A 57194-nucleotide genomic window follows, 5' to 3' on the forward strand; every position below is an offset into this window, starting at 1 on the left:
TTTGGGGGTTAGTTGCTATATTATCTCCCCATCTTATTAACTGGAAGTTTAAAGATTTGGCAACTCTAATAAATTGAAAATATATAGAAAAATACAATACACAATGCTAAAATTAATGATATAGGTCAAAAAAAATATTTACATGTATATGATCTACAATGAGACACGACATTGAAATAAAGAAGAGTTTATAGAAAGAGTAAAGATTGTAAAGTAGAATTACAGAAGGATGGCGTATTTTTATTTTAAAAATTTTGGTTTGGACGGTTAAAACATATTTTCAATTTAATGTATTTCGCTAAGTTAAAATACTTATACTCGCTTTATCGCATTGTTACGATTTTGTAGACCCAGTTGGTCAATATATGCTTGTCCCATGTCGGGAAGAAAAAACGCATTTTTAAGTTTATGCCATCTCAGGGCTTTTTTGAAAAAATAACGCTTTTGGATACAATTTTTGTTTAACGAGCTTATTATTTCACCGTTCTATATGACGGCTTTGTAAATAATTTAAAGTATGACTCGCTCGAATCTACTTTTAGAAAGCATTTTAATTCCAACGAAATCTATTTAATCGAAAAGGAATGCTAATCACAAATATTCAATAATATAAATCTTTTTAAAGGTATTTGAAATTAGACTATTCAAAGTTGTTACCATTAATTAATTTATAAAAATTGAAAACCGAATGAAACGCCATGTATATATAAGAAGAAAAAGAAGTACTTTACCTTAGTATTAGTGGAAGAATGAAAAATGTCTGTCTCAATGAGGAGAAAAACCTGCAAATCACGAAACAAATTGTAGGATGACATGCTCCTGATCTGTATATCCATTATGTATGCGCGAAAATATCTCTATTGTTTGGAATAGAGCGCGTAATTTACCGTAAAACAGTCCATATAGTTCATTGTTTTCAACAGTTCGTTTTTGATTAGGTTTTTCACCTCGAACATATATCATGTTCTAAAAGAGTTCATTTCGATCGATGTTCAATACAGTCCATATTCATGATTTTAACGTTTCCAGAGTCCGTTACCATAGTTCAACTGTTTTCAATTGAGATTATTGTCTTTTCATAATGTTTTTGATTATTTCGGCTTGTCAACAATTTGCTACTTCAATCGTTGTTCCAGGCAATTTGAATGTCCTCGACGTTCGTAAGTTGGTCGAATTTGATTTTTGCACGTTTTGGAGAGACGGTTTCTCGGCACTTATTGAAAGCTTTCGCTTGGTCAGCTTTTTGGTTGATTCCGTCAAATTGTTGCTTGTCCTGATTGTTGTCCGTTGATCTGGTCCGTTTCAGAAGGTTAATTCAAGTCGGTTTTGTCACCATTTATAGCATATATGGTTGTTAGATGAATGTGATGTTACCGTATATTGCTACTTCGTAGACCGTCTCAGAACTGCCAGTCGCCCGTTCACCCTTCAGCTTCAATGCCCACGTTAATGAAGATGCGTTAAAAATCTCTATATGTTTTTATTCGTAAATTTCCACAACACATAGAATATAAATCTTATAACATTTATCCAGACTAGCTTAGAATGGTTTACATCGTCTTCTCCTATCGAAAGATATCGGAGTCGTATTTATACGTTGATCATAAATCCAATTAAATGCTGTAAACGTGAGCTCGTGATTCACGTTATAAACAGAAATTCCTATTATCTCAATAAGGGTAATTATGTACATCGTACGGATGGGAACTTAGATATAATTATTTCAATCAGTGCCAAAGGTCTTGAGAATATAGATTTTAATTTGATAATGACTGGATGGAACATAATATGTTCTTAAAACTGGTGTAATTTGATTCCTACGAAAGTCTTTGTTCGAATTTTGGGAAAAATTAACTTTGTTTTCATATTTTTAACATGAAATGGGGTACATTTGGGGGTTAGTTGCTATAATCAGTCAAACACCTTAAGTCAGTAATATAGCCATGAACCAGGAAATCACTATTAGAGCAATACTTACTACCTAAAAAATTGTAAATAAGTCACTAGCCACAGTTTATGTGAGTCTATCTTCCATTGTATTTCATCAGCTAAAAGTGTAAATAATATATTATAATTTTGATGATGGATTGACAAATAATTGACATGAAATCGGTCATCTTTTTATCGTTTGTGGTTATATGTGGACTTGTGAATGCTCAATCTTTATTAGTGAAGACTGAATATCAAGATGTATGTTCAAAACAAGACTCGGGTGAGTTATATAGTCTACTACATTATACATATTATAATATATTTTACAACATAATTTCACTGTAAATATCTTTAAAAAAGCGCAATCACTAACAGTTACACACCAAATATATATATACACTCATAAATATTTTTCCATATTCAAATGTGCTTATTTATTACCATTTGAACATTTACAGTCGCTAAACAAGTTAGCCAGAAAAAATGCGTGAAAATTCCTTTAAAAATTTCACATGCAAATTTCACACAATTTTTTATTTTCGAAGGCACGTAAAACATCGTGTTCGAATTACATATTTTGAAGATGGTAGAAAGTTTGCTTTCTTCCCAAGATTGTCTGTTGTGCTTTGTTTTAACGGCAATCAGACATGAGCAATTTATGGGTGTAATTTGTGACTATGTTAGCACAATTGCCAGCCACAATTATATCGATTATTCAGTTTATGGGTTAGGTTTGTATTGTTACGGTATGAAATAAAGCGTTTACATTTGAAATGCGTCAATAGGTTTTTTGCCGCTGGCAAACGATATGTGATAAGGGTAAATGACGTATCTGATAACATTATGTATTGCGCAGATTCACTTCAAAGTCGAGTATCAAGATCGGATGTGGTTTTGACAGCCACAATAGTTCGAACTGAAACCGAAAATCCGGGTTCGGAAAAACCGACTGACATTAATACAGAACCTGATCCAATGAAATATTCTGATGAAAGGCTTAGCAGCAGAACGGTGGCTTACGTAAAATTGTGGAGAGTTGTTAAAGGTTCCCTTGCAGAAGTTTCAAATCATACATCGGGCCCACAAGGTAAGATGACATCCGGTTCATTTTCATCTGATACAGATTCTATGACAAAAATGATAGATTTCGACATTTTATCAACTATGAGCAATTTTGAAAAGTAAGCTAAAATATATATACCTTCAATGACCTTTCACTTTTTTTTACATCAGTCAGTTGTAGATTTATCTTGAGAAAATACATTTATATACTTTAAAGTTTAAAACATAGTTACTTTTTCGTTTTGAAAAAAAAATTTTCTGAAATATTTTCTTTCACATCTCAAATTTGATCATTCAATTATTCAATACTTTTGCATCAACAGATCTCTTATCAGATGAAATCAACCTTTCACACAGTGGGATTGAGAGTCCTATTTTAAAATTATATGGTCTCTGGAATGACAAACTCTGTGGATCGCATCTTTCAACTGGAGATACTCGAGTATTTTTTCTGAAAAAATTTCGAGACGTGAGGGAATTAAATGATGAAGATAATTATGAACCGCCGGCGGACGATCCTTTGAAAGTTGAGTCTATGACGCTACCTGGTAAACTTCAGAACACGTCTTCAGACACGATGGAAGATTCTACAACGGAATCTGAAACGACACCATCAAAACCTAAAAAGAAAAGGAAAAAAGGAAAGGGACCAAAAAAGAACAAAAAGGGCCGCAAAGGAAAAAAGAAAAAGAAAAACAAGGCAACGACAAAAAGTGGCAAAAAGTCACGAAAATCAAAATCGAAACGAAAAAAAAGAAATAAAAGAAAGTCGGACTCTGTGCGAGGGGAGCTGGAAAAAATGTTTAAAAGACCAAAACGAAGCGCAGTAATGCCAAACAAAGTCACACGATTGTCTGAAAGAGAGGTCAAAGTTCGTAGACAAATCGATATTGATCCAAGATCGGTGTTGGTCCTGCACTCATCACCGGCTCGAATAACATTGGCGAATCTGAACAGTGTAGAAGATCTTTCAAAATTGTAATCTTCTGTAATCTTCGGCAGCTGGTCTGCACGATTGAGAAATATTTCGAATCAATTAAACTTCTCGTGAATAAATAAACCGATATTGTTGCTACCAAAATATGGATGATTTCGCATATTGATGTTTGAAAATGTCCAGCATTTTGTCGAAAAAGTATTTTCCTAAAAGTATTTAGGGCATAAGACATGTTAATGATGCCATATTATCTAAGTAATACCTAAGTAATACATATCAAATATTTATCATCATCTACACATAAAGCTGTCTGAAAAATCAAACACGGTTTTTATCAAATAAAAAAGTAATCAAAGATATCTTCAGCTGCCAGGGATGTTTTTTATTCACATATCTTATCATTTTGTTTTCTACATACTTTTGAAACATCTGTCCTAATTCCCGTTTCTATGCTGATCGCTTCAGAATGATTAATACTGACGTTAGCAATGTAATAGTAGAACGTGATTGTTTCAAAACATAAGTGTTTCGGGTATTTGTTTATAAGCAAAATAAACTGAATGTGATGCTGGCATATTAGTTTCTCCGTCGTGTATTTCTTTCAATAATCTTCTTTCATCTTTTTATTATAATCATTTTGGGTGTGTTTTTGTGTGTTCGAATTACAGGCATTATTATGTTGCGAGAATTACATGGATGAACTGTTATAGAGGTTGAATACACGCGTAAAAACATGTTTTATTGGACACGAAATGTACATATGGATTGTTTTGTTATTATGTTGTTGTTATTGATTGTCTTGTTGTTTTAATTATTTCTTCTCTTCCTATTGCTGTGGTGAAAATTGAAAAAATCGCTCTTCTCATTAACTACTGGACAAACTGCTTTGAAATTCAGTGATTAGATTGTATTTTTTCGCTGGAAGGCTATTACTTTTATTTTTTATAAAAAAATTTTGTGGCGTCATTTTTGGTTTGCTATGACGTCATAAAAATCAAAATTTGCTCCCCTTTGTAGCAAATCCACGTTCGCGTTGGTTCTGTTGGTCAGGCGAAGTCGTGAAAATTGCGGTAACGGCTGTCTACTGTGACCGGTTGCATACCCGTGATAATTCATTTTGGCTTTCGTGTCCATATATTTGAGCATCGCTTTCTTTTTCTTACAATAGTGATAGAAATGCAGACTGATTAAGAGAGGTGGCTGAAGCCTTTTCCATTGAAATGGGTTTACAACTTGGAGTACTCATGCGTGAACTCATATACATATAATGATGGCATGTTGACTATTACTACAGTCAACGAAAAATCTATATTTCAATAGTCCCCTCCTGTGTCACCTTTGCATGGGTCAAAGTGCATGAACTTGAATCGGTATTTTACACTTAAAATATTGTTCTCGCCAATAGTTCTATTCCTTCCCGTTAAGAAAAATTATTGTTGAATTTATTTTAAAACATTGACATACAAACAATCACTTTCATACAAAATATTGGCGATTGGCACTGTCGATATAAGATCAGGCTTGCTGAACTGGGAAAGATTTATAATCGATTGTAATACCAGACTCCGTGTTGGAATAAAACTTTGCTCCGGATTTTGATTCCGATCTCGTGTTGTAGTAAATAATTTTGACTACAAAAACAGCTCCAAAAAATCTAATTTTAACAATAAAAACTTGGCGGATGCTCTGTTTTAATAATTATTCAGAACGCTCAGCAAACTCAATGATTTATCTTGAGTTTTCGTGCAAAATTTCAAGTTCTTTTATCTTCAATGAAAATTGCAATTTCTACTTCGATTCCTGTGAATTCACGATTTTTACTCTCGACTCGGTGGAGTACGATTTCGGCTCCGACTATACTAAAAACGATCTCAAAACCCGAGTCAACAGTCCCTTTATGAATTGAAAACTGCTAAAACGCTATGGAAACCGTCGCAAGTTGGCGCACCGAGATAAACAACATCCTTAAAGATTAATCAGGTAATTTCCCAGTCTGGGTCAACTCATATATTAAAATACTTTACATGTATATTATCATTTGCGTCATGAATGGCAAAACCAAATACGTCATAATCGTTTAAATATGACCATATCGCCTTTGCTATTCTGGATTTGTAATTTTATTCAGCTCTGAATTGAAATTGTGATGATTCAAAGACGGAAGTTGAATGGGAATATTTCAACCCTCACCACTGATGTATGGATGTATAGAGATACAAGTACGAAGACGCCAACATAGAAGAATAAAACCTGAAATAATTTATATCTAATTTTTTGAAGAATGCTCCTTTGCAACTACGATCATTTTTTTTTGCCAAATAAGAGACAATTACTGAGTTTCGTTATTGAAACTATCTGATTCTTTTGTCTATATGTTGAAGCATAATATCAATGGATAATTTCTCTTTCAAGTGCGGAGAGGAGATAAAACACGACATCCTACCCGCTTTCAATGTAATTAAATTAATTAGTTTCTTATTTAGTCGTAAAACAACATAGACGCCTATATTTCGCCTCTGGCTATAGTAAACGCTTTGGGCGTACTATCTACACCTGATACACGAGAGAATTATAGCACGAAGATAAAGTAGTAACAGACTCAACGAATTCCGTCAGGCTCAATCTTTTGCCTCGGGAAATTGTGTAGCAAAGTTGTAACGCAGGCTGAGAGTGCTTTCTGACATATTGTCTTATGAGTATGAATCGCAGATCTTCAAATTAGAATTTCCAGAACTTACAGATGTTGACAATTGTATTATTTGTTTAAAACTCTCTATATAATATTGAGAAATAGCGCATATACTATAAATTAAGACAAAGAAAGTATAAAAATTCGACATGATTAAAAAAATTACGTAATGCAAAAATTGAGACATAATAACATATAGATGCAAAGGTTCGTGCATAAAGTGTTGGACTTTATCTCTAATATCAAAATTCAATGCTTGTAATAAATCAAATGTGAATGCTTCATTTTGTTACTAATCCGCTTCGAATCAGCTGAGAGACAATGTTGAGAAACCAGTATTCTAACTCATCACAGACACGTGATCATTGAGATAATGATACTCTGTAGTTTGATGTTCTCAAAGATTACTGCTGTTGTTACTCAGGCCGGTGCAAAATTGAGTTTAGTATATGTATAACTCACAATTTTGTATTTGGAGAGTGGAAAAATGCCAATCGATAAGTTTTAGTTTGTTTTCTGTGAAATGAATAAAGTAACGAAGGGAAAAAGATTATATTTCTGCAACCAGATTCTCAAAAAATAAACCAGAGCTGAGTTTCACTAACAACAATGAAAAAAGTACAGAAATATTAAAACTACCGTACCAAAATATAATTGATATAATTCAAGTAAGCTTACACTTTTTTGGATAACTACAATTACTAATTTTCACACGTTTTACAGGACTTTTCAGGGTATTCGAATTATTAAATTTTCGCAAAAATGGCTCCCAATCCAAAAAGAGTTAATATAGGATTATTATTAAGCATGCTAACAATTTTTATTGCGGCAACAGTGGAACTCGTGTTTTGTCAAAACGTTGTTACAAATGATGGACTTGTATCAGAAAAATACGAAGCAAGACGAATGTATACAATCACGTTGTCAATTGATCCTTCGATTATACAAGTAAGTGTATTGTTACTTCGGAAATTTCCCTGATAGTTTTTCTACGAAAAATTGCGAGAGTAAAGTAAACACACTTGAAATTTAGTAAACAATGAAACTAATTAAAAATATAAGTTTTTGCTAACAATCGCTGAAGCGATGTGACATGGGACATACGGAAGAAACATCTGTGAGGCTATATGTCAAGAAAAAGTGAAAAAATTTAATGGTACATTGATACTTCGAATAGGTTTCTAAGGCATGTATTGTTTTCACTTAAAAAAAAAACACAATGAACAATTCTATTACTACGGTTATATGTCTACAATATTGAATCATTTTGCAATAGGTATTTTCATTTTCCCATTTGTTGTTTTGGAGAAAGAAGATCTTTGTTATCATTGATTGATTTTATATACACAGATTATTGCTGATCCAAGATTCAGCAGTGAATACTACCCAATGTACGAAATGGTCTATATGTCAAAAAAACCAAGGAGTGAAATCAGGAGAATATCTGAACTGATGAACAAACTCACAGTACCAGAGGTAAATACATCCAGTGTTTCAAATTACTAATGTCTCCACCATAAAAGACAGAGATACAAAAATACTGAATAGTGGGAATTATAGTTTGAACCAAATTCGGTGGAAATCGTAGCGATCAGAATTTAAATTTTGACTTGGAAAAGATATGAAAAAGTTACAACAAAATATCCTTGAAAGAATATTTTTTTACTCAAGTTTTAAGAACTAATATGTTGTGAGCTAATCACAACTAATTTCAAGCGCGGAGGAAACAAATGTCAAAGTTACAATAATGTAATAGAATCAATGTTAAGATTTGAAGCATTTCATTTTTAAAACGTGTATGTAAATTTACGATTTCAGATCTGGCAATCGCAGACAGATATTGTAGCTGATCAAACAACGGTTGCAAATCCAAATAAGGTGGGAATACTCCCAGAAGGAACTGTAGAAAAGCAACCAGCTTATGTCTGGTGGGTTGCATCAGGATTTTACGAAGCAAAATCAGCATTTTCTTCTAATGTTGGAGGAATTTTTCTAATCAACTTGGCAACTGACAAATGGAGTAAGTTAATTGTGTATTGAAAATTTTGGAGCACAATTCTTGTGTAAGTTAAAAATGATCAGAATAGTAGATTTACAGTAAATATATATTGCGAGAGTTTTACGTCACGTGCTTTCGGATCGGAGAAATCTATTTTACGATTAGGCCTTTAACTCCCAAGTTGTACTTATTTTCGGAGAAAAAGCGCACGGAGCAATCTTATAAAAAGGCTGCAACAAAATATCCGAATTATGACAATATTCATAATATAATACTGCTAAATTATAACCCTATCAGTTTGCATGATAAAACTATTTGCTTCCTGATAAAATGTCCGTTTCATAGTTTTATTGGAGCTGAAAGCTATCAACTTATTAAAAGCCGTAACAACTTTTTGAAGGAATAATTTGACTCTTCGTATACATAGACATGAAACCTTAGTTTTAGATATCATGTGTTTACTTTGCCATCGGCAATCTTGCGGAGAATCTTCATAAGCTTTTATTCGAATATTTTGGTGTACTTGTTGGGCTTGACAAATGGTTAGTATAATATGCAGTACGGAGCAGAGATACTGAAATCATTTAAATAAACTTGATGCTGTCCCAAGAGATTTGTCAGACGTGCTTTACACGGACAATTCATTTTTTATATTAATCATTAAACTTTATTTTCAGGACCAATTCCTATTGTAAACAGAACAGGAAAGGGATTTTCTCACACAGAATGGATTGACATGGATATTGATGGATATGTTGATTGTGTTACTATCGAAGGAAGCAATAGCAGTAAGTACTAGTAGATGATACATATACATTATATTTTCATATGAAGGGACGAAACAAGCATTGACTAATGAAACATCTTTAATATTTAACCTATAATTGCATTTGTATGGTGAAATTGCTGAGAAACTGCTCACGTCTGCTTTAAGTTAGAATAGGTCTTTGAAAAATTAAGAATTTAATATTCATTGTAAAAATTTTCAAGAACATTTTTTGAAAATTTGTTTTTCAATTCAGGTACTATATATTTAGGTGTGATCTTTAAGCACAAGAGACTATATATATCTAGTACTTGTTAGATTTTAAAAATATTAAATATATCTGATTTTTTTTTTTTTCAGTGAACTCGCTGATTTGGTTGCAGCAACCAGCAAGTCAGTCACGATGGATTCAACACCGCATCAGTGGGCTCCAGGAAGATGTCGGTGGTACCGAATTTCGAGTAATGAAATTGCCTAGTTCAGAAACAGGAACGGTCACAAACGTATTCATCGTAGCTGGTCGTACTACTGGAAAATTGACGGCATATTGGGTCGAAGGTATTCACTTGGAAACATTTTAAAAATTATCTTATTGGAAAGCACACCAAGCAGAGGTTACACCAAAAATGCAAGCGGTTGTCAACATCAAATATCTACAACTAATTTTATGGATGGTTAATGCATACAACAAGGCTATCAAGCACGTACTACTACTTTCATATAGAATGTGCAATAAATAAAGGCGTGCAAAACTCCTGATTATAGAACAAAATTTGTTATTTCCTTATCTACATTGAAGTAGGCTACATTATATATTTTCGAACATGAAAAATAATAATTTGTCAGATATGAACAATGACTGGTCTCGAGAAAGAAAGAAAAAATCTATTGTCATCGCCACAGACGGTTCGTATGTTGGAATTGAAATTGTGGATTTGAATATGGACGGAAGACCAGAAATTTTAACCTCTACTTCAGCAACTGCAGGAAAAAGAGGTATTTTTCATTCATTTCGTGATTTCATGTAGTAATAGTTGAATATTATAACATTTTCTACAAATGTGTATCATTGATGAGCAACTCGAAATCGACTGTTGGACAAACACCATCGTCAAATAAATCCTAAGACAGAATTGAAGAAGTTTTAAACTGATATATTTTCTTTCAAGGTATGGTGTTAGCGTATGAATATCCAAGAGATGGATTTGACAAAGGTGGCAAATGGCGCAAACACATTTTATCGCAATGGCAAATGGCTGCTACAAGCTACACCACAACATCACCTGGACCTGCTTTCAGCTTTAGAATTCAGTCTGCTGTAGAAGGAAGAACGTGAGATTCTAACATATTATTTACAATTTTTGGATCGGTTAAAAAATCCACGTTATTTTTTTTTTTTTTTTTTTGAATGTTTCAAAATTCAAATAAAAATATCCATCTAATTTCCAGGCAAGCCAAGCCACATATCCTGGTATCTGGCCAAGATGACGGAAAAGTCTATATTCTTTCACCGGAGACAGGGAGCCCATATATATGGGACTACAAAAGAGAAGTGGTAAGTCCATATATCTATCAAATACCAAATATCGCCTACGCAGATGAGTTTAGCAAGTTTATTTGACTTGACTCGAGTCATAAAGGACAATCGAATATGTTATTTGCAATGCGCGTGATCAGAGTTCAGTAGTCCAAGTGATCTAACCATACCTAAAACCTCAATAATAATAAAAACTCAGAAGATCAAAAATCTTTCCTCAAAATATCTCCACTTTTACAATCTCAATTACACTGAAATCAATCTTATGAAAAAAGATAATTTTTTTTTCACTATCTTGTTCCCTACGATGTAGTGCCAATTAAAGCTGGACAAATTAAGAGTAATTTGTTATATCAGACATAACAGTAGTATTGTAGAAGTTGCATATGTGTTGGATTAAATATCGGCTAGGAGGAAAGGGTGTGTATGCTTTCGTATCTAATAAGAAATTTGAACGCAATGTTTTTAAATTTTAATTTCAGATCTGGTCATCAGACAAGAGAATTGGAACTCCAGCAATAGCAGATGTTGACGGAAACGGAGAAGTGGAAATATTCATTCCATCAGATTTCAGCATAAACGTTATGAAATACAGTAAGATTAAAACGACTTATATATGAATATTGCTATCTCATTATTTAACCATCATTTTTTTTTTTATTTTCGAGAATGATTTTATTTAATTAAATCATCAGAATAATTCAATTAATATCTTTCAAACATCAAGCTCGTTATAGTTGATTAGGTAATTTGAATTTCATGTGTACGATGTGAAGGATATGAAAAATATTTTCTACAAGAAATTTTTTAAAATTTAGATCTCTGGCGTTACTCGGCTAGATATTCTGACGTATTTATATTAAAATTTTGCTCTACAAAATTATTCAGTATTTGTTAAATTCAACAACCTAGAAAATGGAGTATGTTCGCATAGGCAAAGAATAGACAATCTACGGTTCATGGGCGCATTGCGGTGCGTCAAGGAATCTTGATCATCCCTCTTGGAACAAGTTGTGAAATTTTCCTGCAACCTCATACAAAATTTAGATTTATTTTTAAAGTTTATTCAAAAAATCAGATCTATGATTTGTTGAAATATTAGTAGCGTTTATGATCTCAAGTTTAACAATATCATCCACCAATAAATTCGACGCTATCCTAGAGCTTGGGAATAGCAACTGTTACGTCACAGTCAATATTTCATACAGCCTTTTGCAAAAATGATTCCTAAAAAAAACTTGCCCGTCCCTGTCCTAGGCAGTAGTTTATGTTATGTAATTTTAACACAATGTTTTTTTTTTGTATCAACTAATTCGTAAAAATAACATGGTATGTTTTTTTTTCTTTTTTCAATTTCTCATTATTAATTTAAATTTTCAGTGAAATCTTCGGCATCACGAAAGACGGCTCCAGTTCATATTATGCCAGTACTTGCGGCGATAGTCAACGCGATATTTAATATTATCACCTTTGGGAGAAGTTAAGAGGAGGCCAACTGGAATCAGTTGTTTGTTCGAAACAGAATCAGAATCATTGACAAACTATAAACGTTTAAACATAAGGCTGTAATGGTATGTTGCCTGTCTTCAACCATTCAATAAATTTGAAAGTATCTCCTAAAAAATTATTATCCCAATTCTGTTGCACCTCAATATTGAAATGACTTGGATAAAATAGTTGAAGATTCTTTTTATTATTACACGTATACATTTGCTAAAACTTGTCTCAGTTGAAACCGAGTACTATAACAATTGCAAATTTTGGTAATTGATTCAATCAAGATTTATTAAGGAGTTTCGTTTTAATGGAACAATTGGAGTTTCTATTCTGATTACTAATTTCTATATATTTTTTCTGTGCCTTTCACTGTCTTTCCAAATCAATATTTTTCAATGAAAACAATTGATTACTCCCATTTTGTATAAAAAATCTCTCAATAAATTCTCTCAAAATACATACATTGTCTTTTTACTATATAAACTAGGTGTTTGTAACATTTAATACATGAGGTCCAGATACAAATAAAAGGGTGAAACCGCGGGCCGCACACCATTCAAAATTGGCACTTCTCGACTCACACGAATTTTTATTGTTGGGCGCATTTTGCCCGCGGGGCCGCAGGTTGCGCACCCCTGATATAGGCCAATGTGACATCATCATTAAGTAACTGCATAATTATGATATTTAAAGGTAATAATACTCACAAAACATAATTATACAAAAGTTTATATTTTACGCCAAAAGTGCTAACATTTTTTAACATCATGTTTTATCACTACGATGTTGTCTATTTTCTTTACATTTTTGTATGAATGTAAAATCATTTCATAGTGAGTGACAATGTTTGTGACGAAATTGCATGAAACAAAATGTTCTGCCTTACTGTTCCGATGCGACAAATTCTTTTATAGGTTAAAAAAATTCAATTTATTAGAGAAATTCGGAACCAGAAAAAGTATCATTGATGTAGTAATCTAGGCAGCAAATGCAATCAGATAAAAAGTTACCCCAGCGTTCTGAGATTTAAGCTGGGTTTAGAAACTTCAAGATAATTTGCAAGCTGTTATTTATTATAACTGCGATCAAATTTAAAATGTTATATCAATCTCCTTTTTGTTGCGTTGTAGTTTGCATATTTCAATGAAAATAATTTCTTATATCAAATATACATATATTCAAGTAGTTTGACATTGTTAGGGCAAAATTAAAGATTTCAAATCGTTCTGACTGCATTTATTCGCTTGAAAATGTCCAATTTCTAAGCCACGTAATTTGAGAATTGTAAGATCTCAAGAAAAAGTATTTTAAGTACACAACTTAATGTTATACGTGATTAGATAACTTAATGCTCATGATAAAACAATAATATTCTGAAATGACATTGAAGAAGAATTTTGGTCTGCGGTGACCGTGCACATTACTGTTCGAAATATAATTATGGAAGAAATTGGTAGAAATAATAGTTAAATAACTCTAAATATATTTAAACTTTATCTCCGTATTACACAGGTTACATAATCAAAATCGTTAGTTAACTTTATGACGTGAGGAACATTTTCATTTCATCAACTATATGTCAACGTGAATCCCCTCAAATTCAGCTGTGAAATTATCACTCAATAAAAGTATACAAAAAAGTTTATTATACTCATTACGCAGATATAAAATTAATATTCAGTTAGGGGGTAAAAGTTTTAGATTCACGACTAATAGCGTGGGGGAGACATGGAAGTACCCACGGAAAAGGATCAGAAAGTTTGGAAATTTATGAAATTGGTATAGCAGTTCATGTATAAGGTTCAGCGAGTCTGTAACCTTATCAAACCAAGCGTGGAAAAAATACAAAAGAATATTAGTTTTCGAAATTGAAAGGGGAAGTAAGTTCATGCCACACCGTACGTGACTGACTACATATATTGTAAAATTACTATAGAATAAAAACATTCGAATGCCCAGGCTTTACTTATCACGTCACAATACCGGGGATTTTTTACTTAAATAGCGTAGGTGTACGGGTTAATGATTATTGCATGTTCAATATTAATACACTCGCTCGCAGTGATATAAATGTGATTTACGCCCACGGAATATTGTAAATTTTATATATTTAACAGTAAGTGCCGAGTAAAACCCAATTTTTGATGTTTGCTTTGGCCTATGTAGACGATGGATGAATAGTATGGGACGATTATATTACGCGCGTTTCATCTACGGCATAAGCTTGGTGGTGGAAAGTCCCACACTTGAAAATTTCAATCCTCATTTCAGATTTCAATGTGCATTAGGTCTCTGGAAAAACGTTTTGGTTTAGTTTTTTCTTTCTAATTTTTTAATATTGGCATTTACCGGAGAACGAAAACGATACCTCTGTATCCCTAGTCAATTTCCCTAATTTGATACAAAGTGTCCAGGGGGATCTAAGGGGTATAAGGGTATATATAACGCCCAATTCAAGATGATCCCTGTCAATATCTTCGAGCAAGTAATCTGGACTAGAGAAAAGTGATTACTAAATAAAATCAATAAATCTTCGATTTGTGGAAGTGATGGATCAAAAAATACGCATCTTAACGTTATTTGTATTACTGGCACTGGTGACTCTATCTTCAGGAAGATTCAGAGTCCGTAAAGAGTTCAAAGGATTTTCATGCAAGCAACTTAAAAAGCCCGTGAAAGTTTTGGACGGTTTTGCACCGTTTTCTCTTTTCACGGTAGAATGCAAAAAAAATGTGACGCCCAGTAGATTCCGCTTTGCAATATGCGGCAAGAAATGCCAAGATCCATTAAAAAACGGTATCATATCAAAAAATAACACCAGGTTATATCGACAAAAAGCAGTTGATTTTCGTATGGAATTTGAGACCTTGAGAAAAGGGAAGAACGAAACAATCGAAAAGGATGTACCAATCTCTTGTCGTTGCGTGGCAAGTAGTAAGAAGAAAAGAAAGTCGGATAAGAAGAAATTATAAAACATGAATCCTTCTACATTTTCTACATAATATTTAACTTTCATATATATATTTTATTTACGTTATATGCTTTATGAATTTTACATCAGTCATGGAATATCACCAACCATTATTTTCTTTCAAGCTTCATAAAATACTAAAAAAATTAAAATCGAAAGTCGTCAGAGGGAAGTATTGCAATATTTATATGAATAGCACTTTATTTCTATTTTGATATATTACATGCTACAAGGCAATATTTAGATTTAAAATTGTTACTAACCATTCAAATATATATACATATTCGATTACCTTAACGCCAGTTATATATTGCAATACCATCGGTACTATACCTTTTTAAGGTAATTTTTAATATTTTGCTGTGTATTTTTTTTTGTTTTCATTACTTTTCACAATTGAAGTTCTTCATTTTTGAATAGACAATAAACGATGCAATAGAAAACTAAAATTTTTGATTTGATAGGTGTTTCCACGAAAATTCTGTTAGTGTCCTAGCGCGGTGTATGAAATATTGATATACTGCACAGCCGACGATCGTTCTTAAACTAACATCAAACTTTGTCATACATATCTCATGAATAGTTAGTTAAAAAAAACACTCACAATCATAGAAACGACGCAGTAATGAATCCTACATTGAATACAAATCAAAAGTTAAATCTCGAGTCTCCTTCTCTGCAGAAGTGACTAACGTCGTCCAATGTCGGTGGTTGGCTTTGAAGACTATGTCAAATTCGGCAGTTCGACCACTAGGAGTTTTTAGCAAAGGATACTTAATGTTTGGAAAATCCACTGGACTAAAAAACACACTGATTGTTGCATCCGGTTCATCACTTGCAAGCTCGTCGTCGAGTTCAAAATGATCATCTTCAGACTCAACCAGTCTCTATTTATATCCATGATCTTTCTTGATCTTCAAATCTGGTCGATATGTCTTTCTAAAATAACATTATGAGCGACCTTTACAGATAAGTCAGTTAGCCTAATATTCCTGTTATTTCACCACTTTTCCATTTCAAGTTTAACGTGGTTATCTATGGTGGCCATCGTTGTCACGCGTAAAATTTAAAAAAAAAATGAAAAAATAAAATGGAAAAGTGAAAATAAAAAAATAGTTGTGAAAAAACATAAAAATAATTAAAAAAAAGAAAAAAAAAATTAAAATTAAAAAAAAAACGAAAAAAAAATACGAAAAAAAAAAAAAGTAAAAAAAAAATTGGATGAAAAGAAAATAAAAAGGTTGACAACGATGGTCCGCCTCGTGGCCCATCGTTGTCACGCGTTTTTTTTATTTTTAGAAAATTTGATGCTGTTTGGGACCAACGTTGTCAGGCTTAATCCTACACGCACAAATGTGATTGCTGGGTTTCTAACTCGCTACTGATTTTCATGAGCAATATCCAATAAATTCAAAACGAAAATACTCTATAAATTCTCCATGCTACAAGTTCAACCACAAGCAATATATTTATAATAATGATAAGAGAATACAGAATTGAATACGAAAATTCGGAAAATTTGTTTTTACGTGTAGAAGGTAATTTAATTGGAAAATGCTGCTTAACTGCTCAGTTGTCTGGACACTCGTGCGATGCCGGTACGGTACCGTCTTACCGTACCGGCACCCATACAATCACTCATGAAAGAATGGGAGATACGGATAGTCTCGTAGAATATAGGCTACTGAAACACTCTCTGCGCCTGCCCCATACCGTACAGCCGTAACGTACCGATCCAGACAAATGATGAATCGCCCGTGCTCAACCATTTATTTCAATCCATACCTCGACTCACTATGTTCTACTAGGATCGAGGTGTGGATTGAAATAAATGGTTGAGCACGGGCTATTTATCATTTGTCTGGATCGGTACGTTACGTCTGTACGGTATGAGGCAGGCGCAGAGAGTGTTTCAGTAGTCTATATTCTACGAGACTATCCGTATCTCCCATTCTTTCATGAGTGATTGCATGGCTACCGGTACGGTCAGACGCAAAGCGACTATAACCGACTATCGGTATTTGGTAAGACGGTACGGTACCGACATCGCGAGTGTCCAGACAACTGAGTAGTTAAGCAGCATTCTCCAATTAAATTACCTTCTACACGTAAAAACAAATTTTCCGAATTTTCGTATTCAATTCTATATTCTCTTATCATTATTATAAATATATTACTTCTTGTTGAACTTGTAGCATGGAGAATTTATAGAACATTTTTATATTGAATATTGCTCAAGAAAATCAGTAGTGAGTTGGAAACCCAGGGAACACATTTGTGCGCGTAGGATCATGCCTGACAACGTTGGTCCCAAGCAGAAGCAAATTTTCTGAAAATAAAAACGCGTGACAACGATGGGCCACGAGGCGGACAATCGTTGTCAACCTTTTTATTTTCTTTTTATTCAATTTTTATTCTTATTTTTTTTTTAATTTTTTTTTTTTTTCAATTTTTTCTTCCGTTTTTTTTTTCGTTTTTATTTTTAATTTTTATTTTTTTTCAATTATTTTTATGTTTTTTCACAACTATTTTTTTATTTTCGGTTTTTTATTTTATTTTTTATTTTCAATTTTACGCGTGACAACGATGGGCCACCATAGTTATCCCTAACGAAAACTGTTTGACGAAGCTGAATGAACATATGGATTTGTTGATCTTATTCCGCACTGCACCTTTCTTTAACACAATTATGAACGTTGGGATTTAGTCCAAAATAGTACGGTGACGTCGTTTACAGAATAATATTAACATTGCTTCACCTATCTTTGAATGAGGAGTATTTCAATACCCAGAAAAAAATTATCGAAATATAAGTTGAATTTGTTGGTATCCATAACTGAGCGTATATCCCGCTTCAACGTTTGCATAACTCGTTCGGCAGCACCGTTGTTGGATGCCACATGATAAGGTGCAAATTTATTATGCATTAAAAACATCGTCATCATTTTTATTTTTTTTTAAATTTCTGAACTCAGGTTGTGTACCAGGTTAGGGTTCAGGTTATGCGACATCTTGGTGCGCATACTTCAGGAGTACCGAAACCTTTTTATACTATAAAAATAAAGCAGTGACACATCTCTTGAATACAGAAGTGTGATTTCTTCAGATGTTATGAAGTAAGAATTTTCGAATTGGCTCTCTCAGAGGCATAATTTCCTTACGAATGCGAGTATATACAATCTTCCACCCCTGAAAATTTCAAAGCAATTGGTTCAGTAATTAAAGAAGAAAGAGATATTTTCATAATGATAGGAGGAAGAATAATTAACGAAGAACAACATAATAAACAGAACGATCTATAGGTACACTCCTTGTTCAATACCTCGCTCCTCGAGCGTATATCATAAAATAGCATCGCGGGCCAAATTATTTTACTCCACGGGCGAATATGGCCCGCGGGCCATAGGTTGCCGATACCCGATCTAGCTTATTAAAAATTTAACCACTAATGATATTTAACAGTAATGAAGTTACGAAGAAATACTACTTAAACATCAAACTACTGACGATTTTTAACAGTACGTACCCTATCCGTTGCGAGGCCTCGGAAACAAAATCGCCCCACTGTCGAATTAATATTTTCTTCAAAAGTAACTTAATACCTGGTATAGTAAGATGGGGCCTAATGGAATGCGATCAGCCAACTAATATTTGTCTTCATTTTAGTCAGAATCAGTCTTATGTAGGGTTTCCAACCATCCTTCATTGGACAAGAAGTTTAACTATGGTGCGTTTTGTTAATATAATGTTATTGTTCTCCTTGTTGGTATTTTTCTTCTTGTTGTTACCGTATGAAAAATCGCTTTCAAATTTTCAGTAGCTAAAGATTGTATTTAAGATTGTATCTCTTGCTACACGAAAGTCGGTTTTCATGAAAGTTTTTTAACAGTACTGGTAAGGTAGACTACTGATTCGCCTTAGTCTTCGTGTCTATATATTTGATCATCACTATCTTGTTTCAAAGAACAGTTCTTTAATCGAGCCTTTCTGTCCTTTATTGAAGTTGAAAAGGGCGCTAATTGTCCTCTATTTGCATTGCTTTTACTATAAAAACATATAAAAGGTAATAATGTAATAAATGAATACTGTCAGCGTACACTAAACAATAACCTGACTGTCGTTTGATACAAACTTGTTTAATTAAGTACTGGACTAGTTTCGATTGCTGTTGACATGGAGATCCGGTGGGACGGCTCAAAGGTTGTTCAAGTTGAGTTGAGATGTTGGCAGTGACGAGATAGGAGTGCGCGTTCTCACCGTGTTGTTTTATTATATTAACTAACTTAAAAGATAAGCTAAAATACTTATATACCAGTGTTTCTCAAGCTTCTTGTAGTTTGCGGACACCTTTTCGCTTGCGAAAGTATAGTCACGATCACGACCTACGCGCTAACTGTAGTGAGTTGTAATTCTGAATTAGAGACAGGTGTGATGCAAAAAGGCACACTCAACAAAGCTCCCGGCTGAATTTCCTTGGCACTAGTTTATCCCAAAATCCACCCTGCCATCTTCAAAGCGCCGGACCTCTTTTATCATGCGAGGCTTTGTTTTGCTTAGCAATTTGTAAGCCTGACCTAAAACAGTGCTTTGCTGTGAAAAATATCCTTTTGCATACAGATTCATAAGTTTTTTCGAATGTTGTGGATGTTTCTGCTGGTAACGCTGAAAATACTTTACGAACCCACGGTTGGGAAACAATGTAGCTCGCACAATTGATGACTTTAGATCGTTTTGCACTTCAACAATAACATAATTGGAAAAGAATTCGATTTTGATGAAAATTCAAAATTTTCTAAGATCATCAAATCTAAGTCTTACAGATAATTCACTTCCAAAATACCAAAAATTTTGAAGTTTAAATATAGTAAGGTGAGGAAACCTTAGTAAATCACTAAAAAGATGATAAGTCTAAATGCCTGTAATAATACTTTCGTAGCATTGCGAAATTTATCTGTGTGTTCTCGAGGAACGCAAAGCACACAACTTCCGTCAGCTATTTCAACATTTTCGCTTCTCATTCCCAGATAAACAAAGCAAGGTTTGACAGAGTTACCACTTCGACGCCGAGTCGATTTTCGAGCGAATTATTGAAGGCGATGCTAATAGGATTACCAAATTGAATAATGAAATCGAATGAAGATTCGAAAACTACAGTGTACAAATCATACTGCGCATTGAGCATGTCTCGTGCTATAAATCGACGACTCTATATATATTTGTTCACAGAAAACAACAAACTCGGACTACAAACCAATAGCACTATCATGCATTCTTTACTCACGTACTAGCAATTATAAAGTTAAGTGCAGTCGGGCATCATACTCAAGCCAAGCTTAACCCTGAGGATAAAGTCATTATTAAAACATGCCAGGGTTTAAATTACCAGTGGCAGTATATTATTTGAAAAGTTTGCCTCAAAATATTAGTAATTTTTAGATAAATCCCACCCCTTGAAAATGAAGAAAAGGAATAACGTACTTAAACTTTAAATACCGTAATCAAAGGGGAATGATTGCTATGACATAACCATATGCCAATCAAACTCTGCACCGTGCAACAATGTTTGTTGTCATTTGTAAAATTCGCATCAACATGATGGATTATACCGCAAAACATCTCTAGACGCATGATATCGCCGATCCAAGGGATCGACCCTGTGTAACCCGAGTAATTACTCAATTCTTTCTTCAACCGTTTTCTAATTTTATTACAATTAATTAATTAGGTGATATCGCTAATCAGTTTGGGCGGGAATATGGAAAAGCGCGTCCCTTTCCCAACCAGTCACTGGAGTGCGTGATGACGAACGGTTTGTCTGTTTTGCAGGACACTGGGCTATTCGGCATAGTCGTTGATTCTTTCGACGCAATAATAAGGTAAGCAGATGTTTTTTGGTAAATAAAATAGATAAACTAAGCCGATGCTATAATTTTGCTATTCTTGGTATTATGTATTATAAGTGGCAAATTATAACACTTGAGGGATTCAGGTCGATCATGATTTTAGCGGTCGATGATTGCGGAGTTAAACAACATATTAATCAAAAAGGTTGAAGCGTGCACTTTCCGAGATAAAATGACAATCTTATATTAAATCAAATTTAAAACTCAATTTTGCTAAAGTTTGATTCCCAGATGAGACGAAATTTTCAAAATATTCAGATGAGCATCCAAAGTTAAACGAAAAATATGGCGGGCTTGCGAATAAGCATAACGTTTTACTAACGTACCGCTTCAATGGGTTACATTCGTGATGTGTGTCGATATTAGTATATAGGTCCCATTCATCTATGCGCGCAATTGCGACCAACAATGTGTCGAAAAGTATTTTTATTATTCTTGGTACTACTATCACATTAGCAACACTCATTTCATAGCATCCAATTTTTGGCGTAAAGTTGCTTATGTTTGATTGTACAAAATGATAGGCATACTCGAAACCTTTTATATAAAACATATTACGTATTTTATTAAATCAAAATTTTATTTATTATATTTATTTATTATCAAATATATATATATTTATTTATCAAGTATTCATATTTAGATATACATGGTTTAACAATTGTGTGGATCATTGCTGCACAAAGAAATATCGACCATAGACTGGAGAAAATACATTTGCAAACATGCGAAGATAGTCGACACACAGAGGTAGATATTGAACGCTAATATTATATAATGGGTAATCTACGCCTTATATGGCCACTGAAGTATCATATAATCTCTGGTCTGGTGCCTAGAGAAAACTCGCCAAAACATTTTAGATTAGCAATATTTGCTATGTAAAAAACTGTTTCCTAAGAAAGTAAAGCAAGTTTTAAAAAAAAATTTCCTTTGAAATATACTTAAGATAAATCTAATAGGTGTATATTCACCACCAATCAGTAAATAAGTGTATTTTCATATTTTTCTCGGACGTGTTTATTATTTGTAGTGGAAAAAACAATTTTCAGAAAAATATTAAATACCTGATTAAACAAGGAATCATCGATGCTGCAAACCTTCGTGATAATAGGGTACATTATGTTGCTGCCCAGAATCCAAATTTGAAAAAAAATCGAGAAGGCTCAAAAATATGTTCAAATAAAGTGCTAAATATTTGCGTGGCCTGTATTTAGTTATCTTAGATCGTACTTTTGAAAATGGATTTGATTCGTTCTTGTACAGTGTAAACTATTACTGGAGTGTATATCAACGATTCGACAAGCAGTTCGGCAAAAACTAAATTAATTACATCACTGAGATCAAGAAATTTTAAGATATAATTATCATATTCCAATGAGTTCGTTTAATATATAGCATGGTTTTGCATTTGTGATGACACTTCAGATGATTTAATCAAAAGTTAAACTGAGCTATGACTTGAAGATTTGTCTCACTGTTAATTTGTCGAATATGTTTTGTTTGGCCTTTGAGTTGATTTTTCGAAATTCACTAGACTTTACGGAAGTAAATTGCCCTCGCCGTAGTACTTGAATGCATCTAATAATTTAATACTATTCACTCTGCCATTTATTCATTTTTATTTTGGTTGAAAGCTGCTGGAATGTCAAATCTCAATGTTTAATCTTAAAGATTGATTGTGGGAACAAGGTGAAAGTCACCTCACCATTGTGAAATTATGTGAAAAGTGTTTTACTATTTCCATAAAAATTGCATATTTACAATGTTTTCTAAAAAGCGCGCCGAGACGATTCTTCAACGGATTTTTGTGAAAACATTCTCGAGGTATTTATTTCCCAAGAATTCAATTCATACAAGTAAATATTTATCAATATTGCAATGGTACATTGGATTTTCTTACCCAATTGGCCTTCTCACAGAGACTATAGTCAATAGGTATTGCAATTTAAAAAAAATTCAGATAAACATATAAATGGATTTGAAACTGATTGAATTTTTCTTGGGACAAGACCGATTTGAAAAAGAAAACAAAGTAAGCGGTTATAAAGAACAAATATTCTACTAGGCTTCTACATTTAAGTTCTATGTTTTTGACTCGTGCAAAACAATCCAAATAGATTTACCCGATAATGCTGAAACAGATAAATCAAACTAACCTTCCGTATCTTACACTTCACTTCTATTTCTTCAACTTACAGGCAGGATCACTACATGCGATGGATGACGAGCCTGTGACAATGTCAGTGCAGAGAAAAGCGTTATAAGCCCAGTTTTGGTTCTTTTGAAATATTTGATGATATAATTACGCCTTTGTTAACAACATTTTGTTTAGCGTAATGTTTTTCAATTTTATGCTTCTTACAAATTCTGGTTTTGACAACCGGTGTTGCAGAGTCAACACATAACCGATTTGTACCAAGTTCATTGTACGGAAGAGAACTGGGTAATAATGATATCATTCAACTTTATGGTTTTTTCAATTTTACTGCTCTATGATTAACATAACTGAGCCTATCGGCAAGTTCAATAGGAGTTTATTTGTGTTTTAAATCATGTGCCGGACGTGCATATACCATGTGAAACTGCGCTGTATTTTTTATTTATTTATTTTGCTGCCTTGTTTCGTTTATTTTGTTTTTTTATTTGCCTTTTTGTCATTTTTCTGGTGTTCAGCGTTGGTAGTCAGCAAAAGATGCAGCGGGATAAGTCGTTATGCAGATATTAAAAGCAGCATCAGATCGGAGGTAAAGTTATGTATTGTACGGGTCAAATCGAAAGATACTCGGGGCAAGGTGCCATTATTTTCGAAACGACTCCTATTAGGGCAATTATTAAAATATTTGTTTAATCTAAGAAAGCGACCCAAAAACTTCGACCTGATGGACTTTATTTCATGACCCAACTGTAATGTATTTTTGTACATTATATGTATTCAGTGGAAAATTTAATTTTTGACGTTTAACTCCAAATACCTTTGGGACTCCTTGATTCCAGTGTTCAACTCTCAAAAATCAAACTTTTGTATATTGGGAAATTCTAATAATGACTCCAACAACAATTTGAGAACTGACTTAAAAGTAAGTTTTTCAATATTGCTACAGGTCTTCAGACTTAATGTTTTACAAAAAATTCTTAGAACTCTTATCGATATCAGTGTAAGTACCATTACTTTCGTCTCGTAACTGTAAGAAATTTACATTGTTAAGCTTCAGTGATGCCCGCAACACTGTACATAATAAAACAATTGCCCTATCTGACAGGCAGTTCCCCCACAATTGCCCAATTCGCAGCCAGTGCCCATACCCTCCAGCACTTTGGAAACCGCAGGTCTATCTTGTTCAGGTCCTGATCATGCTCTTTTTTAGAGGCCCTAAGCTTGGTGACTTGTGACCTTGGTGCTTTTCGTATAATAAGTTATAGGACATGGTACTATTACCCAGCATCAAATCCATAAAAAGGAAGCACTTGAAGCAAATTCGAGAACGTGAAATATTAATGTTAGGCAACTCATGCAAGTTATTCTTTCCACAAAAGTTTCTGCTTTAACAGAACATTGCACCAAATCGCACGAGAATAATACGAAAACAGATTGTATGTAATATCAGTGGCGGCGCGTCAATAGGGCCAACCGGGGCAATGCCCCGGTTGTTTTTTCGGTATAATAAAAAATATTCGAAAAATACCCCAATATCGGTTGCACAGACTGTCTACACTAGCCATATTCTCCCGACATGGTTCATTTTTCGCTCGCAAAGCCTTCGCCGAACGTCGACGGGGCGACGCCGATTTTGCCCCGGTTGCTCATTGTATATCGTATTCTCTCTTTTATCTTCCACTCGCCGCGTTTGTTTTCTGTTTCTTTTACTAAATCATCGGGTCCGATCGGGGCTAGCCCCGAAATTATGACGACACAATGCCGACGTTTCTTACAACAACGTGTTGACATATTCACGCATTCCTTCTCGTTCGTTGGTTGCTTGAAGAGTTGATAGTTTCCTCTCCTTCGTTTTTGTCGCTTGCTTCGCTAGTTGAATCAGTTAGAGACCTTTAGTCCATTTGCTTTCGATTTTCCACATTCCTTTTGAGCTCCACACTTCTTTCCGGCTTCGCATTTCTTAGCCTTAGACCTCATAATGAATGTGGTTGATGCACTACTTCGCACTCCGTTTTCGCAGCTGCCGCTGGAACAAAAATTAGAGGTACAACGTCTTGGGCCTTATCAACCAAAAGATTGTTCACTGGAACAATCCCATTACGGAGGAAAGCATCGGCGTACATTCTGCGCAGAAACTTGGTATAAAAAACACGAATGGTTGTGTTACAGCGAGGACAAAATTGCACTTTTTTGTTTTTATTGCCTACTTTTTGCTACCACCCGTGACTCACGTTGGTGTAAATTTGGTTTCAGAGATCTTAAACATCTTTCCCAGCGTGCCAGGGATCATCAATCTTCTATGGAGCATCTGGACAATGCAGTAAAATACCGAACAATCGGAAATGTTAATATTGCAGCACAGTTGGATGAAGGACGCGCGTTTTCTATTCGTCGGCACAACCAAAACGTCGAGAAAAACCGCCATGTTCTCGGTCGATTGATAGATGTTTTGAAGTTCATTGGTTGTCACGAGCTGTCCCTCCGTGGGCACGATGAACGGGCTGGCTCTTCTAATAGAGGGGTATTTTTGGATATGGTGGAATACACCGCATCCCTAGATACAGTATTGAGAGATCATCTTGATGCCGCAACTGTTTCGAAAGGGACATCTAAGGATATTCAAAATGATTTACTCGACTCAATGTATAAAATTTATTTACAACATTTGGCTCTGGAAATTGAGAATTGCCAGTTCCTTTCGATTCAGTCTGACGAGACAACTGACATCACGTGCGTTTCCCAACTGGCTGTGATTTTTCGGTTTGTGAAAGATGGTAAACCTACCGAGAGATTTCACAGCTTTGTACCAATCGTTGATCGCACGGCTTGCGGGATATCGGCTGTACTGAAAGAAGTGTTGCAGCCTTACAACGCGAAGTCAAAATTGATAGCTCAAACTTATGACGGCGCGGCAGTCATGAGTGGGTCGAGACATGGTGTTCAAGTTTATATAAAAGAAGATTTTCCTCATGCGCATTTTTTACATTGTTATGCACACCAATTTAACCTCGTTATTAAAAATATGTGTCTTGATACCCCTCTCGTCCGTATATTTTTTGCAAATGTTTCGGGGTTTTCTCATTTTTTTCCGTTTCGCCGAAGCGCTCTGACCTCCTTCGCCAGATATGTAGCCGCCGTCTCCCTGAGCTCATTGAGTGTTTCAATGGCATTCAGAGCTCTCCGGTTTAGGACGAACGCTCTGTGAGGGAGGCGGCAGGTCTAAAGCGTCTGCTAGAAGATGGTGAGTTTTCATTTTTTCTCGCTTTTTTCTCCACAATATTCTATCACGTGGATGTATTATACGGCGCATTGCAGTCAAGGCTAATGGATGGAGCGTCTGTGCAGTCGTGTATTTCATCGTGACTTCTGCGATGCTGTATCTCGTATCCGGGAAACAATAAAATACCACGACACATGGAGTGCTTCTTTACGCCGCGGGCAAACAACGCAGCGTTTGATTTTGTCTGCAAAGGAATGCTGTGACATTCTGGTGAATCAAATAGGCGATCGTCTGCGCACTGAACACCTTGCCGCGTTCTCTTTGATGAACCCCAAAAATTTTTCAAAATTTGCACGTCAATTTCCCATCCATTTGTGGGCTACTGTCTCCAAATTTTACTCTATGATAAACGTGGGTAAATTGGAAAATGAATTGCGATGTATATACACCAATCAAACTTTTTTGAACATCACATCAACTTGCGCGCTCTATGGGTTCCTCATAGATAACACTCTAGTAACTACCTTTGCGGCGTCTGCAAAATTTCTGGACATCATTTTGACGACGCCTATTTCTTCCGCCGACGCAGAGCGAACATTTAGCACGCTGAAGCGTATTAAAACGTATCTCAGAAACACAATGAAGCAAGATAGATTAAATTCCTTGGCTGTTTTATCCATTCACAGAGACGTTATTTCTGGGATGCATGACTTTAATCAGCGCGTTATTAAGCATTTTGCTTCCAAGAAACCGCGGCGTGTTGCATATATGTTCAAGCAGTAGAAGTCTAGCAGCATATATATCTATGAGTGAGCGACGCATGTCCTTATCTTTGCATTAACTTTCCTTTCTTCATAGTAACGTTTTAAACCTTATTTTAGGTTTTGTCTGCTTTCCCGAAGTTCCTGTTAATATGTCATTGTATTTATCTGGGTAAATATTGCCTTTCCTTTTGAAAGAGGTTTCAAAATAAACTATGTCTATATTTATTAATCCCTTGACTTGGACCGGTTTTAAAGACACTTTCTTATCGTTAAAAATTGTCGCTTTTGCCGATTGGTTGTTACCGATGGAATGGTTTTTATACTCATAAAATGATGGGAGAACTTACAGCGCTCATCCTGTCCCCGTAGATGGGGGTGACTTGGTCCCGCAGTAGCTTGCCCCGGTTGTCAAAATGATCACGCGCCGCCACTGTGTAATATGTTTTATATAAAAGGTTTCGCGTATGCCTATCATTTCGTACAATCAAACATAAGCAACTTTACGCCAAAAATTGGATGCTATTAAACGGGTGTTGCTAATGTGATAGTAGCACCAATAATAATAAAAATACTTTTTGACACCTTGTTGGTCGCAATTGCGCGTATATGCGAATGGAACCAGAAGTGAAAACTTATACATGTACATGAAAAAGAAAACATGAACAATTAGAAAAACGTTGCAAAAAAAATACTTTCCTCTAATAAATCTCTATCATGAAGTCATAAATTCTCATATCTCTTCAAAAACACAAGCTCTACTATATGCTTGATTGTTGAGCTAGACTTCGATGTGGGATAAGTACGATTACGGTAATATATCCCACTACGACTCCGAGTTACAAATTAAATGAGGTCTTTACCCCAAATTAATGTCTTTTAATCCATGTATCAGCAACTGATATTACCGCAATATGAACACTGTATTAGTCCCACAGATGCCCATAACCGCAGCACAATACAATCTCGTGATCGCACGCTTCCGTTGAAAGAAACAATTCTGTTCACAGCTCACGAGGTGTAGATGCGTTGAAAATGATTACCAAATGCAAGCTTAGGTACAACTAGTGTTGATGTAAGTGTTAAAACCTATCCACACGTTTTAGCAGGAGATTTCCGTGGTTAGGATTGGCGACTTAAACTACTCCTGGGATATGCTTGAATAGATTTTTTGTTCATGGCAAAGCATTATTTGCCGCTGCAATGTCAGGCGCAGATGCGATACCTGGCTAAAGAAGCAAGCAGGCCACATGTGTCTTTTGGGACACGATTTGAACATTTATTCATTACAGGCCGTTTGTTCGTTCTGCAAGATCAGTGATCTGGTCTGTCATATTTGGTTTTACCAGAAATGTAATCGTTGAAATTTGTTTTATCAGAAGGCTATTATTAATTTATTTTAAAAATTTCTGTTCACTTTTAGGGGATTCGTTTTTATGTGCGACGAGTCGATGACGTCATGAACACTTCGGTACCGATAGGCTACTGTGACTGACTGTATAGCGTACTTCTTTGTGCTTATAGATTTTGGCATCGTTTTCTTATTTATCATCTATATAATTGTTTTATATACTGTTTGATAAAAATTTCAGCGATGTTAAATTTAAACCTAATAAATCATGTATTTCATGTTTTCATAATCTATGAAATCACAAAACTGAGAGGTAACGAATATGAAATTAGGCTAGTAACGATGGGGACTAGATGTACAATGAAGGTTTGCAAAACTAAAAATAACTGATAAATAGCTATAAGCTGTTCAAGTCCGCGCAACTGAAAATAGTTGCACCATGCACGACGGAACAATGCATTTCCAAATGATTAAATAAATATTACGATTATTATCTGTGTGGCGTACCGGAATTGGTATCACCACATAGGTTCTTTCTGCCAGCTTCTTGGACACTGAAGTTGCAATAGATGTCTATCACAAAATAATCTTCTTGCGGTTCCAATTACAGCAGAGTAACTAAGTTAACTAACTAGATTAATTATACACCTGTAGGAACTTAATACAACCAAACACTCCAATCAGAAATACAATAAACAAATAAAAACACAGTACAAATACCGTAGGATACATAGTACATATGTAACACAAGATACGGAATTGGTCTATGACGTCACAGTCATGAACTATTTACTTATAATGGGATACTAAAAACCGGGTAAAACATACCTAGATATACATAAGAATAACTAGTATGGCACTAAAGATACAACACAAATCCTATCTTATCGACAAACACGTAATATACATGGAAATACGCATAGAAATACGGAAATCACACAGGAAATAAACTGCGAAAATAGACTAGTTACGGAAGTGTTAAATACAAGCTAACTAGTGAACAGAGCTATGCCAAACTGGAGAAATAGTAAACCTGTACTACTAATATCATTTTACAACAAGAATTACATAGATTTACGGCATTAAAACACTATAATAACAACCTAATACACAGAGGAAAATTCTACAATGCCGGCAGTCTGACAAACCAGCTGAAAGTGAAAGTTACACAGCTGCTCACTAGTGACTCGAGTGGTGAGAATAAACATGGGCATACAGAATAAAACAGAGTTATTATAGACGTGGTCGTCTCATCTGTAATCTGAAAATCTCTCCTTTTAGTTTTATATTTTTGAGGCATAAATGGTGCACCTCGAATCGATCTTTTGTGAAATGTTGCTGGGGTAGGATTGTAATGAAGATAAAATTCCCACTCCCATCATGTGTAAGTTCAAAGCAAAAAGAAAAGTTTCGATACCCACCATACATCTTATGATGTTTATTTTCATCACCCTATCCAAAAATTTCTGGGTCTTCCAATAGTGAAATTGCTCCTTACATCGTAACGACTCCGATATTTCTGAAAAAATGGGTTTGACGTAAATGATTCACATCCAAAAACACCTCCTTAAACGTCATAGACCGAGAACTGTTTGTTGTTTAGTGTTGTGGAGCCATGTTTTTTGGTAAAAAAGTCGTGTTTTCAAACTAGTCGTTTTATTGCGAAAAACTCTTTTTTTAAGATCTGCAAAAAGATCAGACTCATGGAGTCTGTTGAAGTGGTTTACTGAAATATTTTCATGAAAGATAGCTTGAGAATTACAACAGCCTGGAGCCAAGACATGTCTTTTATTTTCAAAATTTATTGACAGTCGCGTCTTGTGGTGAATTTGAATTTGTTTGTCTACCTGTTCTATTATTCACTTACCCAAATAGAAGAGAATTATTACTGTATATGTGGTGATTGAGCTTCATTACGTTCAAGTCACTATCGATTTAAATACCCATTACATTTGCACCAGCAGATTTTTGCATCCACATACAGATTGCCCCATGGACACTTTCACCCACGTCGCGAGTGCAAATGTACGCAATTCAAGTCCAAACAGTCTTGCTGTGGTATTTTCATACTTCATGAAAAATTCCGCAAACTACAGCGGTGAAGCTGGTGGGACGAGTAACTGATTCACTGCAAGACAGTTACCGGTATACATGCGAACTGGTACCGCTAACATATTACAGTATTGATCGATCTGTTAACGCGATACAGTAATACCGGTACTGACATCAATTACGGAACGTATTACAGTATTGATCAACATGTCATCTCGATGCAGCAATATCGGTACTGACATTAATTACAAAATTACCGTAATTTTCGGCAATCAACTGATTCCATTGTCTATTACATGGGTCGTTAACAAATTGAACTCGAGATGTATCCATAGGTTACTGGTATACGACCCTATTCTAAAACACAGACTACAAAAAGCCAAAGCAAAACCGGTTTGCCCGCACTAGGCGGTGATAAGTGATACGGCTGAGCGATCAGACAGTTGTTTCGTTCAACGACGATCGTGCGTATGATTTCGAGAAAATGTGACCGCGCGTCGAGTGCTTACGGCCAGAACAGCACGAATATTTTCCAGGAAACCATTTTTTAATAAAAAATACATTGAGGGGAAAGATTTGTATTTAGCACAGACACAGTAACTATTTGCATTTCAATTAGCAGGCAATTCCAGACTGCATAATGAATTCAAGTAAATATATTCGCTTTCCTTTGATTACGAAGGGTTGCAGGCGTGGCTCTGAACTGAGGTACTGTAATCGAATGAATCGCACATATGCAAATTTATCTATATTCGTTATCTATTGCTCAATAAATTCCACGCCCGTGGCGCCTGAAACTAAAATAGATCTGGGTCATGAACCCTTTTGTTATTCTTATACCAAATAATTCATATTTATCTTTTTTTGTATATCATTAGATATCACATTTCATGCTTGTTAGTAAATATAAATACATAACTTCGAAAATCGCACGTAAATTTTTATCATGATGTAATGAGATAACATCAAACATCTTGTTGGAAGAGGACCTGATGGCATCCAAGGTTAGCGTGACCAAAATTTTAATTCTATATATGCAAACCCTTTTACACCCGGTGCTCTAAATGCGTTCTGAATTTTTCATGATTTATAAAATTTAGTGCCAAATTAGCGTTTAGTTGTACCTTTATACACAATTCAAAATATCGGACTGCTCGTTAACCAACGTGATATGGTATCCAGAAAGACTATAACTTTTGTGAAACTCAAGAACTGCATGTTTCCCGATCTCGATCTCTCCCGTCATACACTGGAGCGCCCTGTGCCATATTTGACCCCAAAAACAAAAGAAAATACCCGATCCCGCAATGTAGCCTTGGATTTCCGTCACGTTCGCTATTCACTGAATGCAAAATGACAAACCTACTCATCCGGTAGATTCCACAAACCGATCGATTAATTTACCATTTCATATACCATTAATGCTACGTAAATTAGCATGGAAATACTCTATGCTGATAAAAATGTGTGTATTTCATTGTAAATTGCATGCTCTACACACACGTGAAAAAAAGGGATGAATATAGGATTGATTTCTGCACAGCAAAGATCTTTTTGATAATTTCAGTGCAGATAATTGATTCGAATAGGCATTTCGATGCTGGATATAAACAAGATTTTTATCCGTCTTTTTTGAATCTATGAATTCACTATATAATTTTTCAACATCAAAATTAGTTTATTGGCTGAAGCGTTTATTGCTGGGTTGTTCATGATAAATTAACGTGGTAAAAGTAGACGCAGACTGAAATTATTCTGGATCAGATATTGTACTGATAAAACCTTTTTTCATTACAACTTTATGCATATTTCAAAATATAAGATTGCACGTGACCCGCAAAATATAACTAAAGGTGGATATAATGTCAGTTTGTAGGATTCTAATTTCTGAATTAAACTGACACAACCTTTAGAATGTCTCTCGATTCGGAAAGGCGATCAGAAACTATACTTCAGACGAAGCCTCGTCACATCCAAGAATGGGCGAATACATTCGGACAAAAGAGATACCGGTACTTGTATGGTCTCTGTATATCTCACATAGACACCGTTTCCGATAATGATAAAAATGTTTTTATCACGTGTGAGGAAAATCAGCATGGACATTGATTCTGCTAATCATCGGTTCGTCGAAATAATTTTCTGCTCTTGAAAGCAAGTTGTTGAAGGTTTTATCATCGCGCGTAGCTGGCAACGTATTTACAGGTGATTCTGCGACATTGAAGTCAAATGTTATAGCTTGGAGAAGAATATTCAGATCTTTTGTTTCATGTAGCACGTCATATAAAATTTTGATTGGAACAAAATGATTTCCCGGAGATCACATTAAGAAGCATCTATGCATTCTCTCCATCATACGGGTGCGTGTACAAAGATCAAAAAAAGCAATTCTCGCTGATTATGATCCGCGTAACAATTAAGGATGAATGTATCCACGCATCGTGTTCGGCATTGCCATTTCCGTCATGTTCGAGAGCTTGTTTGACATAATTTTATGAATTTTCTGCATGCGTGTGTTAAATTATCCTAAAGAAACGGCTTCGAATTCGAACAACCGTTATTTGGCGCATTTTATTGCTCAATTTACTAGCATTATTTCATAAATCATTGTCGATTCAAAACGCTACAGGTCAATGCAGAATATGAATATACTAGAAAAAATACAATGAAAACTTGTGCACATCAGTATTATGCGAGTGTAAATTAAAGAAGTATGGAAAAATTCGTTGACGTACTGACTAATCTGCAAACGTCCTTAATGACGCGAAGATTGTTGAGTCAATCAAAGTAAATATTTTATGTAGTGGACTCTTTGAGATTAATCTGTCATGTATAAATTCAAAAAATGTGAGGCCAGGCTTATTATTAGAAATATTAAAGAATAAACCGTGCAAAATACTAGCAATCAGCATAAAAATGACTGACTAAAAATTTATTCAAACATTACAACAATGCCCTAGAATCTAGATCAACAAATACTGACCTTTCCAGCAAGGTTACTTTTAGATATATGATTTCTGCTGGGGTCTGTATAAACAAACCTTTGTATACGGTTGTCAACATCAGACACCGAGCAGCAATTGATCGATGCTTTAATGTTCTCACACCATATTTACATTTTCTATCCAACCACGCTGATAAAGGCCAGCGTCGACTCCCAATATACATTTGTTGCCAAAATGTGTATACTTGGTTACATACACTGGCACAACAAATTATATTTAACATCTGCACTGTTTTGCTGAGCACGATTTTTGCAAATTACCTAATTGTCGTAAAGCAAGGAGCGTGCTCGTAACGGGTGACGAGGAAATGTTCGATATGTCACGTAGAGCCGTAGACAATATACATAAAGAACAATTTCTCGCCTTGCTTTTGATTGCATTCCTTTGTGAGTTTACTATGAAAAGAAGGCAAAATCAGAATGGAGATCATAAGTCCGTTTTGAAAATACTATACAAAAAATAAATATATATAGAAGTGGTTGATGCACATTTGTAATTGAAGTCCACATCTAACCTACCACAGTTATCAAGTCCAGCTTGAGTTTGCTATTGACAACGAGTCGCATTTTTATTCTGCTTATTCATATTGATGAGAAATTTTTGTTACGGTTCATGAACGCACAGTTAAACCACGTGGGCGCTGCTGCGTCATCTATTACTCTAGTGATATTTTATGATTTTCATTTTGGGATACTTTTAAATTATTAAACTAGTATATGTTTGGCCATTTCCCTCTAAATTAATCAGCCAACAGGTGTCGCTACCCAAAGACTATTACAGTGCTTCGCGTCCCCTTATCGATTGCAATGAATCTCTGAAGTTTTTTCTTATGTGTAAATTAACTTTTTTTTTAATGCCGTTATACACTTTTGCCACTTTTCTTGCATTGATTTTTGCATGATAAAAATAAAATATCTAAATCTTATACAAGTAATGAAATGACGGACGGTGTCAAAACGCATCAGGACTACACGAAGGGTATTATTTGTCCGTGTCGTAAGTTAGATATTTCAAGTTGAATCTGTACGTGCAACATCTCACCCATAAGGACAAAAATTCATACCCCAATCCAGGATAATTTCAATCATACCAAGTATCACTATCTTTTTATTACTCTGCTTGTTAGCAAATTGCCCAAAGCCAAAACGTCAAACGCCTCATATCAAATTATTGAGAAGATCCAACGATCAATCGAGAACTCAACAATACCAAATAGGTTATGTTTTCTGAAGTTTTCCATTGAGTTTTCAAATTATAGTGTTAGTGTCGAGGCAAAAAAAATTACAATGACAAAAATATTTCGACGTAGAGCGCGCCAATAGGCAACACGACGGTGGTTGACTCACCGAGTCAAATAGTAGTCATAGCAAAACTTTAGAACTGGTCGAGACGAACCTTGAATCGAGTTGTATTATGCTGCTATAATACAAGGATGGAGTTGCACAAAATTACTTAGCATTGCATCTTAAGGACACTTTAATTAATAACTAATTTATACTATCGATAGATACTGGTAGGTGTTATAAAGATAAGGATAAAGATCCAATTTGTAAAAAGTTTCAACATGGTACACGTTGTAGCAAAAATATATATTTAGTCAAAGGTTATGTTATTTCATCATACATACAATTAAGCAAGCAAATCGAAACTAAAAAGCAAACTATCTATATTTACTCAAAGTTTTCGGTTCTCAGATTATATTAAGTTAGTCATGTTTCAAATCTTTATTGTGTTGTACACGACTAACAGATTAATATTTTATAAAACAAGTCTGATTTGATATGCTTTCAAAAGTATCAATACCGCATTGCAAATACAGTTTACATTCAGCGTGTGTGCTTAGCAATAAAAGCGACATTGTATATACAATACTGCTAGGTTGGCATTAATGACCAGAAAAAATCTACCGCCTTACAGTTGTGTTCTAGTAAGTTATGCCACATGTTTGTACTACATTGAACCGGGAGAATAATAGCCCGGGTTGCCAATCCTCGATATAGGCGATGTACGGGTTCCGTCATCCACCGTTTGTTGAACTCTCGTTGAAGAAATCTCTGACAAGGCAAACCCACGCCACATCAAATTGGACCTCATGAAGTATGCGCACCAAGATAGAAGACCATAGAAGATTGCGTGAAAATGCTTAATTTTTTAAACATGACGTGAAATTATGGTTATTAATTCTTACATCTCTGGCCAATGATCGATATTGATAAGTACCGACTGTGGGATGCCCATCCTATAATTGACCGTCGAAAGACCGTCCGTAACTGCCACTTGCGTCATTGTATACTCAAGAATGGGCGAAAAGAAAGGTGCTGATAAAAGAAACTCTTGACAAAATGGAGACATGTCAATTTGGTTTGAAATTTCGTCATACCTAAGAATTTAAATATTAGTATGACAATATAGAAATACAATATAGTTAACTAACCACGAAGACTGTTTGTCCAGTGTACACAGTACCAAGAACTGGCTATTAATTCGTCTCAGACGAAGTACGATTTTAAAACGGTATTTGTTTCAAAGAAACATACCTATATTATCAAATACACGTTCTCATTGTATAGAACGTCGTGTTCCAGGTATCTTAGCAGATTCCTACGAAATGAATTGGAATGAGATATTATTTCTAAGCTCATGATTGATTATTTTGCATATATTTTCGGACATCATAGGTCAATACACAGTAAAGTTTTCGCTTGAAAAAATTAACAATTCCGCAGGTAAATGGAGATTTATTTTCCTTGTTATATTACAGAACAACTTGTTTCATGTATTCCATTTTTATACGTATTTCATAATGTTTATTGGCCATGTTAGAATGTGAATCCAACCAAACCAGATAGCGGTTCGTAGCTCGCTCTAAAGTTCGAGTTAAATAACCAGTAAATGCCTGACAACGAGTGCATGAACATCGAAAATGCTTCTCTGTTAACTTTAACTCTAATCCAGTAACCTCGTATCGGGAAATCAAATCAAAATTTTGCAGAACAACTATATATAAAAAGGTATTTCCACTCGCAGCAATCTCGTCAACGACACCTGACAGCACTGCATAAATTATATACCAAAATATATTGCAATTGAGAAATATTTGAATAAATCATAGCAAGCAGTCGTATACATATTTTGCTCAGAGTAATAAAAATATAGACCATTCTAAATTTGCACATTTGGATACGAAGTATATTTTACGACATATTACTCGGAAATAAAAGGAATTATACGGTTTCAAAACGACGGCATATAATTTGAATTTCAGTATTACTATTAAATAAAAAATCCACCAATCATATTTGCGTGAAAAAATAACGCAAACAGAGAAAAAGGCAAAGCGGCAGATCAACATCCGATCACTCAACGGGAATAACTTCATTTTGCAGAGAGCATGAAAGTCGCTGCAGTCCGCGCAGTGTTGAATAATCTAAAAGTTGTGTCCTGTCTCTATAGAAGAAGAACAATACTTTATTTCAGTGAATTGCAATGCTAATGAAATATTTCGTTTGACATAGATGCCAGTTAAGGGTTAAGAGTATTGACAAACACTAGAACGCAATTTCACGAAGTCGATTTAATCCGTTCCAGTGTGAGAGGAGTTGCATGCCGTCAAGTTGCACTGCACGTTGCAAGCTAATCAGTGAAAATCTCGAGACTCGGCGTTTCCGTAATAATGCGTTATAAAATGAGGGTAAGTCAAACTGAATGATTCATTTTGATATAGTTATTAGGGTGAGTTATTCAGAAAAAGCAATACAAAACAACTCGCGAAATATCTAAAGAAACGAGTAGGCGTGTGATATACTTGAATGTCCAGAAAATACCAGTATATACATACATTTGTGCGTTTGCTGCTGACAACGTCCATGTTACCTACAGTGACTTACTAATTTTAATCGATATCACGAAAAGTTTCACCAAAAATTATGAAGTTTAATTAAATATAATTTTAACCTAAAAGGAATCCAGTATTTTTGCAAAAAAAAAAAACGATCAACGATTCAATCCTGATAAAATATTTTTGAATTCAAAAAGATTTGCCCCTTTGATAAATTATTTATAATGTTTTAAAAGAGTTCAGTTAAAAAAGTTTGTTGTGAAAATAAATGATTTTTCCTTGTATTCAAATCGATCGCGTGATAACCGTTCAAAAAAAATAGTGTTGAGCTTTGAAAGAGAAAATTATCTGCCATAGATCTTGTTTGTTGTCTTTTTTTTAGGTTTTACACAAGGAGAATCATTATTCTAGCGTTCTACCTCTCACGACACTCGGCCTAAATGTACGCTTGAGGGTTACTGCGTACAACCATTTCCCCGTTATGTATATAAAACATTTGAATACGTAATAACAAAATGGCGCCCATCACCAGATACACACATGTTCGTGAACATTGCAAGCAAGATCACCACTATGCTCTGTGTTTTATAGAAAATAGATAAATAGATCAAGAGCTACGTTGATTCTCCGATCGAGAATAAATATTTTATAAAAAAAAAAATTCAGAAGCTAAGCAATGACTATGCTGATATTGGACTAATTCAGTGCAGATTGAGTATTAGTTTCATTTGTGCTATCGATTGGGTTTCTACGAGACTAACTACTTCTTCGTCTCCTATACAGTTGCGCCGGTGGATTCGTATATGGATATAATACAAGGATGCTGTAGCAAGAGTGAAGATAACTATTCTAAGTAATTACATAGTCTTGCTACACACTAACACAAATATATTTCTGTAACGTTTCGTCTGACCAAGCTTTGAAACCCCCTAAATTTGAACGTGAGTGCACGGGCGTGGATTATCCATACAATCAAAAGTTCAAAACATCGTGGCCTCTGAGATTTATTAATTAAAGTGGACTAGTTTTACGCGTCCAAATTATTTTTAATAAAATTATTTTGATTTTTTTACTATAAACACTGCACATCTACTAAAATAATACTTCGTTATCCGTTAGTAAGTAATCATGTTGCACCTTGAAAATTTCTATTATCTACAAAATTTGCACGCAGTACGAATATGCTGTTTACAGTTGTTCTTAATTATGAAAATGATAGTGTAATACAGTAGAATGCGTTGCATGTGTTTTTCAAAATGCTACATTTGCTTAATTTTTTCATACTATTGCGAAAGCGGTATGATGGCTGAGGGAATGGAAATTTGACTCCTATTTCACTTGTGAGATTGCGTAAGAATAGTCCCTTATGAACAATTCATTGCGCAAGTAAGTGTGCGTGAAATTATGGTGTTGATTTATCAACGTCATAGAGCATAATATTATATCATATTACGTTCAGAATATATTCGCGAAAAATTCGGACTAGGTTAACTTAAACCAATTTCCACCGAGTATCTTCAAGATCGAATATTAGGATATTTCAATTCCAAAAGAGATCAGGATAGAAAAAATCGTAATCATTGTTCTGTTTATTTGAAGATCATTCGTGACATGATTGGCACTAACAGTAAGAATTTAGTAACAATTTATAAAATTACGTCACAATAAAAAAGCAAGTTGTGAATTACATCTTTCTCGAAATTCATTGTAGCTTCAAAATCTAGCTTTTTTCAATCGTTTTGCATTTATCCCCACTGAATACGCATTTTTAAATTCATTTATTGCTTTAGATAAATCCTAAATCTATTTTGATGGATTTAACGATGAACGAAAATGACTAATCTAAAAGAGGTCGATGCCCATGTAAAATAGGAGCCGCTATGTAAAATGGCAAATATATATATATCCAAACTCAACTGATATGACACAAGCTGCGTAATTTAGCTTCCACGGCTAGTTTAGCAAAACTTTATTTTTTGCTCCTTACCAGATGTGCATGAATATGTGTTTTACCCTGAATTAGACTGTGTAAATCAGTCGTCATCGGGTAAAATTTAAGCAAATGTATGACTTTTTCTCAAAACAATAACCAAGATTTCTAACGATTGCACTTTTCGCACAAATTCTAGTGTAAGCTACGTCAGAATTTGGCAAGTCTGCTTGTATTTTCTAATTTCCGAAAGAAATTGAAGTTTTGTTTCGTCGTTTAACAAACCGCGGCGGTTTCCACACACGGGGAATCCCCTGGAAAGAAACTTTAGTCTCGTTTCCCTCTTAACGACTTTTTCCGTATTATTTGTACAGCCGCTTGACAACGAGATGAACTATTGCCCCACACTTGAAAATTAGCGCATCAGAAAACTCTTTGACATACTCTGGTAAGAAATTAGATTAATGAAAAGCAAGTGACACCAAAACTGCAATTCTCGTATGATAAAAACACAACCTCTATTAATTGCGGGTGCAGAGGAAATAAACGCGGAACAAATGATGGACTAAGCGATATAAGCAATGCTGAATATGTTGTGCCACTTGCGCAAATGGCTCTTGTACAATTTGCACACGACTCCTGCAGAATTACCCAAAATGCAAGTGAACATTTTGAGCCATTTCTGGAGGTTGAGAAATTGGTACACTGGCTCACGTGTTCAGTGAAATAGATATCAGTGGTTCACGCTTTACGAGGGCTGAGGATTATTCATGTGCTAGTATCATCTATGTAATGAGTTTTCAAAATTAGTTAAATTACGGTAGTTTTACACTTGAAGGTGAATGTTTTGATATTGAAAACGTATTTTTACTTTATTTGCAGTGTTTGCATATGATTTATTGTGAACTTTCATGAACCGCATTTCGTATTAGGCAAGCATATTAAAAGATAAGAATCGAGCATACAAAACCCATTATTAACAGAACAGAAATAGAATGACCTTTGCGTATCATATTTTATAAAGTTTCGATTTTTCCACCAATTTTAAACCACTAGTTTCAGACTGATACGGCGATATGTCATTCAAAGTAATCCGTTACGGCGAAATGCTGCACGATTATAGCAATAGCATAGTTGCAACCAAAAAGAAGAGAGAGATATGAATCTTCATCATGATTATTCATATTTTTAGGAAAAAATTGATAATCCCTCCTTTCTTCGTTTAAGAATATAATTAAATGATGCATATGTTGAATTATGGTTTCCGTACATTTGAATCCACGTACATTTGAACCCACGACAATTGCACCTGCATACTATTGCACCTATGGAAATTTTTTTTGTTTTGATATTTGAACCCATACTAACCCTAACCCATGGGTTTTAGCACCCGCATATAGATTGAACACGCGGACATACATACACATTGGTTCAAATGTACGTGGGTTCGAATGTACGGTCATCGTTGGATTATATCTAATGTTGGCGCTTAGGTTCTGAGATCAAGAGCAGCATTTATTAGAACTTTATCTATCTTTGAGCGTTGTAATTTTTAAAGCATATAGATGAATTTATTCTGATTTTGCGGAATGAATTGTTAAAAATACTCAATACCAAAATAGATGCTACTAAATAAACAAACGCAGATAAAACGATGGAAAGTATTTATTTTTGGAGTGAAAAATCCCTGAGACCTTTTTTTTTCATGGCCAACGACTTCATTTTTTTTTCAATTTTTTTAAATATTAGATTTTCTTTTTTTGTTTCAATCATTTTCAAGAATATTTATTTTCGACAGTTTAGAGTATTTTTATATGAAATCGTCTGACATAAGTACTGGCCTACTTTTTTCTGAGTACATTTTTTTTGTTGGTTTCACTCAAAAAATTGCAAATTTTGAAATCAATCAATATGGTTGTATATGGTGCCTATACATGGATGTTTAACATTTTTTGATTCATTAAAAATACATTATGCTCAATATCATATCCATTTCAAATTAATAAGATTCAAAATTCATTTGAAAAATAATTTGAGTCTTACTTTTCTCAGACGTCCCTATTCTTGTAAATCCATTACATTTCCAGGTAGAACAACACGTTGTTCATTGTCACATTTTTCCTCAACTTCGATTTACCATGAAACATAAACATAATAGTTGCCTCGCCTTTTTATAGAATTTTCTTGTAAACATTGAAGGTTAATGCCATATAAACAGGCTTGAAGTCGACTTAAATATAAACAAGATATTGAAAACAAATGTCACTTTGCTATTCTTATTTAGAATAGAGTTGTGCTTCTTGTTATTCGAAAAATTGCCATTTTTACGATATACACGCAATATTGTCATTATATCCGAATACAAGGAATATACAATATTATTTAAAATTAGTATTTTAATACTAATAGTTGCAATGATTTATATTTTGCTGTCATAATCCCCGGTTTTATGAATCGCTTGTCGCCGCCTGACATTAAGGCTGAACCGCAGACAGAAATAATAATCACCGCAGTTCCTTATAAAATGGTGGCCACAGTTTCAGTAAGATGTCGGAAGATTCTTTTATTCTACAATACTGATTTACCTAACCTATTTTCTTTGTTTCCTAAAATGACTTTGTTGATATTTGAAATAAAATCTTCAACATTGAATAGAACCACGTTGATTTGTAATTATTTCAAAACTCGTTAAAATATTCGAAACAGCACAATAGCTACGTTGTGGCAGATTGGTATTGGAGATAACATGCTATAAGAGTTCTTTTCATATATAATTTGTTGTTATCCATAGTTCAAAAATAGGTTCATTTACCGAAAGATAAAAAAAATGTTGATATTAAGTTTATTTATTTTTATTATTTGCTAATATTTGACGGGGAAATTGTACAATGTTTTTGTCTGGGTATTTCCAGCCTCCTGTGCCAATATCATATAGAATTACAAATTGTTATCACTCGGTTAAACACTCGTTTCGTTTTAGACTGGATGTCTTTGAACATTCTGAGATATTTTTGTAATATAATCAATTTTATTCTTGTTTCAGTTCAAGTATCGTCAGAAATAAGATATTGCCGCCGGCTTAAATGACAATGCAAAGACTTTACTTTTTATTTCGAAAGGGTTTCATGAAGAACAAACGACGAGAAGTGGGACCAAATGATATTTCAGGAACACCTGCGGAGAAATTTTACCAAACACAAACAACGAATGAATCGGATGTTACCCAGTGGGGAATTAAACAAAGTCGGATATGCGGGAGGCTCAGGAAAGGAATACTTAGTAGTTCAAAAAAACAGCAGCAGCTTGGAACCATAAAATGAACACATGGTCTTCAAGACAAGTCCTGTTTCTGCTTGTGTTCGCTGGGATCTGTAAAACATCATCAGCCATAGAACTGTATTCAAAGTACTTTTTGGAATCTGGCTGTGAAGTTCAACATGCCGAGGAAAACAAAAATGGATTTGCTCCATACAACATATCTACTGTCAACTGTTTATCTAATTTAATTCCGGGTACATTCATTTTCGTTACATGTAACGAATTCTGTCAAGACCCAATAACCTTGGAAATTTTGCCGAAAAGTAGTTACCAGCCGGAACCTGTTTCAATAAAAATGACATTTGTGGCCAGATTTGACGACGTAAAAATAGAGTGGACTGAAACTGTTGATGTAGCGTGCAAATGCGTTCGACTCGATGAAGTTCCAAACGCAGAAGAGCAACATCGCATTAGTCGGAGACATAGAAGAAAACGAAAATGCAGAAATGTTTAGGTCTCCGGATTAATTGGGATATTCTTCTAGACAGACAAAAGAACTGATTCATATTGTTGATGTAAAAGGTATATATATATAAGTTTGACTACGTATATTTACAGTGAAGCGGAGACAAAAGCTCATTGTGCTTGATAATAAAAGTAAAATTGATGGAATCCACGCGAAAGAACCCACGAACTTTTTAATTACTTCTACAAAATGGTTCTTTCACACTTGAGTTTTTGTTAGTGTGTGATTGTCCGCAAAAGTTTCCAAATGGCCTGGGTTCGGTTTTTTGAGCGTCAGCCTGTATATATATGCAATGTTGCATTAAGTAGTTATGTAAAAAATGGTTCCTTTTAGAGAGAACTCAATCTTGATTTCAGGTATTATATATGATGAAAATTCTACGGAATACCACCTAAATATATAAGGTGGTACAACCGAATATATTATAAATGAAAATTAATTAATCGTAACTATGATCTAATCCTAGCAACCGGTTCCCAAATATTACAATTTCAAAGAATCGATACCCAACAATACAGACAGCTAAAACGCGATTAAATAAATATACACCATAGCATGATTATTTTTCGGAACAAGGTTTGACAAAAAGTACAAGGTATATTTATTGACGAATCAAATTAAATAGACAATTTAATAAGCAATATTTGATCTCAAGTAATATTGCCGGATTAGTATTACTTTTAATTGCTTAATTCATCCCGTCTGAAACTTCCTACACCACACGCTAGTCGTCCAACCAACGTTTGATACAATGCAGCGCGAAATATATATAAAAAATTTCAGAAAAAAAATGAAATCGCATTATTGGGTCGAAGAGTCAAAGGGGCAATGTGGTGTTCACTTGTGGATAATTTCAGAACTAGGAATAAATTTTCAAACTAAACAGGTATTCCTTTCTAATAAAATATCAGATTGAAATTGAACCGGAGAAAACCATTCGGTCCCATATACGGATGATCACGAATTTTATTACTTTATATTCAAAATACATGTTATGCATATACATTTTGCCAATTGCTGGCTTCTGTTGTAACAAAATGGATGCCGTTGATGATTTGGAATTTTGTTGACAACTTTTTGTAAAAATTCTTACTGTTCTAATAAAATGCCTATACAGGGTTGGCCTAAACAAGGGTGACATTTATTCCTAATCAATTCATTTATTAACTGTTAACCCACATTTGGCCCACTCTGTATATGATTTTTAATGCATTGCCTTGAAATAATTGATTCACTCTTGGAAAAAAATATTTTTTTGTAATAGACATTCCTTTAAATACCATTTATTAACGTGTTTGTACTGTCTAATGTCCGGGTTGAAGTAATCAGAATATTTTTGTCTACGAGTTACATGGTTTGTACAATACGTTTTATATTTTTCGCGCTATATTTAGTGGTATTATGTGAAAATGTGACATTTTATCTGCATATGTGCATCGCTATCATGTTCAACTATTTGTAAAAAAGACTATCTGTTCTAATAAAGTGCATATTATCTTGAAATAGATGATTCACTGTTGGAAAAAGTATTTCATTCTGATGTAATAGACATTCCTTTTAAATAACATTCATTAATCCGTTTGTAACTGTTTGGTGTCAGCGGTGAAGTGATGAAAATATTTTTGCTATGAGTTACTGTGTTTGTACAACATATTTTCTATTTTTCAAGCTATATTTAGTGATTCTATTTAAAAATTGGACATTTTATTTGCACATTATGTGCATCACCATGTCTTGTTCAAGTTTTTGTGAGAAATCCTTTTCTTTTCTAATAAAGTGCATATTATCTTGAAATGGATGATTCACTGTTGGAAAAAATATTTACTTCTGTTGTAATAGACATTCCCTTAATTAAATAATGTTTATTAATCTGTGTGTAACTGTCTCGTGTAAGCGTTAAAATAATCAAAATATTTTTGTCTATGAGTTACAGCGTTTGTACAACATATTTTCTATTTTTCGCGTTATATTTAGTGATATTATGTGAAAATTTAACATTTATCAGCATTTGTGCATCGCTATACCATGTTCAGCATTTTATATCTTATAAATATACAAGTATTATTGTTTAAAGTACATAGACACTTTTATAAACAGATTTCATTGTGTTGGGTTATTTATTTAGCGATATTATAAATATCAGTTACAGCGTAGAAAGCACCGTGTCAGGCTAATACGGTCTGGTGGTCTGGAGATTAGACAAAAAGAGGTCTTGTTCGAGTTTTTCCGTTACCACAATTATTTTGAAGAAGTTTATGTGTTTAACTAAGTTGCATTCTCATTGCTCCTAATTCGATTCTTTGTTTATTCAACCGTAATGGTAATTTCCCATTTTACCGCCGGACAGGAGTTCATCTTTTATGTTGACAACTGAGCAACCACATATGCGAAATTACACTGTATATAGGCAAAATCTGAACTGCTTGAATGCCCACAGCGCTTAAAAGAGAACCTCTATTAGTTAGCATAATTTATATTTATATACAATGATTTATTTTACACAGCCAAAAACGGCGACAGCAGATAAAATTAGTTTGGGCACAACTGTAAATCGGTTACTAACACGTGAGATCAATCTTGCGCTGAACAAATTTTAAACACTAATTATATTTAACACAGTTATGCTACAAATCTGTATGCATGGAATCGCATACGATCATAAATGAGGCCTTTCTGGAATACCCGAAAAGCTTAGGATGGCGACAATTTTTCAAGGCTTTGCCAATACTAATTCACCTGAAAATTATTATATTTTTCAATATTTTAAAAAAGGAATGATAATTTTATTTAGCAGTAATTGGGCAATGCTCCCCCTTCACCTCAACTCTTGGGGCTGAAAACCAGGCTTGTCCATCGAACATATTTTTCTGTCCCATTCCCATAGCAGTTATGCCTGTTCCATCCCATGTGAATCCTATTGGAATAAAATTCAATAAAAAATGTTAAATTTAGGTTTAGCGTCTACTAAACAGGACTGCATGTACAAAGAGACATGCAACACAACAAAATTTACCGACTTCGTTACATTTATATCCACAACTTTTATGCATGTGTCCATCAGCCCCTTCACGATGTATATTGTTAAGGCTGAATATATTTTGCTCTTTATAACTAACAGGAGAGCTATGCTCAAATAAATGGACACGAAAGCCATAACGAAATGTTTTACCATCATTTTCCTGAAAATCATACGGTTTTCGTGTCCAATGGGAAATACAAATGTCAATGTGTGCTGTTCCATTCCATGGACAAGCCAGCTAAAAACGGGTAACAAGACGTTCTATAACAGACTTGAGTTTGTTAGAGTGCCGTTTAATTCATCTTAATATATATTCAATCTAATTATAGGTGATTGACGCACGTATCTTGTCTGTAACACGAACTTCGTATTTTACACAATCGAAAATTTATTTATGACAGCCTAATACATTTTACTGCAACAGACTCTTATGACGCCATAGTTGAGTTTACAAAGCCAAATGACGTTATTGTTAAAGGGGAGCCTCACAATAGGCTTAGCTTATGGCCCATCATAGTCTGAATCCGACCATGACTCTGGGTCACAGGTATTTATTCAATGTCTGCATCTATTGAAACATAATTTCGCATTTTTTCCAAAGTCTTATATATGTTGGTTGGTATTTACAAACTGGTTGTAAACTGCTACTTGGTTGTAAACTGCTTGTCTGAGGAAGTCTGACTCTGGTCGGACGAAACGTTACAGAAATACATTTGTGTTAGTGTGCAGCTGGACTCTTTCTTTAATTGAATAGAATAGTCATGTTTATTCCAGTTACAGTATCCTTGCAGTATACGCATACGGATTCACTAGCATAAAGGCATAGAGGAAAGATAGGAAGTTAGTCTCGCGCAACCCAACTCAAATTTATGGTATTTTATAGTTTCGAATTTCACATATGTAGCACCTGCATCGGGACTGAAAAAATTTCCGGTAGGCTATTCCCACGAAATTCACACAGGAAAACACGGATTGGCATGCATATAAGCCACGGGAAAAAGTTTATAATGCAACGGCATATCTTTCAAGGTTTAAAAAGCGGTTAGAAGAGTGTTCCACTCTGAGAGAGTTTTATTCTGATCCGCTTCCAACCACATCGAAAGTCTCTACCATCCTGTTCCACTATTAAGTTAGATTTCTGTAGTCGTCAATTTAAGTTCATGAAATCTTGTACTATTGTGCCAAATTAGGGGGAAAGAATTAAGGAACCTTCCCAAGGAAGACAAGTTGCTAGAAATAGACAGACCCGATTGTATCGTTATGGTATAAACGTTATAGCAGCATTGTTGCATACCGATATACTACAATATAAAGGTCACTAATTATCAGATTGATTGGAGGATAGTTTCATCATCAATTTTTTCAATATAATAATTTTGCATTACTTGATGACATGGTAGATCGCGGTTTGCTATCACCCACTTCACCGATCGGCAAATATATGATCGACATAAATAGAGATCTATGTTGCGTGCCCGCGCCCAGGGATTGACAATCAATTGTCTGACGATATAATTGGTATGTAAAAATTATGAATGTCAATCATGACGAGGCACAAATGTTTGCACAAGTAACTTCGAAAAGTGACTTGGACTCGAACATCCGCCATCCCTACCTAACTCTGCTGACAAAAACTTTATATTTATGAGATATGTCTCAGAAAGCGTTGAAAGACTATTTAGAATAATAATCTGTGTTATGTTACGTACAGTAATCTACAGTTAAAATAGGTTCACCTTCGCAGCCGGACAACGATGTCTCTTTAGCGTGTTTCGTTGTAAATTGATCTGTCGAAATATTTTATTCAAATTTCTCTGATTCCTTTGTATTCAAATATTAAACCCAGAATTTTCCTATTTTGACGTATTTGCGGTATTGCGTCAGAGCAGTCCGTCATCTTTCCGACAAAGCCGTGTCACGGTAGAAGATGTTGCTGTTGCTACCGTGGTTGTAGATGAATCAGAAGCTCAAAGGTTCCGGATTGGTTGTTTATTGTACAGCAACACCCATATCGAACTTAAAACAGCATAACAGATTACATCACTAAAGAACTGAAAACACGACCGCCCGCCATCATGGCGTTCGGAGGAAAGAGATCGAAAGACAGTTTTTAACCCACATGTAGTAGGTGGTCGGAGTCCAAATCCGACAAAACAGCATTGAATAAGGGTCAACATAACAGTCTATAAACATAAAAATATATATACACACAATCTCAAACACGGACTTTAGTACGTGACAGCGGTGCTCACTGCTCAGCTGCGATCTCACCGGTACTGATGTGAATTGCTGCGTTGGCGGGACTTGGTTTGCAATTTCGATTTGAAGCCTCTGATAGATCAGATTACGGATTACAGTGTAAATCGCACAGGCTACTGCAGTGCTAAATGCTAAGCTACGACCGTACCAGTACCGATGTCAGTCACTACGGTACGGGGATTTGGTTTGCAATTTTGATATGAAGCTTTTGAATGATAACAAATTTTAGTGTAATCGCAGATATTACTGGTACTGCGGGTAGTCGTTCGACTTTCGCTTCAACATACTGTAGCTATTTGAGCATTGCTATATTGTTGTTGTTATATATATTATCAGGGTGGTCCAAACCGCAGGCAATATTCAAGCTTGGTTGCCTGCGAACAAACTCACTATTCTAATGTCGATAAAACTAAATATATGATATTTAGCACGCCGAAGCAAAAGTGTCCAACACTGCCACAACATTTGAAATTGAATGGAATAAATATAGAAAGAGTTAATCAGACTCGCTTTCTGGGTGTAACGATCGATGATAAATTGTCTTGTAAACAACACACCAATATGGTTCTATCGAAAACAAGGTCGTCTCTTAGTGCCATTACGAAAATAGCCAACAACTTAAATATATCTTGTTTAATATCTCTATACCACTCTTTGATAGAAAGCCATATTCGTTATTGTGCCTCAGCTTATGTTCATCGCCAATCGTCCATTCTCAAAAAAATTCAAAGTGTTTGCAATCGCTTTATTAGAAGAGTTTTTCATAGAGGTAATCGCAAAAAAACTGATGACTTATTTAAAGAGCATAGGCTACTACGAGTTGTGGATCTAGCTAAATTCGAACTATGTACTATGCTGTTCTCTTGTCACATTGGAGAGCTTCCGTCCAGCCTGAACAGCCTGTTCCAAGCAAACCCAAATTCAAACAGCAGAAATAAAGATAATTTTTTTATTTCATTTGTCAGTAAAAGTATTTCACAAGAATCAATCGCAGTATGTGGACCAAAAGCTTGGAATTCCCTACCCGATGACATCAAAAATTCAAAATCGAACTCAGAATTTTGTTCCAAACTTAAACAATATATATTATCATTATATTAGCAATTTTCTCTGCTTTGAACATGTTACTGTTTGGAGATTATTTTTTTTAAGGTGAATTCAACACTGAAAGGGAGAGCTGTTGATTATTTGGATTGAATGAACTATCAGGAAACTGTCCTCCTCTTCAGTCACCATAGACCAGCTGACAATTTCAATAACTCCACATGATACTTCACCCGGATTCAATATAGAACAATGGACTGAATTAATAACTAGCACACCATTCTAATTTCATTATCATGCGTAATTAGACATAGACAAAAGCACAGCAATTTAGGTTATAGATAGTACAATACAATAGAACTTCAATGCACAAATAGTAGGAAGTAGGGACAATGGTTTTTGTTTGAGTAGCATGCTGTTCAATTTGTTTCCATTGTTGCTACCTAATCACCAAATCACACTTTTTCTTCTGCTCATCCCAGGATACCATATAATTTTATTATTTTAATTTACATTGGAAAATCCATGACATGGTAAAATGGCTTCTCTTTATAACTTATCATTCCCTATCCCACTGTACCTTTATACCTTTCTAATCTTCTGGCTGAAATGCAACCATAGAAGGTTTTGTAGAAATGCTTTTTATTAATTTTTTTTTTTGAAACTTCGTTTTTGGCTGAATCCAGAATTTCAAAAAAACCTTACAATAGTGAGTAATTTGATACATAACTTTATCATATTTCACCAAAACTTGTAGGGTCACATTTTGGCCAGAACAGCCATAGACCACTTATAACACTATCGCCCTTGAGTGGTGCATACCATATATGTACACACCCTTTAAACTTGACCATTCCCGCGTTTTATAGTATGTGGTATCATCACTCAATGGTGTTGTACATTCATCCAAATTCTTAATTTTTTTTTATTACTATATTTATATGCAGTGTGTTTCATGTTGTGTTGTGTCTCTATTTATAGATGTTGTTTTGTCTAACAAACTCCTTTGTACAAACAGTTTTGTACACTCCACCCTTATCCCCGTTACCACACCCACCCACCCTCCTTGCACAACTGCCTGTATAAAGGACCATATTGTACATATTTGATTTACCCTATTATAATTTATATATATCAAAAGGGGTGTATGCCGCACATTTGTGTTTTAGGCCAATATGGTCTTGTGCATACATCCCGTCTTCAGTATTTATAATTACTTACTCTTTTATATTGCTTTTACGAGACGAATAAAAATACATACATACATTCCGTGCAGCCCGCAGAACAATTTTAAGGTATTTTAGAACTATTTCAACTGTGGATAAACCTTTTCCTAATCCCGATGTCGGGAATAATGCTTGTTAAAATCACGGAATTTCAGGTTGTATCGCTGTAACTATAAACGCCAAGACGGTGCCAATATGGGAATGACGTCCTGTGATCGGTACAAGGAAAATAAATTGCCTTGTGCAGACAGGACCAAGACGATAAGATAAGTCGTGCTTTTTATCGAAACTTCGTACCTTAAACACTTTGACGCCTGAAGACACTTTGTGCCTTCATTTTAGTAAAAGCACTACTCCATTTTCAAGCGTTGGCCATGTGACAGCAGTGACGAACCGCTGAGCTGACCTGTCTTCGCGTGATCCAGTTTTTTTCTAGCTGGGTCCGAAGTCCCAACTTAGACGGACTTGGTTGTTTGTGGACGATAGCACTAAGCCTTCTTACGCTACAGGTAATAAAATTAGTCAAATATAACAATTCATCATACAATGAGTGTACAAAAAGGTGTACCGAGGTAAACTCGAAAGAAATATATTTCCTCATCCACAACTACGTTGAATCACAGTGTCTGGTGTGTTTTCAGGTAATATCTGTCACCAAAGTATATAATTTTGGGCTTTATATATCTTCCCTAGAAAACTGATTAGAACCGTAAGCTCTCATTCCTAAATATATTTAAAACTAGTAAACTCGCGATGTTTTGATCACTTTTGTGTTTTCTCCGACTGCGCCCCTCCAACCTCGCACTGTCCTTTATTATGACTTCATAGTATTCTATGTGCCTCCCTTGTCCGACTAGTATCATTTTGGCCCATGTGTTCCACAATAAACACAGGTAGGACGTGTGGGACCGGACATTTTTGAGCCACGGAGTAGTCCAACATGTGCAATCAAGCACTGATGAAACAGCTGTTACCCTTGACCTAAGTGTAAACATTTTAGTTTCGGGTTTTGCATTTGGATTGCTACATTTTCTTCCAGCGGTGATTATAAATTTTAACAAAGTTCCATGGTTGTTTCAAGGATGTTATCTGTTTTTAAAATGTGGATCAGTGATTCTCAAAGTGGGCGTTCCTCCCCATTCCCACAGGGGCAAAAACCTGAAGAGGCGATTGCACATTGTCGAAATGTTAGAATTATCACAAAACTTGACCTGTTTATGTGCCGACGGAGAACACTTATTTCACTTGTGCTTCCGCCGGAAGGACAAGTCTCGTAAACAATTTGCTCAATATAAATCACGCTGGCACCATGTCGAGGTCGTTTCTTGCTTTCTATTTTTCTCTTATTCTTCTTCTCAAATCACGTCTCTCTTGTCTTCTAATTTTACAATTGATTTAACGCTGGCGTGATAAATTTGTATGATCAATTTTCATTTCCATCGTCTAATTACCAAACATCTCTGTACATTCGTTTGCGTAATGTCGTTGAAAGAAATGACCGACAAAAGTGGGATAGGATTGTAACTCGCAATGGCAGTAAAAACGTAGCAACCCGAACCAAGAACAATAGAGCTACGCCCAAATATATGGACACGTCTGTTCGCAGTACAGTACGGTTTACCGTACCGTCAGATCACAGTCTAAAAATATATTCACACCAAGCGAAGCAGTACAGTAGGACACAAAATGGCGTCCGATTGTCGTAGAACGTTTAATGACGTCATAGCAAACAAAAACAAATCTCACAGAGCTAACAGAAATATTTGAAATGAATAAAAGTAATAGCCTTCTGGGGAAAAATTTAATCTTCAACCATTGAAAATTTCAAAGCAATCGATCCAGTAATAAAAAAGAAAAGCGGTTTTTTAGATTTTCCACTAGATGTCCAAAAGGTGTCAAAGAACAACAACAACAAGAGAGCAATGCTCAAAATATATGGACACTCAGAACAATTCCCCAAAAATCATATGCGGTGACTTACCAGTACCTGTATAAATAAACAAAGCACCACATCACAGTAATCAAACAGACAAAACACGGTGGTCGCAAATTGGTTGACAAAGATATTATCGACGTATTGGAAATGCGCACTCCCCTATTCCACCTCTTTTAAATGTAAAAACGCGAAACCTTCAAAGATGGTTAAAAGAAACACAACTCCAGCAACTCTACCAACCTGCCAAGTTTCATCTTTTTATCTCTTATATTTGTATGGATTTTCAAGCTTTTGACAGCTACGAGTTAGATCAGTGTCACCGCGCTGTGTTACAGTACCAAAACTTCTCTATCTTTAAAAACATTGGGCTTTTAATTGCATTTCTGACCGTCATATATTTTAAGAACACGGTTATTTCAAACAAAACTCGTCAAATTATAAACAAAGCACCACATCACAGCAATCAAACAGACAAAAACACGGTGGTCGCAAATTGGTTAGCACCACATCACAGCAATAAAACAGACAAAATATATCGACGTATTGGAAATTCGCACACCCCTATTCCCCATCCTACCTGTAATGCCGGACGCTCCTTATTTGCAAAACCAACTTATTCGATTTATCACGTTATTATAACAGCAGTTACCACAGCGAAGCATTTCGACCACAGTCTATAGATATATTCACACCAAGCGAAGCAGTGCAGTACCGGTACGGTTTACCGTACCTTTAGACCACAGTCTACAAATATATTCACACCAAGCGAAGCAGTACAGTACGGTCTACCGCACCTTTAGCATCACCGCCATATTCACCGGTAACCTCGAAAAACTTGCGATTCTTGAGTAACGACTTTCAGAATCCGCCGTCACGCCAACGTTCGATGTCACGTGATCAAAAAGAGGAGTGCCTGCATATGCGTCTGCAGAACGTTCAGTGACGTCATAGCAAACAAAAACAAATCTCATAGAGCTAACAGAAATATTTGAAATGAATAAAAGTAATAGCCTTCTGGAGAAAAATTTCATCTTTAACCACTGAAAATTTCAAAGCAATTGGTCCAGTGATCGAAGAGAAAAGCGGTATTTTAGATTCTCCACAATATGTCCAAAAAGTGTCAAAGAACAACAACAACAAGACCAACATAATATTGAAACGAACGTTATGTCCACTTCGTGTTCAACAAGACCAACATAATATTGAAACGTCCATTTCGTGTCCAATAATAGTAAAAAGCACAATTACAAGGGGCTAATGATTGAAGTTAGTTATCAGGCTCATATGATCATTGATCCATGCATATTAAGAAAAAATTACTAGGGGTCTGGAGAATTACTAATATTGAGAACAAATTGTGGTAGTTATACCCAGTGGCGTAGCAAGACTCTCGTGCCCTCCCCCCCCCCCCCCCCCCCAAAAAAAATATAGTAAAAATTTTACAATCAGGGATGTAGAGGGATGAATATTTAAACTCAAACTTCACTTACTATATTGTGAATAGAATACTAATATGAGTTTGAAAATTGTCTATTAATTCGAAGGATACAAATAATTGCGCTTTACTTAATAGAAAAAAAATGGATGGAATTCAATATTAATGCTAATCCAGCCACTTTCTGGAAAAACTATTTCGGAGTATGCAAGTTTAAAGTTGGGTCATACATGAAAGGAGGATTATATATATATGTAATCGAATATTACAACATTATATAGAATATCCACATAACTGATTTGGTTGATTATATTTTTGCAATACTAGACCAGCAGAATTAATCAGTTGACAACTTTTGAGTTGTTGCATCAATATTCAGCCAACTACATCATATACAACTAATTACAAAACAAGGTATTCAGTTGACACTTTCTGAGAAACTAATTCAGAGGATACAAGTTCGAAGTGCGATCATACATGAAATGAGAGTTATATACAGTATATATATTCAAATATTACAATATTATTCAGACTAATAGGAGAAATGATTTGATTGGATTTTATTCCTGCAATGTAGGACCATCAGAAATACTCTTGTGGCAGATTTACAAATTGTTAAATCAATATTTGATCATGATTCCACTACAAGGAGAACAACTAGTTGCACGTGGATAGTAGCGAAAAAGATTATCTTTGACGTTACTGGTACCCTAAAAAAATTCCCGAGTTTTCAGTCGCAAGAATTGCCAGAATAAACTGTCACGTTTGGCGAATTACCAACCGTGTTACCATAATTAAAAAGTAATACAGCCGAATTTTGGATGAAATATTAAATCTCATAAGATTCATAGAAAATTTAGAAGTAAATAAAAGTAATGGCCTTCTGGCAAAAAAGTCAATTTAGCCACTGAACATTTCAAAGCAATTGGTCCAGAATTCGAAGAGAAAAGCGATTTTATAATGATGAAGACGAACAATAACAAGAACCAGAACAAAATATTAAAACGATCTATAGGTCCACATCACGTGTCCAATAATTATACTTATTACTTGCCCCATGATAACTTATATTACATAATAACTTTGAATTGCCGATTCATTCACTCATTTCTTTATCTTACCTTTAACCCCCGAAAAATTCTTCCTATACTTTACTATTGTAAAATTGTCGGTGCTTATTTTTAGAGTGGTTTCGCGAGTTGGCATCTGTAAAATGAGGTATGTGTTTCATACCATCAATATGATCCATGGCATACAACAATCTGTTTTTAAAAAATACCGGCGAGGAATGGTAGCCTAGTCTATCACAGCTATTTCTACACTAATTTTTTATTATTTCAATCAAATTAATATTCCTAGGAAGACAGAGTGATCATTGAATTATCTGATTTATATTTTAATTTCCGGAACACAACTGAAAACTAACGAATAGAGTTTAAAAACGCGAAAATGAGGTAATTTTTACGACCACACCTGAAAATCTGTCTGAGTGATAAAAGTGTCCGAGCAGATGCGAAAAGGGAGCTTTGTTACGTCACTTTTTGCACTTTGCTGATTGGCCGATGTCAAGAAGTAAACAAGGAAGTCGATGCTCGGGGTAAGGTCCAATGTATTATGTTTATATTAGTGTTGATTTTGTTTTTGTGGCAAAAAAAAAATTTCTCTCTCTCTCTCTTGATAATTTAATTGTGTCTGAAACATAGTTATTCGCGAGCGAACATGACTGTGAGTGCAAATGTATGAAGGTGCAAAAACCTACGGGTAAAGATGTTTATGGGGCGAATGCATATGCGTGAAAATGTTTTACAAATGTATGTTGGTGAAAGTGCAAATTAGTGAAAATGTACGTGGGTGCAAATGCCCGTGGGTGCAAATGTCTGTTGGTGCAAATGTACGCGAGTGCAAATATCTGCCGGTACAAATGTCCGTGGGGGCAAATGTGCTGTCACCTGAAAAACTCGGTATAAACGGCGATATCTTAAAAATAGGAATTTCGTACACTGCGACTTATCGTTGACAGCGCTCTATCGCCTCCAAAAGATGTTTGTTCGATCCGGTTGTACGGTAATGCATAGTCACTTTGGTAATGCATAACCTTACCTGTATTTTTATGTAGGCTATGTACCGGTACGGTACCGTACGGTAGGTACCGGTAAGGGTCATACTGTGACTGTCTTTTATCTTTGCGCAGTTGTAATACTTAACGTACCTTACCTATAGTCTTGTTTTCAGACTAGATTTCCGTACCGGTAATAACTAATGCCGGGTAGGATAGGATAGGATTTACGGTACATATTTATCCCGGGGGAGAGGGAAGCCGATAAGACGGCTTATCCATATGGCGAACCACGGCCTCTCGTCCGTTTACCGTTCCAAGTCGGGTATGGGATTAGTTATATTGTTCGTTTTCGGAAGCATGGACTTGGTGTACCAAACTGCAGCTGTACCGGTACCGCCGTACCGGTACGGCGGACTTCTGTTAAAGTTTCAGCAGCCTGGCAGCTGCAGCTCTGAATTTAGGTTAAATGTAGCACACTCAGACACTGCATCCTAAATCTAAATTCAGTTTATCTTGATTATATGCTTCTCATTCAGTCATCTCTGTAGTTATACCGGTACCGGTCCAGAGTCCAGGGGTCTTGAGAGTTGGGGTTGTTCCAGGGCAGCAGGGCGTGTTTAAGATTTGTTTACTGGATAGGATTTACATATTTATCCCGGGGGAGAGGAAAGCCGATAAGACGGCTTATCCATATGGCGAACCATGGCCTCTCGTTCGATTACCATTCCAAGTCGGGTATGGGATTAGTTATATTTATCGTTTTCGGAAGCATGGACTTGGGTAACCGACCAGCGGTTACGTGAACCACCCAACGACGGCGAGGA

The 57194-nt window shown here is 35.0% G+C and overlaps 3 protein-coding genes and 1 long non-coding RNA gene across 5 annotated transcripts; all 4 read left to right on the forward strand.

Annotated features, from left to right (window-relative positions):
- The first annotated feature begins 2052 nt into the window (after window positions 1–2052).
- LOC120330846 (uncharacterized) lies at window positions 2053–4638 on the forward strand. The gene is made up of 3 exons (XM_039397805.2): window positions 2053–2212; window positions 2789–3019; window positions 3318–4638. Exons 1-3 carry the CDS (start codon window positions 2104–2106, stop codon window positions 3974–3976), a joined length of 999 nt encoding a protein of 332 aa, XP_039253739.1. The 5' UTR covers window positions 2053–2103; the 3' UTR covers window positions 3977–4638.
- Window positions 4639–7325: 2687 nt separating this feature from the next.
- On the forward strand, window positions 7326–12878 carry LOC120331449 (uncharacterized). Its single transcript, XM_039398532.2, has 10 exons — window positions 7326–7568; window positions 7971–8096; window positions 8439–8640; window positions 9297–9407; window positions 9746–9943; window positions 10232–10381; window positions 10555–10717; window positions 10835–10940; window positions 11405–11516; window positions 12303–12878. The coding sequence occupies exons 1-10, from the start codon at window positions 7383–7385 to the stop codon at window positions 12404–12406; spliced, it is 1458 nt and encodes a 485-aa protein (XP_039254466.2). The 5' UTR covers window positions 7326–7382; the 3' UTR covers window positions 12407–12878.
- Window positions 12879–21941: 9063 nt separating this feature from the next.
- Window positions 21942–28753, forward strand: LOC120331892 (zinc finger MYM-type protein 1-like). The gene is made up of 3 exons (XM_078113845.1): window positions 21942–22043; window positions 23495–26372; window positions 28725–28753. The coding sequence occupies exons 2-3, from the start codon at window positions 25430–25432 to the stop codon at window positions 28751–28753; spliced, it is 972 nt and encodes a 323-aa protein (XP_077969971.1). The 5' UTR covers window positions 21942–22043; window positions 23495–25429.
- An 8494-nt stretch (window positions 28754–37247) lies between these two features.
- Window positions 37248–45468, forward strand: LOC120331826 (uncharacterized). Of its 2 annotated transcripts, none has more exons than XR_005568015.2 (2): window positions 37248–37531; window positions 42652–45468. It is a non-coding gene; the product is annotated as an uncharacterized LOC120331826 (long non-coding RNA). The 2 variants fall into 2 exon arrangements; XR_013476829.1 differs by having other exon boundaries at window positions 42728–45468.
- The last annotated feature ends 11726 nt before the right edge of the window (window positions 45469–57194 follow it).

The sequence above is a fragment of the Styela clava genome, chromosome 6 (genome assembly GCF_964204865.1).
Source record: "Styela clava chromosome 6, kaStyClav1.hap1.2, whole genome shotgun sequence".
Classification (NCBI taxonomy): Eukaryota; Metazoa; Chordata; class Ascidiacea; order Stolidobranchia; family Styelidae; genus Styela; species Styela clava.

Excerpts from the sequence above, each read along its gene's own strand:
- LOC120331892 (XM_078113845.1), top strand. The coding sequence starts at position 25,430 with ATGAATGTGGTTGATGCACTACTTCGCACTCCGTTTTCGCAGCTGCCG. Across the intron at positions 26,373-28,724 it reads TGACGGCGCGGCAGTCATGA|GCCGTTTGTTCGTTCTGCAA; the intron begins GTGGGTCGAGAC and ends TATTCATTACAG.
- LOC120330846 (XM_039397805.2), top strand. The coding sequence starts at position 2,104 with ATGAAATCGGTCATCTTTTTATCGTTTGTGGTTATATGTGGACTTGTG. Across the intron at positions 2,213-2,788 it reads ATGTTCAAAACAAGACTCGG|ATTCACTTCAAAGTCGAGTA; the intron begins GTGAGTTATATA and ends TGTATTGCGCAG. Across the intron at positions 3,020-3,317 it reads TCATACATCGGGCCCACAAG|ATCTCTTATCAGATGAAATC; the intron begins GTAAGATGACAT and ends TTGCATCAACAG.
- LOC120331449 (XM_039398532.2), top strand. The coding sequence starts at position 7,383 with ATGGCTCCCAATCCAAAAAGAGTTAATATAGGATTATTATTAAGCATG. Across the intron at positions 7,569-7,970 it reads TTGATCCTTCGATTATACAA|ATTATTGCTGATCCAAGATT; the intron begins GTAAGTGTATTG and ends TTATATACACAG. Across the intron at positions 10,941-11,404 it reads GGGACTACAAAAGAGAAGTG|ATCTGGTCATCAGACAAGAG; the intron begins GTAAGTCCATAT and ends TTTTAATTTCAG.